The sequence below is a fragment of the Lontra canadensis genome, unplaced genomic scaffold (genome assembly GCF_010015895.1).
Source record: "Lontra canadensis isolate GAN:19392208 unplaced genomic scaffold, GSC_riverotter_1.0 scaffold13, whole genome shotgun sequence".
NCBI lineage: Eukaryota > Metazoa > Chordata > Mammalia > Carnivora > Mustelidae > Lontra > Lontra canadensis.
In genome coordinates, this window is record NW_022631007.1 from 20,120,415 (window position 1) to 20,192,503 (window position 72,089).

Genomic DNA, 72,089 nt, shown 5'->3' on the forward strand with positions numbered 1-72,089 from the left:
ATTCCAAGCACTTCTCCTCACTCCCTCTAAGGATAATCACTGTTCTGATTTCCAACACCATAATCTAACTTCATCTTTTTGAACTTTATACAAATTGAATCACATGATATATATTTTTGTGTATCTGATTTCTTTTGATTGATATTAGTTATGGTCTAAAATTTTCATTGCTTTGTAACATCCATTGCATGAATAAAATAAAATGGAGGAGGGGAAGTTCCTTGAAGAGGCACTTCTTTTGATGTTATGGGGTATTTCTATTATCTCATTTTTTGGAACTATGTCAAACAATGCTGCATGAATATTCTTGTACATGTGTTTACATACAACTGTGCCTGAATGTTTTTGGCTACCTATGTGGAAATGAGATAACTGGGTCACCTTTCATAGGAAGTGCTAAAATGTTTTCCAAGTGATGGTGCCACTTTGCTCTCAACAAAGGATGAGATATCCCACTGTTTTTTAGTCTGTCAATCACTCTTTGTTTATATTTTTATTTAGCTATAGTTTTTCTATTGTCATCATTCTGCAGGGTGTGCAATGGTGTCTTGTGGTGGTTTTAGTTTGCATTTTCCAGAGAACTTGGTGAATTAGAGCATGCTTTCAAATGTCTGTGGACAATTAGACTATGATTTTTTGTAAAATGTTTATTCAATTTTCTTATTGATTTGTCCATTGGTTTAGCTATGTTTTTCTAATTTATTTTTAGGTGTGTGTGTGTGTGTGTGTGTGTGTGTGTGTGGGTTGTAGGTCACAAATCCTTTTGTTGTTTTTTTTTTTTTGCAAATATAATCTCCCACTCTGTGACTTTGGTTTTTACTCCTTTAATCATGTCTTTTGATGAACAGGTCTTGACCTTACTGTATTTCATTTTATCAATATTTTCTTTATGGTTTCTACTTGTATATACTGTTTAAGAGAACTTCATTTACTTCAAGAGCATCAAGATATTATTCTATTTGTATCTTCTAGATGTTTTATTATTTTACCTTTTACATTTAGAAGGTGTAAGGTCAAGGTCAATTTTCATTTTTTCCATTGGATAGCCAGTGGACTCAGCACCATTAATTGACAAGACCATGATTTCCTCATTCCTGGATAATGCTATCTCTGTTATAAATAAAATATCTATATATGCATAAGCTTGTTTCTGAATTCTCTGTCTGTGGAAGTGATCTCTTTTTGTGCCCTTTCAACACTCTTAACATGTTTCTATTCCTAATCTAATTTGCACATCTAATATCCTCTAGGATATTTCCTAGAATATCTTGTAGAATAAGTTCTCTTCATTTTATTTTCTTTTTAATCTCCTTACATTTCTATGTACATTTTAGAAACAGCTTGTCAAATTCCCAATTTTGTTCACAGTTGGGTTGCTTTAAATCTAAAAATCTATTTACAGTATAAACATGGCACATCCCTCCTTTGTTTAGGATTTCATTAAAGTCTCTTAATTATTTTTAGTTTTATATGTGGATAGTTCGCACAGCTTTTGTTGGTTTTGTTCCCATGAAAGTGATTTTTATGTATTGGGGCTATTGTATGTTTTGAGAAATATAATTTACTGTTTGTTACTGATATATGCAAATATACTTTTTTTTTAACATTTTGACCATGTATCCATCAAATTTGCTACATGTACTGCTATGGTCTGAATGTTTGTATCCCTCTACAATTCATACATTGAAACCTAACCCCCTAAGTGATGGTATTTGGAAGTGGGACCTTAGGGAAGTCATTATGTCATGAGGGCCAAGCCCTCCTAAACAGGATTATCTCCTTTATAAAAGAGGCCTAAGAAAGCTCCTTTGCCCCTTCCCCCTTAAAATAATACAGCATGAAGTTGGCAGCATGAAACCAGAAAGAGGGCCCTCGCCAGAACTTGACTATGCAGACGCTGTCATCTTGGACTTCTAGCCTCCAAAATGATGAAAAATAAATTTCTTTCATTTATAAGCCATCCAGTCTATGGTATTTTGTTATAGCAGCCTGAACAGACAAAGACACACATAGATATAAATATCTCTATGTTATGTATATATAATTGTGTCATTTGTAAAAAAATGAGTTTTTTCTTTTTAATATAGATGTTTTTCTTTCAAATGACTGTACTGGCTAGGACCTCAGAATAATGTCAAAGTGAAGAAACAATTGTAGGCATTTTTGTGTCATTCCAGGCTCAGGGAAGAAATATTTCAATATTTCATCATTAAATATGATATTTCCTGAATATTTATGGAAAAATTTTAATAAGATTAAGGAAATTGCAATCTGTTCCTAGTTGGATAAGAAATTTTATCATGAATGGATATTGAATTTGTCATCATGTGAATTTAATATATCAGATGTGATCACATGATTTTTTAACTCTTTATGCTGTAAATATCTGAAATAAAACCAACTTGTCCTATAATGTATCGTCATTTTTATGTATTACTGGCTTTGGTTTGCTATCAGCAGCAGCAGCAGCAGCAACGTTATTTTGCCATTTTAATTCTGTATTTGTGAGTGTGATTGCCCCATAGTCCTTTCTTCTAATTTCCTTACCAAGTTTTAGTATAAGAAGATGTGGGTCTCATGTAATAGAGTGGTAATATTTCTCTCTTTTTCTAGTCTTTGGAAGAGCTTATGTAAGATTGGTGTTATTTCTTACTTAATATTTGACATAATTCATCAGCGTAGCCATCTGGAGCTGGGTCTGGAGTTTTTCATTATGGAAACTTTTTTTTTTATTACAGATTCAAATATTTTACATTTTTTTAAAGATTTTATTTATTTATTTGAGAGAGAATGAGTGAGAGAGAGAATGAGAGAGGAGAAGGTCAGAGGGAGAAGCAGACTCCCCAAGGAGATGGGAGCCTGATGCGGGACTCCATCCTGGAAGTCCGGGATCATGACCTGAGGCCGAAGGCAGTCGCTCAACCAACTGAGCCACCCAGGCGCCCCAATATTTTACAATTTTAAAACCAGTTTTTCTGTTTTTTCTGATGTCAAGTTTTAAATAATTTGGTGGTGTGTACTATCTTCTTGTCATCTATTCTAAAGGTGATGTCACCTTTTCATTCCTGGCATTGATTGTTAATGCCTTTTTTATGATCAGCATTGCAGGGTATTATGAATTTTATTAAGCTTTCCAAAAAACCAGCTTTTCAGTTACCTTATCTTTTTCTGTGCAGGTTTTTTTTTAAGTTAAAAATCTATAAATTTAGCAGTTTCTTCTTTCTACTTTTTGAAGCTTAATTTTCTATCTTGAGATGGAAGCTCAGTTCATTGATTTGCAGTCTTTTTCCCCTCCTAGAATATGAAGGCTATACATTATCCTCTAAAGCATGGTTTTAGCTGCATCCCAGAGTTTCAAAATTATAATGTCTATTTTCATGCAGTACAACTATTTCTGATTTCCATTATAGTATCTTTGGGGTACCTGTCTGACTCAGTCAACAGAGTAGTCATGTTACTCTTGATCTCAGAGTTGTGAGTTTAAGCCCCACATTGGGTGTGGAGTCTACTTAAAGATAAATAAGTAAACAAAAAGTAAAAAAAAAAAATCCATTGTCATTTCCTTTTTGATCCATTTGTTATTTAGAAGTATATTAATTTTATAGCATATAAAATTACCAAATTATCCTTTTATATTGATTTCTAACTTAATTTTACAGAATTTTTAAAAAATTTCTAGCTTAATTATACAGAGGATAAAGAACATTTTCTGTATAATTTCAACAATTTGAAATTTGTTGAGACACGCTTTATGGCCCAACTTGTGGTCTGCTTTACCAAATGTAAAGGGAATTCATATTACATAATTACTAAATGCAATTAAGTCATTATGTTAATTTGTCAAATAAGTCATATGTTAATCATATTGTTCAAATAAAGTATATCCTTACTAACTTTGTTCTCTGATTATTCTATTAGTTACTAAGAGAAATGTATTAAAAATCCTTTACTATGATTGTAGATTACCCATTTTTGTTCAGATAATTTCTGCTTAATATATTTAAAAACTATTATGATAGGTTTTCTCAAGTAATTTAGAATTGTTTTAACTTTCCAGTGAATTAACCTTTTTATCAAAATTAAATAACTTTCTTTATATCCAGTAACGCTTTTTGTCTTAAATTCTGCTTTGTCTTGGGGCACCTGGGTGACTCAGTCAGATAAGCATCTGACTCTGGATTTTGGCTCAGGTCATGATCTTGGGGTTGAGTTCCAGCCTGTATCAGGCTCAGTGCTGGGCATGAGGCCTTCTTAGGATTCTCTCTCTCTGTCCTTGTACCTCTTCCCAACTCTCTCCCCTTACCCCCCCCCCAAAAAATCTACTTCTCTACTTTGTCTCATAATAATCTAGTTTGTGTATTTTCCTTTCATCCATTTGGTATCCCTATAGCTAATGTACATCTCTTGTAACATGGGAACAGTTAGGTCATGTTTTTCTTCAGTCTGAAAACTAAATACCTTTTAAGGTATTTAAGTCTTTCACATTTAATGTAGCTAGTAATGCATTTGAGTTTAAATTTACATTATTACTTTTATTTCCATTTCTCTGACCTGCTCTATGTTGTTTTTTCTCTTACTTCTGAACTTTTTGGATTTATTTCTTAAGTTTAAATTTTAATCATTATTCCATTTTTCCCCTCCATTAGCTTGGTAATGAATAGTAATTACACTACTATATAGTACTCTTTTAGCAGGATCTAAAAATTATAACATGCATCCATAACTTTTAATTTAAATTTTAATATTAAAATTAAATATTAAATTTTAATATAAATTAGTACTTTTACCACTTTCCTGTCAATACAAGCACTAGAGAACACTTCTGCCACAGGTCACCTTCATGAGTTTTTATTCTTTGTCCTCAACTCCTCAATACATTGTATTATTATTATTGCTTTATACATTCGATATTTCTTTAGCTATCTCACTCTGTGACCCTTCCCATTGCTTTTCATCCCTTCATGCCTATCAAGCTGACGTCAAGACCATTTCTTTTCCACCCGAAGAATAGCCTTTACTGTTTGTCTCCATGTGTCTGTTGTTGAATTCTTTCAGTTTGTATTTGTCCAAAAATGTCTTCTTTCTGCCTTTGTTTTCCACTGTTATTTCCACTAGTAATGCAATTCTAAGTTGACAGTTACTTGCTTTCATTACTTTAAAGATGTCATTCTGTTGTCTTCTGGCTTCCATCGTTTGATTTAAAAGTTGCTCTCTCTCTCCAGGTACGTTTACTGCATTTTTTTCAGAAGTCCCTTTGTGCATCCTCTTTCTCCAACACCTGCTTAAATAAATCTTTGTATTACATTCTCTTTGATAAAATTCTTAGTGTTGGGTCTGTTTTTCTGACTGAACTGTGTCTGTCTGAGATAGTGCAGTTATTTTAAAGTGCTTATCTAATTACTCCAACATCTGTTGGGTCGGCTCTCGTTTTAGTGATATACCATGTTGTTTCCTGTATACCCGGAAATACGCACACACACACATACACACACACACACACACACACTTCACTGTTTTCATCTGAATGTTGAATACCGTATATGAAATATTATTGAGACAATCTGAGAGTCTGAATCCTGCATTTAGCTGTGAGACTGACAAGCTTTTTCTCTAAAGGCCAGGGAATAAATATTATTGGCTTTGCAGAACAAATATAAGGTCTCTGTTGCAAAGACTCAACTGCCATTGTGGTTTAAAAACAGCCACAGACAATATGTAAATAAATGAATGAGTCTGGCTGTGTTCCAATAGATCTTCATTTAAAAAGTAAGGCAGTGGAATGGAGTTGACTTAAAGACTGTAGTTTGCTGACTCCTGTTCAGAGAGGATTTACTTTTACCCCTGATAAGTGGATAAGCTAGCACTTCTAGCAGTATGATGATACTTTATTCCAATCAGGAATTGAGGTCATTCAGGGGAGTTGAACAAGATGACCTAAATTTAGAGACCTAAATTTCATATGTTCCAGGAATTCAGCTAGATAGTTAGCAAACCATTCTGAATACCTACAAACTCAACAGGAGATCAAAGAAAAGAATTGCAGCAACTTTATGAACAGAAAAGCAACCACTTTCTGGAAGGTAAGATCTGCCAAGAAGTGAATCCGAGGCAATATTTGGGAAGGGAGACCACAGTGGGGAAGAAGCCTACATCAGCCAGCTACCAGCAAGTGAGAGAGTGGCAGAACATAAAATCCAAGCTTTTAGAAGTCTGCTCTGATGAGGGATGTCACTCCAGTAGGTAAGCAAGGGGTGGAACCCTCACTGGGACAGTGTGGTCTCTGGACCCGCAGCATCACAGAAAGACTGGGGGTACCTGAGTGTGGCAGACCTCCCAGGTATCAGAGCTAGGGAGCCAGCTGCAAAGAGTGAGCCAAGGAGTAGGCTCTAAACTCAGAGTTGCCATAAACCATGATTCATGGCACAGTCAGACAACTGCTCTTCGAGCAGGGGCCCACAAGCAGCCGAACTGGGGAGACTCCTCTTCCTCCCCCAGGAGGAGTGGCATGGGAGTGCATCACAGAAATCTACTGGGTTGGGAGACTCCAAATCAGGTCAGTCATGTGCCACAGATGGAAACGCTGGGTCACAGGCTGGCTGAGCTTGAGTGCAGCCAGAGACCAGGTAGATAGGAGCAATTGACTGCTTTTCTCTGAGGGCTCACTGAAGAGTGGGACCCTGAGCTCTTGGATTCTCTGGTACCAGACATTGGGAGGCTGCTATTTTCATTCCCATCCTCCAAAGTGGTAGGGAAAGCACTCAGGAAACAAAGTTACCAAGAGCAAACCCCAGCAGATTACTCCGGCTGGCCCCTGGCAAGGGCAGTGCAATTCCGCCTCAGGTGAATTCACCTGAGAATCACTGCAACAGACCCCTCCCCCAGATGATCAGCAAGAATATCCAGCCAAGACCAAGTGTACTGATCAAAGAAAACTGCAAAACTCTAGAGCTAGGAGAATATGGCACATAGAATTCATAGCTTTTTCCCCATTGATTCTTTACTCTTTCAAAGTTAATTCTTTATTTTTTAATTTTTTAAAAGATTTTATTTATTTATTTGATAGAGAGAGACACAACAAGAGAGGGAATACAAGCAGAGGGAGTGGGAGAGGGAGAAACAGGCTTCCCGCCAAGCAGGGAGCCCAATGCAGGGCTTGATCCTAGGACCTTGGGATCATGACCTGAACTGAAGGCAGACAATGACTGAGCCACCCAGGCACCCCTCAAAGTTAATTTTTTTAATTTTCTTAATTTTTTTCTTTTTCTATTTCTTTTTTAAATTTTTCTTCTTTAATTCTTTCTTCTTTCTAACCTCTTATCTTTTCAATTCCTTTTTTAAAATCTTCTTTAAGTTTCATTTTTACAGTCGTGTTCTATCCCTTCATTGTATTTAACCTTACTTTACATGTATATGTATGTGTATATATATATATATATATATATATATCCTCTAAGCAAAGAGAGAGCCTTAAAGTAACATAGACCAGAAAGGAACCAAGACAATATACAGTAACAGTCACCTTACAGGCAATACAATGGCACTAAATTCACACCTTTTAAGGGCTACCTGAATGTAAATGGGCTAAATACCCCAATCAAAAGACACAGGGTATCATATTGGATTTAAGAAAAAAAAAAAAGACTCATCAATATGCTGTCTGCAAGAGACTCATTTTAGACCCAAAGACACCTCCAAATTTAAAGTAAGGGGGTGGAAAACAACTTACCATGCTAATGGACGTCAAAAGAAGGCTGCGATGGCAATCTTTATATCAGACAAATTAGATTTTATACCAGAGACTATAAGAGGTGAGAAAGGGCAATATATCATACTTAAAGGGTCTATCAAGCAAGATCTAATATTTTAAATATCTGTGCTCCTAATATGGGAGCAGCCTATTATATAAGCCAATTAGTAATAAAATCAAAGAAACACACCAACAGTAATACAATAATAGCAGGGGACTTTAACATCCCCCTCACTGAAGTGGACAAATTGTCTAAGCAAAAGATCAACAAGGAAATAAAAGCTTTAAATGACACACAGGACCAGATGGACTTTATAGATATATTCAGATCATTCCATCCCAAAGCAACAGAATACACATTCTTCTCTAATGCACATGGATCATTCTCCAGAATAGATCACATCCTGGCTCAAAAATCAGGTCTCAACTGGTACCGAAAGATTGGTATCATTCCCTGCATATTTCAGACCATAATGCTTTGAAACTTGGACTCAATCATGAGGAAAGTTGGAAAGAACTCAAATATATGGAAGCTAAAGAACATCCTACTAAAGAACAAATGGGTCAACCAGGAAATTATAGAAGAATTTTTAAAAATTCATGGAAATAAATGAAATTAAAAACACAACTTTTCAAAATCTTTGGCATGGAGTAAAGGTGGTCCTAAGAGGAAAGTATATAGCAATACAAGCCTTTCTCAAGAAACAAGAAAGTTCTCAAATACACAACCTAACCCTACAGTTAAAGGAACTAGAGAAAGAACAACAAATAAAGCCCAAACTCAGCAGGAGAAGAGAAATAATAATCAGAGCAGAAATCAATGAAATAGAAACCAAAAGAACAGTAGAACAGATCAATGAAACTAGGAGCTTGTTCTCTGAAAGAATTAATAAGATCAATCAATCCCTGGCCAGACTTATCAAAAAGAAAAGAGAAAGGACCCAAATAAATAAAATTATGAATGAAAGAGGAGAGATCACAACCAACACCAAAGAAATACAAACAAGTATAAGAACATATTATGAACAACTATATGCCAACAAATTAGACAATCCAGAAGAAATGGATGCATTCCTAGGGACATATAAACTACCAAAACTGAACCAGGAAAAGGTTACTGCCGATGTTCTCCTCTAGGATTCTGATGGATTCCTGTCTCACATTGAGGTCTTTTATCCATTTTGAGTTTATCGTTGTGTACAGTATAAGAGAATGGTCGAGTTTCATTCTTCTACATACAGCTGTCCAGTTTTCCCAGCACCATTTATTGAAGAGACTGTCTTTTTTCCACTGTATATTTTTTCCTGTTTTGTCGAAGATTATTTGCCCATAGAGTTGAGGGTCCATATCTGGGCTCTCTACTCTGTTCCACTGGTCTATGTGTCTGTTTTTATACCAGTACCATGCTGTCTTGGTGATCACAGCTTTGTAGTAAAGCTTGAAATCAGGTAACATGATGCCACCAGTTTTATTTTTATTTTTCAATATTTCCTTAGTGATTCGGGGTCTCTTCTGATTCCATACAAATTTTAGGATTATTTGCTTCAGCTCTTTGAAAAATACCGGTGGAATTTTGATTGGAATGGCATTAAAAGTATATATAGATTGCTCTAGGCAGTATAGACATTTTAACAATGTCTATTCTTCCAATCCAAGAGCATGGAATGGTCTCCATCTTTTTGTGTCTTCTTCAATTTCTTTCATGAGTGTTCTGTAGTCCTCGAGTACAGTTCCTTTACCTCATTGGTTAGGTTTATTCCCAGGTATCTTATGGTTCTTGGTGCTACTGAAATGGAATCGATTCTCTAATTTCCCTTTCTGTATTTTCATTGTTAGTGTATAAGAAAGCCACTGATTTCTGTACATTGACTTTGTATCCTGCCATGTTGCTGAATTGCTGTTTGAGTTCTAGTAGTTTGGAGGTGGAGTCTTTTGGGTTTTCCATATAAAGAATCATGTCATCTGCGGAGAGAGAGAGTTTGACTTCTTCATTGCCAATTTGGATACCTTTTATTTCTCTTTGTTGTCTGATTGCTGTTGTGAGGACTTCTAATACTATGTTGAACAAGAGTGGTGAGAGTGGGCATCCTTGTCATGTTCCTGATCTCAATGGGAAGACTGCAAGCTTTTTCTCATTTAGGACGATATTTGGTGTGGGTCTTTCATAGATAGATTTTATGAAGTTCAAGAATGTTCCCTCTATCCCTATACTTTGAAGCGTTTTAATCAGGAACGGATGCTGGATTTTGTCAAATGTTTTTTCTGCATCAATTGAGAGGACCATGTGGTTCTTCTCTCTTCTCTTATTAATTTGTTCTATCACATTGATTGATTTGCAAAAGTTGAACCATCCTTGTAGCCCAGGGATGAATCCCACCTGGTCATGAACCAGGAAGAAATAGAAAACCTCAACAGGCCCATAACCCACAAGGAAATTGAAGCAGTAATGGGACAACAAACAAGATCCCAGGGCCCAATGACTTCAAAGGGGAATTCTACCAAACATTTAAAGAATTAATACATATTCTTCTGAAACTGTTCCAAAAAATAGAAATGGAAGGAAAACTTCCAAACTCATTTTACAAAGCCAGCATTACCTTGATCCCAAAACCAAAGAGCCCATCAAAAAGGAGAATTATAGACTAATATCCCTGATGAACATGGATGTAAAAGTTCTCACCAAAATGCTAGCCAATAGGATCCAAAAGTACATTAAAGGGATTATTCACCATGACGAAGTGGGATTTATTCCTGGACTGCAAGGTTGGCTCAACATCTGGAAATCAAAGAGTTTGATAGAATAGATTAATAAAAGAAAGCACAAGAACCACATGAACCTCCCAATAGATGCAGAACAAGAATTTGACAAAGTATGGCATCTTTTCTTGATTAAAATTCTTCACAGTGCAAGGATAGAGAGTATATACCTCAGTATCATCAAAGCCATCTATGAAAAACCCACAGCAAATATCATTCTCAATGGGGAAAAACTGGGAGCTTTTCCCCAAAGGTCAGGAATGTAGCAGGACTGTCCACTATCACCACTGCTATTCAATGTAGTACTAGACGTCCTAGCCTTAGCTATCAGACAACAAAAAGGAATAAAATGCATCCTAATCAGCAAAGAATAAGTCAAATTCTCACTGTTTGCAGATGATATGATTCTTTACATGGAAACCCCAGAAAACTCCACCCCAAAACTCCTAGAGGAATTCAGTAAAGTAGCAGGATATAAAATCAATGTACAGAAATCAGTAACATTTCTGTACACCAACAAGATGGAAGAAAGAGAAATTAGGGAGTTGATCTCATTTACAATCATACCCAAAACCAGAAGATACCTAGGAATAAATCTAACCAAAGAAGCAAAGAATCTGTACTCCGAAAACTATAGAAAGCTTATGAAAGAAACTGAAGAAGACAAAGAAGTGGAAAAACGTTCCATGCTCACAGATTGGAAGAACAAATTTTGTGAAAATGTCTACACTACCTAGAGCAATCTACCCATTTAATCCAATCCCTATCAAAATACCATCAATTTTTTTTCAAAGAAATGGAACAAATAATCCTAAAATTTATATGGAACCAGAAAAGACCCCCAAATAAGTCAGAGGAATGTTGAAAAAGAAAACCAAGTCTGGTGACATCACAATTCTGGACTTCAAGCTCTATTACAAAGCTGTCATCATCAAGACAGCATGATACTGACACAAAAACAGACACATAGATCAATGGAACAGAACAGAGAGCCCAGAAATAACCCTCAACTCTATGGCCAACTAATCATCAACAAAGCAGGAATGAATGTCCAATAGAAAAAAGACAGTCTCTTCAACAAATGGTGCTGGGAAAATTGGACACCCACATGCAGAAGAATGAAACTGGACCATTTCCTTATACCACACACAAAAATAGACTCAAAATGGATGAAAGACCTCAATGTGAGATAGGAATCCATCAAAATCCTTGAGGAGAACACAGGCAGCAACCTCTTCGACCTTAGCTGCAGCAATTTCTTCCTAGAAACATCCCCAAAGGCATGGGAAGCAAGGGCAAAAATGAACTATTGGGACTTCATCAAAAGCTTTCACACAGTCAAGGAAACAGTCAACAAAACCAAAAGAAAACCAACAGAATGGGAGAAGATATTTGCAAATGACATATCAGATAAAGGGCTAGTATCAAAATCTATAAAGAACTTGTCAAACTCAACACCCAAAAAACAAGTAATCCAATGAAAAAGTGTGCAGAAGACAAAAGAATGTGCAAAGAAGGCATCCAGATGGCCAACAGACACATGAAAAAGTGCTCAACATCACTTGGCATCAGGGAAATACAAATCAAAACCACAATGAGATACCACCTCACACCAGTCAGAATCACTAGAATTAACAATTCAGAAAACGACAGATGTTGGCGAGGATGCAGAGAAAGGGGAAACGTCCTACACTGTTGATGGGAATGCAAGCTGGTACAGCCACTCTGGAAAATAGTATGAAGGTGACTCAAAAAGTTGAAAATAGAGGTACCCTATGACCCAGCAATTGCACTACAGGGTATTTACCCCAAAGATATAATGAATGTGATCCAAAGGGCACATGCATACCAATGTTCATAGTAGCAATATCCACAAGCCAAACTATAGAAGGAGCCTAGGTGTTCATCAACAGTGAATAGATAAAGAAGATGTAGTGTATATATAGACAATGGAATATTATGCAGCCATCCAAAATGAAATCTCGCCATTTCTAATGATGTGGATGGAACTAGAGGGTATTATGCTAAGCAAAATAAGTCAATCAGAGAAAGACAATTATTATATGATCTTTCACTGATATATGGAATTTGAGAAACAAGGCAGAGGATTATAGGGGAAGAGGGGAAAAAGAAACAAAACAAGATGAACCAGAAAGGGAGACAAACAATAAGACTTTTAATCTCAGGAAACAAACTGAGGGTTGCTGGAGGGGAGAGTGGTGAGAGGGATGGGGTGGCTAGGAGATGGACGTTGAGGAGGGTATGTGCAATGGTGAGCACTCCAAAATGTGTAAAACTGATGAATCACAGACCTGTACCCCTGAAACAAATATTACATTATATATTAATAAAAAATTAAATTAATTTTTTTTTAAAAAGGAAGTGAGATAATTCAAAACTAGGCTTCTGTTCTTGCAAAGGCTGGTCTTTATCCAGTTCATCCAAATACTTAGAGCCCAGAATAGAGTTCCTCAATTTGACACTAAGTCTTTGTTGTAGGAGGGCTTTCCTGTGCATTGTAGACTATTTGGCAGCAACTCTGACCTCTAACCCCAGGTGCCATTAGCATGCCCCCATCCCAGTTGTGGCAACTAAAAATATTTACAGATGGCCAAAATTGTCCACCATCAAGAACCACTGGCTCAGAATATAGCCCTCCAGGGTTACCTGGATCCCTTTGCTGGTCACACCTGACCCCCATTTTTTGTTCTCATTGTGCCATGTGCCTTGTCAACTTTGCTCAGGTTTTCAACTTTCAAGTACGGCTTGAAGAACAGGATGAGGACTCTAGTGTTTAACACCCACAAATGCTGCTCCCATTTCTCTGAATTTTCTTCTTCTTGTGAGTTTTGGCACACTATTCTCCCCTCCCCCTTGTATAGCTTTTCCAGCTTCTATTTCAGGTTAGTTTTCCAAGTTTAGCAGTCTCTGTTACTATAAGTAACAGATATTTTTCCCAAAGACATATAGTTACAAATGCAGAGGGATATAATAATTTCACTCATGTTATTTAATTATATCTTTCATTAGATCTAATTGGCAGTGATAAAAATAGATTTTTCAATAAATTTTCTATTGATTTCAGTTGTACTAAACATTAAATCGCACTTATTATAGAACCTTTCCATGTGCATTAATCAACTAATTCTAAAGTCATTATCAAACTTAAAATTAAATAATTCATTTTCCATGGGAAAATAGAGAACTCTTACATTTCCAAATTGACTTTGAAAAACCTATAGTATAATTGGATCCTGATATAATTTATTTATTAATCATAATTTCATACTAAAATAAAAAACACAGGTCATTTGAGGATACTAGATTTTTAAGTGGTCAAAAATGATTTAAGTAAAAATTACTAAGGAAATTTAAGTTTTATTCTTTTCCTAGGATGGAGCTAATTTGATTTGTTGAAGAACTTTTAATTATGTGATTATGAGGGAGTTTTGTGTTCAGTACATCTGCTTCTTTTATTAACGACCTATGTGACTGTGGTCTAGCCTTTCTGGGACTCAACTATATCTTCTCTAAAATAAATGTTAGCAAATATTTTTCAAACACTTACTGCCTACAAGGCATTTTCCATATATTTTACATTTATTGACAGGAGTAATTCACATAATAATTATATGTGTTTGGTACTATTATTATACTCACTCTCCAGATGAAGAAATAGCTTTCTACATCTGTTACAAATAAGAATATAATGCTTACATTTGACATAATATGATTGAATATTAGAATTGGAGTTTTCACATGATGAATTCCATTTAACTTATGTAGCTACTATAAATAGCTCACCTGTATATAATTTTGTAAAATCTCATAATGTATGTTAAAAATAACATTGTGAAATATCTTAGTTAGTGATATTTTAGATCATCCTTGTCCTCAAATGGTTGGATGTGCCCAAACTTAAAATACCAAGTTTAAAACTAATATTCCCTTATTGCTTTTAAGGAAAGATTTACCCAATATATGTTAAGGTAGTTCTGATACACTCTTAATCAGACTTGCTTTCTTCAGAGACTTTAAAAATAATCAACTTTGGTTTGTCATCTGTAGCTGACCACTTCCTGTGGTCCTATGTTAGAGCTCATCTAATTGTAAAAGAAGAAAAATTACTTTCAATACTTTCCTCTACCCTAAAGGGGTTAATTAGGCAATTTCCAAGAATCAGATTGAAAAATTATAAAACTATATTTTTAAAAGTCAGTTTGTTCATTAAATATTTTTATAACATAAATCATAAAGAATTATGTGTTTTGAATGGTTTTTATATATACTCATGGTGCAAAATTGAAAAGGTATCCAGTAAAGAGTAAGTTAACACCCCATTTCTTTCTTCAGATATTAAGTTTCTTTCTCCCCTGGGTCCACCACTGGAAGTTGGCAAGCATTTGAGAAGAACTATCACAAACTAATTTTAAAGAAGTATTTTTCCTACAAGAATCTTAAAAAAATCCTACATAGACAACATTGCAGTTTTTAAAGTTTAACACTTTATTCAATAATCACTTGCTAATGCCTAATAGTTTCACAGTGATATTTAGGCCAGTCGTTTTCAATTTGATGAACATCAGACTCAACAGGAAGCTTTTTAAGAAATACTCTAGTACCTGGTCAAATCAACTAAGTCAAAAGCTTGGAGGTGGGCTGTCCAGCCATCAGATTATTTTCTCTTTTTTAAAACTCTCCAGTGGATTCTAATGTACAATGGACTTAATCTTGTACTCCACTCTGTGGGATATACAAAGATAGGTTTGGCACCAGCTCTTTTCTCAAGTTGCTAATAATCAAGTTGGGGGACGAATACCCATGGTGTATTATAAATGTTTAAAAACTGGCGATCTGAACAAAAAAACCCTAATTTGTAGCATTTCCTGATTCCATGGTGAAAATACGTTCATCATGTCCAATTTCAAGCTAACAATATGGCTTATTGAATGCAGAGTTGGAAAGAGGTGTGAAATAGCACTCCATTATATAGTATTTCTACCACACAGATAAAATAGACATAAAAACCTCAAGATCATAGATAATAGGGGCCCCTGGGTGACTCAGTGGGTTAAAGGCTCTGCCTTCAGCTTAGGTCATGATTCCAGGGTCCTAGAATCGAGCCCTGCAATGGGCTCTCTGCTCAGCAGGGAGCCTGCTTCCCTTCCTCTCTCTGCCTGCCTCTCTGCCTACTTGTGATCTATCTGTCAAATAAATAAATAAATAAATAAATAAAATCTTTTAAAAATAAAAAAGATCATAGATAATAATAAAATATAGAAAAATAATTAGGAAGTGATGAGTTTTGATTATTTATTGCTCATATTTTAATGTAATTCATTTAATTGTAAGTTTATGTAATTTAATTTTTAATAATGGCTGTGTTTAACAACCAGCTCACAAAATCCTTCAAAGTGTAAAACTCCATTCTTGCAAGCCTATACAAGCCAGCTCTAGTACATCACTACTTCCAATGAGTAACAATATGCTGACTACAATAGAATACAGGAAAAAAAATAAGCATGGTGGAAGATTATTTTCTTCTCTTCTGGAAATTACTTAGTGGAGGTGGCAGAGTGCACATTATCCCCTTTTAAGTGATGAGGATATCAAGATTCACAGAAATCTCAATTTTTCCCCTCCTGATAAGCTGAACCAGAACTCTAGCATCTGACTCCCATTCGCTGTCTTATCAACATGCCTCTCTAGGGCCATCCTAGAAACAAGGAAAATTAATCTGTTGACTTTTTTCGCAAGAAGATTTAATTATTGATATATCTATATTTAAAATTTGTCTAAGCTAATCCTTACTGATGGTTGAGTTGACTTCCTTTTAATGATGAAGTTTAGAGTAACATGACACAGAATCACTGCACCATCAGTTCATAAATATTCACTAAGCACTTACCATGTGCTCTACTAGGGATGCAAAGACGGCAAAAGGGATATAAGTTTTGGTCCCTACCCTTAAGGAACCTTCAATCTTGACCCTCAAAAATCTCAAAAACATAAAGCAAATCAATTCAGTGTTTTAAAATAAAAGCTACTGACTTTGAGTGTGAAGAAGAAATTCTAGCAAGCTAGAGAAGGCTCATGAGGTTATGTTTAAGGGAGGAGAGAGGACTTGAAATGGGACCTTCTAAAATGAGTAGTTAGCTTCCCAAAAAAGAGAGAGAAAGCATCTCAGACAGCACATGACTTTTTAATTTCCTCACACCTGCCTCTTTAGGGATTACATTTGGACATAACCCCACTACACCTTTCCAGTCACTCGGTGTTTGTGACTGCAGATCTTTCTGAACAACGACAAAGTAGTAGTCTAGACAAAGTCCTTTAAGAGCTGCGTGGGTACAAGTTGGAATTACTTGCTTTAGCCTTTACTATATGACTCATTGCTAATGCTGGGAAATATTTCTTTCTACCTTATGGAAAGAACATTTTCCGATGAAGATCTCTTGAGTGCGAACAGTGAGTCAAGTCCCCATGTTCTATTACCTACAGTTTTAACCCTCTTTCTGGTTTTAGGCAGACATAAAATATTGAGGGAAATATGGGAAAGGGTTTGGAATTAAGCAGAACAGTGTAACTGCTGGAACATTTGATACCTATAGAGCCAGCTATGATGTAGCCAGAATAATAAACTAAAGAACCAAATTCCCAAAACATATTTTAAAGTAGAAAAAGAACACAATTTTAACAGAATTTATTTTAGTGCTCTTTTAGGTTCACGGCAAAATGGAGCAGAAAATACAGAAAGTGGATATAACTCCCTGCCCCCTCATATACACAGTTTCCTTCCTTATCTACTTCCCCCACCAGAGTGTACAATTGTTACAGTTAATGAACCGACACCGACTCATGATTATCACCCAAAATCTATAGTTTACATTAGGATTTATTGTATTATGATTTTTACAGTATCATACAGATTACAGTATCTTACAGAATAATTTCACTGCCCTAAAAACCCTTTGTGCTCTGCCAATTCATCCTTCCCTCCCCTCTAACCCCTGACAACCACTGACCATTTTACTGTCTTCATAGTTTTGCATTTTCCAAAATGTTGTATAATTGGACATGTAGTATGTAGTATGTAGTAGTATCATGTAGTATGTAGCCTTTTCAGATTGGTTTCTTTCACTTAATAATATGCATTTAAATTTCCTCTGTGTCTTTTCATAGTTTGGTGACTTATTGCTTTTTAGCAGGGAATAATATTCCCTTGTTTGGAGTACATCCATATTGATTGCTTCCAAGTTTGCCCATTATGAATGAAGCCATTACAACTACCCAGGTGCAAATTTTTGTATGGACATAAGTTTCAATTCATTTAGGTAAATATCAAGAAACATGATGGCTGGGTCTTATGGTAAGAGTAGGTTTAGTTTCATGGGAAATCACCAAACTGTCTTCAAAAGTGGCTGTACCATTTTGCATACCCACCAGCAATGAATTAGAGTTCCTACTGTGCCATATCCTCAGCATTATCAGAGTTCTGGATTTGGGGTATTCTAGTAGGAAGGCATGGTAACCTCATTGTTGCTTTAATTTGTTTTCCTAATGGCGTATGATATTGTGTATCTTTTCATATGTTTATTTTCCATCTGTATGTCTTTTTTGGTGAGGTGTCTGTTCAGGACTTTGCCATTTTCAATTGGGTTGTTTGTTTTCTTATTTTCAAGTTTTAAGAGTTTTTTATATTTGGGTTATAGCCCTTTATCAGATGTGTTTTTCACAAATATTTTCTCCCAGTCTGTGGCTTGTCTTTTCTTTTATCTGGGTCCTTCACAGAGCAGTAGTTTTTAATTTTACTGAAGTCCATCCAGCTTATTGACTACTTCTTTCACGAGTTATGCCTTTGGTTTTGTATCTAAAAAATCACTGGCATACCAAAGGTCATCTAAATTTTTTCCTATGTTATCTTCTAGGAGTTTTAGAATTTTGTATTTTGCATTTAAGTCTATGATCTATTTTGAGTTAATTTTTGCAAAGGATGGCGGGTCTGTATCTAGATGATAATTCTTCTTTTTCCTCCTCCACTTTTTTTTTTTTTTGATGTGGATATCCAGTTATTTCAGCACGCTTTGTTGTATGACTCCATTGTATTGCCTTTACTATTTTGTCAAATAGTAGTTGACTCTATTTATGTGGCTCTGTTTCTGACCTCTCTATTCTGCTCCCTTGATCTATTTTTTTATTCTTTCCCCAATACCACACTTTCTTGATCACCATACCTTTTTAGTAAGTCTTAAAATCAAGTAGGGAAGTACGGTCAGTCCTCTGACTTTGTTCTTATCCCTCAGTATTGTGTTGATTATTCTAGGTCTTTTGCCTTTCCACATACACTTTAGAATCAGTTAGTTGATATCCACAAAGTAACTTGCTGAGATTTTGATGGGAATTGCTCTGAATCTATAGATCAAGTTGGGAAGAACAGACATCTTGACAATTTTATCCTCCTCTCCATGAACATGGACTATCTCTCCATATATTTAGTTCTTATTTGAGTTTTTTCCATCTAGAGTTTTTCAATTTTCCACACGTGGATCTTATACATATTTTGTTAGATTTATACACAAATATTTTATTTTGGAAGGTGCTAAAGTAAGTGGGTTTTTTTTTTTTTTTTTAAGATTTTATTTATTTATTTGAGAGTGACAGCAAGAGAGAGAGTACAAACAGGCTGAGGGATAGGAGCTGAGCAGGGAGCCTGTTGCTGGGTTCAGTCCCAGGACTCTGGGATCATGACCTGAGCTAAAGGCAGATGCTTAGCCAGCTGAGCCACTCAGGCTCCCTGGTGGTATTGTTTTAAATTTCAACTTGTTCTTTGCTGGTATATGGGAAAGTGATTGACTTTTGAACATAAACCTTCTGTCCTGAAACTTATTTCCAGGAGGTTTTTTTTGTTTCTGATTTTTGTTTTTGCCAATTCTTTGGGATTTTCTACATGGACAATCATGTTATCTGTGAACAAAAACAGTTTTATTCTTTCTTTTACAATCCATACACCTTTAATTTTCCTTTCTTAGAGTCCTACTGCACTAAGATTTCCAGTAAGATGTTGAAAATGAATGGTGAGAGGAGGCATCCTTACTTTGTTCCTAATCTTAATAGAAAATCTTATAGACCTGCATTATTAAGATGTTGGTTGTAGGTTTTTTGCAGATTTCCTTTATCAAGTTGAGAAAGTTCATCTCTATTCCTACTTTGCTGAGAGGTTTTATAACAAGAGCCTGTTGAATTTGATAATTCAATTTTAAAAAGATATCACTAGTAGACCAAATGAACATCCTATATACCTGTTGCTTTGATGAGATTAAACAAAAACTATTACACGAGAGTAATATTCGAAGTGTTTTTAACACTTTCCTTCTCAAGTCCTTTTTATAAACTCACTTAGACTCTAGCTCCTTAATCTGTTCATCTTTGGCCTAAGAACTTTTTGTTTCAACACTTTGAATCATCCACCAGAGAAATATCAATTGAGTTTAACCAACTATCAACTTGACTTTAAAAAAAAATGTTGAACTATGTACCAGCACACCCACACATGTATGCATACACAGACACGTGTACATAAGCATGTTATGGTATTATGTGTTTCCCTGGGAGGCAGGCTGCCATGGTGGTGAGATTTTCATATTCTGAATAAAACTGACTTTTTCATTGTTATGTTTAGGCAGTTAACTTAGTGGTTAAGCGCTCTAAAATTGGAATCACATAGACTTGAGCTTGAAGCCCAATTCTACCACTTACTAACCATGTAATCTTGGGATTGCTATGTAACTTCTTTAAACCTCAGTTTTCTTATATTTAAAATAAGGATAATAATAATAGTTTCCGACTCATAATTTTTAGGTAATTTGTGTGAAATGCTTATCACAGTGAGCAGAACAAAATAAAGTATAGATATATACATATATCCTACCTATAACTATATGTATATGTAACTATTTTTCATAAAACACTCAAAAATAACAAGGTATAAAAAAAACACAATTTGTCAATAAAATGGGAAATAGAAGATATACACTTCAAAATAACTATATTGTATCAGTCACTGTTTAATCAAGAACACAGAAATGACACTAGAGATTTTATCATAAAGATTTTAACATGAACATTTATTTAAACAGGCATTGGAGAAATGAAGAAGTAAAAAGGGACCTCTGAACACAGAAATAGTGCCTGGAGAAGGAGCCAATTTTTCAATATAAGCAATGGAACCCAAAAGACAATGGAATGATATTTTCAAAGTAATGAGAGCAAGTAATTTCAACTTAGAATTCTATTACCAGTGAAAATGTCTTTCTGAAAATGAAGGCAAAACGATGATATTTTCAGATAAACAAAAACTGGTAGAAGAATCTGTCATCAGCAGACACACATGAAGGCAAACAATAAAGATTCTTCGGGCAGAAGAAAAATGGTCTTGGATGGCAGCTTTAATATGCAAGAGGAACAGAAAGGCACTGGGAAGGACCATGATGTGGATAGCCAAAAAAATGTTGCATGTATAAAGCAATATTATTAATAATCATGTACGGAAGGGCACCTGGGTGGCTCAGTCCAGTAAGTGTCTGCCTTCGACTCAGGTCATCATCCCAGGGTCTTGGGATCAAGTCCTACATTGGCCTCCCTGCTCAGCAGGGAGCCTTTTTCTCCCTTTCCCTTTCTTGTCACTCCCTCTGCTTGTGTTCACTCTCTCTATATATCAAATAAATAAATAAAATCTTTTTAAAAAAATAATGTATTGAGAAGTTTAAATTACCTAGAAAAAGTGTTCGTGAAAGCAGTAGGAAATAATATGGGAAGAGGGCAAATGGTCCAAGTTCTCTAATCCATGTACTGACAGGGTGGTAGTCTCACTACTCATTTATCTATCGTGCTTGCTTCCTGTTTTCTCACAGGCGTCCCTCCCCAATAACCTTTTGGGTGTCTGCTTTCCAGAGAAACCAAGCTGTGATGAGTATCTTCAACTACAGAAACCAATGCCAGTTTTATTTTTCCAATGAGTATTCTGGTCAGTCCGCATTCTCACAAACGCTTGGTATCATCGCCCTTACTAATTTTGGTCACGTTTTTGGTTATGTAGCGGTGGTGTATCCTCAAGGTTTTGCTGTGTGTTCTCCTGTTCATGGCGCCCCGACATTTTTCATATGTTTTTGCAAAGTTATTAGAAATGCCTGTCATATTTCTTTCCCTTTTTGCTTTTTTACTGTTTCGCAGTTAGTGATCCTGATTGTTACTTCCTTAGAGTACTATCTGCAGGAATGCCTTGTGCCCCCTTAGAAAAGAATTGCATTTGTACTGGCTATGGGCCCCCTGCCTCCTCTGGATCACTGTAAACGAATAATTAAGAGGCTTAACTTTAGAGACCTTTAGACCAAGCAGGGCAGTTAGGGTCTAGCCCCAGACAGAGAGGAGTAGGAGTCTGTAATTAGAATTTCTCTTTTCTTTTCTTTTTTTTCTTTTTCTTTCTTTCCTCTTGAAGCTAAACCCAGTCCAGACAAAATTTCTGCAGTCTTCCTCCAAAAGCAATTTTATTTTCCTAAATTGATCCCATTGGGTGTGTCATCCCTTAGAAAATCCAGCTTTACTAGCCAGTTTGCAATCTACCAACTTCGTTTCCTTTCTACCCAGATTTGTGGCCATTACAACCAATTTTAACCACCAGAGACTTGGAGATGGTCTCCAGGGAAAATTTCAGTTCTGGGTCTCATTAAATGCCGTGAATCCTGCTTTCTTATCACATCTAGGCTGGGAGCAGCAGCATACTGGTAAATGTTTAACAACCGGCTCTCCAAGAAAAAAAGAAAAGAAAAAATCCCTGGTTTGTAGTGTTTGCCAGTTTCCACAGTGGAAATCTTGCCACCAGGGCCAAACTACTAATGTGACTTCACTGAAGCGATAAACAGCAGCTCACCAACTTATAGCATTTCCACTGTGCAAGCACAAGAGATAGGAACGACTTAAAGAACATAGGCAGTAGTACAATAAACAAAATAATTAGGAAATTATGTGGGTTAGTGTTTAGTATCTGTTTTTAATGCAACTTATTTAATTATAAGTTTATATAGTGTTATTTTTAATAATGGCAGAGTTTAACAACTGACTTGCCAAGTTTCTAAAAATTCAAAAGATAGCTTTCTGTGAGCCAATGCAAGTCAGCTCCATCACACCACTGGCTATGGGGAATTCATATTTGTTTTCCTATTTTATTTACTTATTTTCTCAGCATTTTCATGAGTGATATACTACTGAGATTTTTTCCTGAGTGTCCAATGTGCCATACTGACCCAGATGGAAATCTCCTTCCAGCGCTCTAATGTAATGTTATTTAATCCTCACAACAACCCCAGAAGGGTTTTTTGTTTTGTTTTGTTTTTTAATTATTACTATTCCCATTGTATGGATAAAGAAATCAAGTCATGGGGAGATTTCATTGCCCGTAACCTCTCAGAGAGTAAGTAAGAGAGCTGGGATTTGGACCCAGACAGGATTCAGATTCCATTTTGTTAACTATATGCTCGCTGTCTTTCCTCTCAAACAAGCAACTGAGATAGGAAGGTTTAAGCTTTCAGGTTTCGAGGGAAAAAAATATTCATACTCTCACTTCTTGCCCAAGAAAATTCAAAGGATGCACACTAAGCCATCAGAAAGACTCATAGAGAATCTGACAGCTGTGTGTCAACTGGGCTGAGTTGTAAACACACAGGGAAGTTCATTCCACACCTCAGTCACCAAGGGTCACCTGAATCTAATCATGAGGAGTCATCAGACATGCCCCACCTGGGGAATATTCCACAAAACACTTGCCCCGTTCTCTTCAAAACTGTCAACTCACAGAGTACAAGGAAAAACACAGAAGCGAATCCAGAGTAGAGGAGACTGAGAGGCAGCGCGGGCAGAACATAATGCACAATTCTAGGTTCTCTCTTGCAATGAAAGACGTTATGAGGACAATTAGTGAAATCTGAATACTGACCGCAGATTAAGTAATAATATCGCATAATTGTTCATTTCCTGATTTTTACAATTATACAGTGGTTATGTAAGAGAAAGCTTTTCTTATAGGAAATAGACACTAAAGTATTTAGGGGTAAAGGGGCATCAGAAAGCAACTTGAAATATTCAGAAAAAACAATTACAGATATGGAAATACAAAGACAAATACAAACATATATATTCACACACACACGCACATGCACACACACACACATATCTCTAAAGAAGGGTGAAGTAAATGTAGTAAAATGTTATCTTTAGGGGAATCTCAGTAGAAAGCGTTATCTTTCCACTACCCTTACAAATTTTCTGTAAGCTTAAAAGAACATCAGAATGGAAGATTAAAAGCAAATGATCGAAATAAAACTACCGGAATTTTGTTTTGTACTCCTTTATGAAAGGGACTCTGCTAACTTCCTCGTGTCTATTCCCGTGTTTACCACTTAGGCTTCTCTCTGCCAGCCTCGTATTCTCTCTGGACCTCGCATTCCGTTCCATTTCTGAGAAGACCTCAGATTGACCAGTCAATCACCATGATCTGTGGTGCCCGGCAAGTCTCTGGATTGGCAGCCCAGGGTAGGGTTCTGACTCCGGGTTCTAGTCCCTCACTAGCCTTTGTAGCAGAAGTTATGACGGGCCGTTCCCTTACCAGTAACCATGGGCAGGCAGGCAAGCAAGCATGCTTGACATTTCTAGTACAGAGAGCATAATTACAGAAATGCAAAAGGAAAAGCACAAGATTCCCAGTGTTCAAAGTTCAGCCAATGGTTGTATTGAATTGGACCACATGGCTTCATTTGGAGCAACAGATAACATGCCTGACTTTGGATAGTAAGTCAACAGTAAACTCCAAACTCTGTGGTGTGCAAAGGGGTCAAATCACTTTCATTCTACTATTAACAAAGCAGTTTCTTAAAAAAAAAAAAAAAAAAAAAAGTATTTATATGACTATACAGCCTCTGTAAAGATCCCCCAAATTTGCTCTTCTTATGAGTTTTACATCTTTTTGCTTTCTTGCTCAGTGGATATATTGTGTTTTGGGATATGAGTTCAAAGGTCAAGGGGTTGATTTGGTTCAATTGCATTTATTGTTCAGTGTGGTTCTACATTTAAAAGAGCTAAAGGATGGTCCTTTTCTGTCTTTTCTTGTTTAAGCATATCTGGAGATGCCAACAGCTTTTGTAACTTTTTCCAAAGACTTTCCCTGAAGGAAATGGGGAGATTTCATTTTATGTTATTTAGGTCATTTAATCAGAAAGCAAATCATCTGTCTTTGATCATGCCCTTGCCAGAAGATCCCTAACTCATTAGTGTGCTATTAATGAGGCTGGATTTTTAAGCAGGTGTTGTTAAGTGCAATCAGAGCAGCTTTATTAAGCCGCAAATTGTCTTGCCATGACAAAGGAAGTCAGATTGGCCCGTGCTCAGTTAACCTTTGTCTATATGCATGACTTGGCTGATTAAACAGCGATTGATAATGACCTTCAGTCTGGCAAAGCCAGAAAAAGGTGATGCCTGATGTTGGCATTCATTTTATGTGACATGAGTGACAGGCAGGCAGTCTCTCTAATTTAGAAATCTATAATGCAATTTCAAAATTAACTAATATCACAGTGCAATGAGCAACTAATTTAGGTGTATTAAACTGAAATTTTGATGTGTGTGTTATTTCAGAGGAGAAGCATTATTGCAGAGAGAGCCGAACCAGCTTTGACTAGCCATCGTTAGTAGCTGGAAAAACAAGACTGTGAAAGATAAAGGATAGTTGCTTTTTGGAGATTATTAATTTATTAAACAAGCATCCCGTTCTCCTTCTATGTGGAAGACCCTAGCCTGATGAATTTAACACCGGCCCTGCTTCTCAGGCACTCACAGCAGGGTGATAGACAGGAACACCAGTTTTATTACACTTCATTCAGTGCAACAGCAATTCATCATTAGCACGTGAGACGAATGCTGTCTGTCATTCTCAAAACATCAACTGATTCTGAAATGTGGAGGGGAGAATCAGAGCGCTGTGGGGAAACTGTAACTTATTGAGTGGCTATTACATGCTAGGTACTTCATTCATGTTACCTCGTTGATTCCCTGCAACAATATGTAGGTGAATATTTCATTTCACAGATGAAGAAACAGAAGTCCATTCACAGGTGCAGTATTTTGCCCAAGGTCAGTCAACTGTTAAGTAGCACAACTAAGATTTGAAATTGAGCTCTGTTTGTCTCTAAAACCCGTGGTGTTCTGTGGAAACACCATGATAGATGGAAATTAGAGTGAACAACGAATTATGTGCCACTTGGTGCTATGTGTGGGTGTCTGTCTGTCTGTCTGTGTTCTAGTTTATTTGTTGCCTGGTTTAGGGAACATAACAGATGGATCACACTGTCTTAAGGTCAATATGAAATGATGGCTTCCGCCTCATGGTATCATAAATTCTTTTGTATTTTTTTCAGGTTCTTCTTCATGAACAGATTATTTGATGACTTTAGCGATCGTCCCAGTAAACATCCTTTGCATTGAGAAGGCTTTATCAAGTATACCGCTAAAATAGAAGTGGTCTAGACATGGTTGTAACTTGAAGTTTTGCTCACACTCATATTTCCTATTTCAGGGTGATGGACGTTTTATTCTGGAGTGTGTTAATAGATGTGCCAAGGGGAAAAAAAAGTCTTTCCTGGCTCAAATACGTTTGTTTAATAGTTAAGCAAAATTAGAGAGGTTTCTTTCTCCCTGCAGGACCTTTCAGAGCCTTTAATATGCTAATGGGTATTATGACTTTCCTAGGAGAGAATCTGGTATTCAACATTTCCCAAGTTTTCTTGACCATGAGGCTCTTTGTTCTTTGAGGGCCAATTAGCACTCACAAGAATTGGTGGGTGCAGAACAGAGTGCTCTATAAAAAATTAGCATCCAAGTAACAGCATAGGGAAGGAAGAGAAGAGAAACAAAGATGAAGGGACATTCACACAAGAAATAGGAAAGCAACCGGTTTACCTTTTTCACAGTTTTGCTAGGGTATTTAAATGCTGGACAAACCTTAATGAATGGCACGACCCATCTGACATAAATATAGGTGATATTCATCTCTACTCCATAAACATCACAGTAACTATAAACATTGGTTGACCTTTTCTGGTTTCTACATCTTTGCTGAATAACACTTGAATAAGCTATTCGTTTTTCAGATTATATCAAGGTCAGCAAAGGATTAACTGGGACAAATGAAACACGGAACCTGGAAATAAACTATGTAGATTTACTAAGAGTTGACTAAAACCCATAAAAGTACAAATCACTTGCAGCTTTACTAGCTGTATTGCTGTGGGCCAACCCTGGCTACGCTTTTAGAATCATGTTTCAGACGTATATTTTAAAACACTACCAACCCAAGAATAAAATCTCTGATGTGAGGTCAGAGTCAACAGTCAATCGTTCCCCACTAGGGTGATATCTCTTTGGTCCTGTCCAGGGTCCTCCAGCTCTGTCTTTGCTCTACAACATTCTGTTTCTGCCCCATGTTCGTTCCAGGGGTTGCTACCTGCTATCAAAGCTTAGGAAATCAGTCAACATCAAGTTCAAAACTTCTCCATCTGGAAGGGCAAAACCTTAAATTACAGATCATCTCTGCCACTCCGAGTCCATTTGCTATATTGTAATCATTATTGCTTTAGTACTTCCTGCTCTTGCCCAGTTCTTGCATTAATGCCAGGATCCCAGTAACCGTGGGAGCTGACCTGCCATGCAATTCCCCTTGAAGCTGCTGGAATGTTTCCAGGCATGCCCTATAATGGTGTCCTTGCTTGGAAGTGCCTTCTGCTCTCAGGGAAAGAAGGCTGCTCAGAAGACTGAGAATTGTTAATTGTGAGAAGGCACGAGGTTCACGTAGCCACTGCTTCACTGTTATTTTTTTCCCATTCAAACCTTCTCCAGACTTCCTCAGAAGACCACATACTTAGTTCTACTCACTTTAAAAAAGTTCTATTTCCTCCTAATCTAATCAATCACTTTTGTAGCAAGTAGATCTCAAAATAACAGATGATAAAAATTACAACTGACGTTCCTGGCAGTGGAAGCCACCTGTTCATCCCGGTGACAGTCTCAGCTGACTTGCCCACACAGGCTGCTGATCAGCAAATAGTTGGTGATGATGGCTGGTCATGTGGCCATGGGATAAAACAGGCCTGGAATGTGACCCAGAAGGGAAGTTTTGTAGGACAGAGCAGGACTTAGCCAAGTTTTCCTTGGATCCTTCAAGGTCGTTCGTATCCTTTCTAGATAACAAACAGGTTTGAGTAAGGATTATTGTGCATGTTGAGCAATTGCAGATTGTGACTTGAATAAGTGAAAATGATTTGGGGGAAGAGGATAAGAAAAATGCACTTGGCTGATGGATGTTTCAATTTTCCCAAGAAAAGAAATGCATTTACCAGACCATAATCATTTTGGTAAATTACATTTCAATGCTGAGTCACCTGCACAACAAGGAGGTGGGACCAGCGCCTTTGAAAGAGAAATCATACGGCTGCATTATCTAAATCTCCGTGTTGGAAATGGCTTGAGAGGAACTGTGAAAGGAACTTAATGCATGCAGGAGAATATCTAGCTTTTACAGTTGTCTTTTAAGAAGGAAAACAAATCCAAAGGTCTTAGAATCTTCCGCAAATACTCGCACTAGTCATAATGTTGGTATAAATGTTTGCCTTTAGACGTCACAAAAATTCTGAGTGTGATCAATGGATGGATGATAGAAGGACACAACACTCAAGGAGGCATTGTTGAGGCTCATTCAACTGAATAAAATTATGCTTATTTTGCTGCTTAAGTCTACTCAGGTTCTTTATCAGTTTTGCACTCACAGTGATGTGAGAAGCTTGTGACGCACTGGGATGGCTCTCAAAATGGGGGTTCCCAGACCAACTGCATCAGCATCACTTGGGAACATGGTAGAAAGCAAATGCCAGCACTCTGTCCCAGACCCGCCGAATCAGAAAACTACGGCCATGTGGCCCTGCTAGACCAACCCTCTCACTCCCCCCATGTCATTTGAATCCACACTGTACAAGTCTTCTGATTCAGAAGATCTCTGAAATTAGGAGATTGCAATTTACCAAATCAACTGTGTGAACACAGACAAATCCTCGAACTTCTCTGAGGCTAATTTCTTATCTGCAAATTGAGGAGTGTGGATTCTGTGATTTCTGATTCTGTAATTCCACATGATTACATACACATTCAAATGTCAATTCCACCCACCAGTGTCTCAGGGTTGAAAGTTTGGCCTCTGAAGTCAGGAAGCCATGATTTCAAATTTCCACTCTGCCCTGGTACTTGGATCCTCCTTCTTACGTGTGGCCTCTCAGAGCTCCCTGGCCTCCTTGTCTGTAGACCGCAGATCATAGTCATGCTGAAGTCACAGATTTCTCAGAGTTAAATGAGGTAATGTGTGGAGAGTGCTTCACGTGGGAGTTGCTGTAAAAGTGCTCATTAAAGGGCAATGACCGTTATTTGGAAGATCTCTGAAAAAAGGATGCTCCATTTTTTAAGTTCATACCATTAGAAAAAGGACTTCCATTTCAGTTCTGTGCTTGAAAACTGCAGGTTTCAGAACAAGTGGACACGTTGAGCTTCAGTGACTTGGGACTCGGAGATCCGGGCTATTAGAAAGGTCATTGGCACCCAGGACTTCCATACATCCGTGGAGAAAAATAAGCATATTCTTTTCAGGTTGTTTGGTTAAACTGCAATTATTTTAAAATACGGAGAGGGATTTGGTTAAATTTGGGTGGAACATCAACGAGCTGCTGATATCGTGATGGGTGTATGTGCACATGTTTTTCCTTAACAGCTTTCTTTATTAGAGCTCGGTTCAAAAAAGAAAACACAATTGTTTGCACTGTATTTGCAAACAGTCAACAAGGAAATCATGCATTAATTGTTCAGATGAATGCGTGATGCTGCTCACATTTATCTGTGTTTATCACGGCACCAGACGGTCTGATTGGGAGAGTGTTTCACGGTGGAAGAGCTCAGGACGCAGAAGCTAAGAGATGCCTCTTTAATGGGAGGTGTTCAGGATCAGACTGGCTTTGTTGACCTTGTTCCTACACACAATGGAGTCTGCGTGGAGGGCTGTGTGCAGCAGCGCCAAGGCCTCTGTTTTAGTTCTTAATTTCTTTCCCGACATCAAAAGGCTTTTCTATCCAAAAGCTTTTCTTTCTCTTTTACTCCTGAGCCTCTGCATTCGAGGCAGAGCTGCAATCTACCAGCAGCAGCCTTTGTTCTGGCCTTCCAGGGGGCTGGGGAACAGTGTGAGTCCTTCCTAATTAGCCCCAGGACCAATGAAATGCCCCTCTAAGCCAGGAGAAGCCACAATCCCATAGCCCAAGCAGCAGAAAAGAGGGGAAAGGCCTCTTTAATTAAGGCCCAACAAAACTGGGTTTAAAAAAATAGTATTTTGCTTTCTACAAATGTCTTTTCTCAATCCCTGTAAATGCTGGCACATGCACATGCTTTTAAATTGTGCCTACGCTTTTGCCAATGTACCACCGCTCTGCTTTGACTAAAGACTGCAGAAATGACTGGTCCTCAAGAGTTAGGACCCAGCAGCCTTAGGCTGTGTCTGCGTTTGCATTTCACAGGAGGCACTTAGAGATGCAGTGACCTGATTAGCAGGAAGGGGACAGGCTTCACTCTTAAACGTGATGTGGTGATGTGACGTGGAACAGCTCCATCTTTAGGGTTGGTATTTGCACGACATTCGCGAATGTCATTATGCAAAAACCCTGCTGTGGCCACATATGTATTCATATTACACTCTTTCTATGTCTGGCTCTCTTTTACGTCGCTCAACTTCAATGAATTTGTTGTTTGTTTGTTTGTTTGTTTGTTTTTTCTCTAGTGGGTGCTTTAGTGGCAATAACAACATTCAGGTTTGTTGGTTTTGAATATGGTGCTACACGTCACCTTTCTGGTGCACCTGCCAGGTCCTAACTTCACCTTACCGCGGATATGTGAGTGATTAGGTTTTGCTCCTTCAACTTCAAACTGAAAATACTTACCCCTAATTTTAAAAATTATAAACTTTCATTGTAAAAAAGAAATTTACTTAATGCAGATAATCATAAGAAATGTTTGCTGAAACTCACACGATGTTCCACCATTTGGAGAAAACTACTCTTAACATCTTTTGGTAAATCAGTCCATTTGTATATTCCCATGCAAGCTCACATAGACAGAATGTTTTCAGACACATTGTCTCCTCACCTGACAATATGTATAGATGAACATTTAAGTCAGTAAGTATGATTGCATCATCATTTTTAATGGCTGTGTGTTACCAGTCTTTTGAAGACTTTTGAAACTAAAATTCAATATAATTTTTGTGTTTGTGTCCATTTAATATGTGATTAGATTAAAATCTGATTAGATTCCTTTTAATGTCCATTTAATATCTGATTAGATTAAAATCTGATTAGATTCCTTGAGTGCATCACAATATTAGATAATTTCAAATTCTTACTTCATTGAAGGCTTTTATGTCTTATAGATAATATTGTCCAGGTAGGAATATATATAATGAAATGGAATAATTGCATATATTTTATATTATGGGAGTCAGAAATACATGCAAGCATGAGCAGTGTTTTTATTTTTAATTTTCTATTACACAGAATTATGTTTCTAGTAGGACCACTGCAAATAATTTACTTTTAGTCAGTAAATGTCAATGCTGTCTTGAAAGATTTCTTTGTGACAATCTCAAAATTATTTGGTTTGTTTTAAAAGGACCCTGTGTCTATATAAGACCAAACATTCAGTCAACTCACTAGAAAGTTAGTCAAACACTGAACTGTTTGGCAGATTTTGTGTTTGAGTTGTTCATGAGCTGGACATCAAGTTGACATGGTCTGAGTAAATGGGAACAGAGAAAAGTAGAATAGCTCCTTGAACTCTGTTCTATTTGCTTTCTAAAATTTATCCTAAGATATGTATGCCTCGAACATGGACAACATAATGAGAAAAAGCATGAAACACTGGGGGAAAGACTAGACTTAAAAACAGATTACTTAAGATCCATTGTCTTGACCCACAGTCACTTACTACTTTGTGGCCTCAATGTCATTACCTAAAAAGAAGGAAAATGTTCAAAGGAATGCTGTCAGGATCAAGCATGAGGATGTTAACAGCTAGTTCTTATATATTAATTACATTCAGAACAGATCCTCGTAGTACTTACTGTGTTTCAGGCTTTGAAAGAATCACAAAACCAGATTCATTTTTATAGCACATCCTAGCATATATAGGACTTCCACATATATGATATCATGTTTAAACTAAGACTACGAATCATTGCTGTGATTATCATTCCCATTCTACAGTTGAGGAAATTAAAGATCAGAGGCAAAATAATCACTTGAAACCTGCAAAATCCATTAAATGTCAGAGTTAAAACTCAACCTCCAATCTTATTCCCAGATCCAGTGTTTTCTTCTTTACACTGTCTTTGTTAAAGATCTTGGAAAACCATAAATGAGTGTCAACACTGGATTTGCAGGTGGTTAGATGTTTTCTCTATACAACCATCTCATGAATGAAGGTGTGATAGTTAAATGCAAGATAAGCCAGTGGAAGTGCTTCTCTAAGTGGTGAAGTCGATGTAAGCAAATTCATGGTTCCTTGAAGACCCAAGGGAGAGCTCAGGTGTAGAAGGAGAATGTAGAGTTCTGGAAGGGTGAAATGGAGTTTGAGGTGAGGTTTGGACACCCACAGAAAGTTGTCAAGCAGATAGGTAGAAATATGCCTGAGAATTTGGGAGGAGTGCTCAAACCCAAGCTGGCTACATAGCACCCAGTTATCTGTAGCAGCATCTGAGCTGTTGGCATGCATGAGGTGGTACCGAGGAAACTGCCTTGGAAGAGGAACAGCATTTGAGAAAAAGTCTTGGAAGCAGTGTTCAGAGAAGGAGGGAAACCTAGCTTCCATAGCATGCTGGTGGCATGTGGGCAGATGGCTACACAAGGCTGAGGGAGGTTATGGGGAAGGAAACTGCTCACAGGGCCTGGCAAGTATGCAGTTTCATACTCTCACATGCACTAACTTATTTAGTTCTCTCAACTATCCTGGGAGGTTCACTTGAAGAAACCCGGGCTATGAAAATTTCAATAATTTTGCCTCAATCACACACCTCATGAGAGGTGGGAGTGTCCTGTTGAGGTCTGTGTGACTCTGAGGACCATGCTCAACAGTGTTAAATCCTTGTGCAGAAATTCATGAGGATAAGTAAAAAGTGGGAAGGAAATGATGTTGAGATCATTGGTATCTTCGACTGATAGTTGTCTTATCATGGAAAGGGAAATACAAAGAACAAAAAATAATAAAGATTTAGAGTCAATGACCATAGATGATTTACTCCTAAAAAGAATTCAAAGGAAAAGAGCTGTTTGTCATTATCACCAAGAACAATGGACTGTCTTTTAATTATTTAAAAGTAATTCTGAAAAGTATTGGAAATGAAGAGTCCATTGGAGGAGGGGATAATTTCTTGAGGTTCAATTCAATCAATTTAATCTTCATATAAATTTTAAAATATTATCCTTTTAGTGTTAGTTTTTCTGTCTTAATATAAGTAAAAGATAAACTGAGGCACATTAAAATTCACAAGAGTTTATGTGAGTGAGCACAGAGTCCAACTGGGCAGCACTGAATCAGAAAGTGATGGGGCTCACTCTACATGAAGGAGTTAAGGGAAAGGCTTCAGAAGAGAAGATGTGGTACAAAGGTAGGAAATTCCTGGATTGGATATAGCTCAAGCGGTTGCCTTATTTGAGAAAGCCTAGCTGGCTGACTGTTACTGGTTGTTCTTAAGTTTCAATTTCTTAATCTGAAGGCATTTACAGGACTCAACTGGTCTAGGTCGGTTTGCTTACGCCAGCTGCCACGGGATTATAGCCACCTCGGTCTAATAGTCTCCTATTTAATGGCTTTACAGTATTTAACAGTTCTTCTCTTCCTGATTTTCCTTTTTTATGGTACAATGAGCAATTCAATTGCTTGCCTTTAACATTCCTATGTGTATTAATTCAAAGAGCCTCCTCTTGAAGTCATTTTAAGATTTTGCTTTATTATTCCCATTCATGTTTCTAAATGCTCACATGATTTTGAAATCCAGGAGCTGCCTGCAAGGTTGAGGTCTGTGCTGATAAGGAAAGATGCTAAAAAAGGAATGTCTGCATATAGTTGATTCAGTTGCCCCATTGTGCTTTCTGCACCAAGTGATGGCTTTTGGTGGCTGTGAATCAAGAGCAAAAGCTACCTCTCATTGGGAGAGCAAGCTATGGCCGTGGTAATAATGCTCCTTCTCCAGTATTCTTTGGCACATTTCTCCTCACAAGGAAGTCAACCCAGGGTCAAACACTAGATTAGCAACAAGCACCTCAGCAAGGCTGATCTAGGTCTGCTTAATGGAAGAGTCTGTGTAAGTACAGAGGAGCCCAGAGGGCTGGGCTGGAGCCATGTCCAAATGCTCCTCCTGGAAGAGTCATGTCACCTAGAGATGTGATGACAGAAGTGAGGCAGAGGCTCTGAAGCCCATGGAGATTATGGAGCAGGATTCTGATGTGATTTTCCATTAAGGAAGCCACCTCCCTGCTGCTGAGAATATGCTGAAGAAACTTTGCCCTATAATAAAATAAGGTTGTCGAGCCCTGGCAAGACAGAAAAAGTTATCACAAGGAAGTTGCCAAGAAAAGCATGGTGGTGGGGCCCTCTTATGTGCGCAAAGGTAGATCAGCCTGTGGCAGGAGGTGAAAGGCCAAAACAGGTCTTGGGCAAGGGCTGCGTAGAGGGACCATTTCTACGGCATGGAGTTCTAGGTGTGCCAGGATTAGGTAGACTTGGTTAAATATACATAACATTGTTTTTACCAGAACTAATTTTAGTTAGCTAGTTAGTTGGGGGTTCTTTGGTTTGGCTTTTGTTTTGTTTTTTAGGACTATTTTTTAGAGCAATTTTAGGTTGGCAGCACTACTGAGGGGGAAACACAGAATTTCCCATATACCCCTGCCCCAACACATGTACAACCACCACAATTACCAACACCCTCCCACCACCAGAGTGGAACATTTACTACAATTGACGAACCAACATTGGCACATCATTATCACCCAAAGTCCATAGTCTATATTAGGGGTCACTCTTGATGTTGTACATTCTGTGGTTTGGACAGATGTATAATGGCATGTATCTATTGTTATGGTATCATACAAATCAGTTTCACTGCCCTAAAATTCCTCTGTGCTCTGCCTGGTCATCCCTCCCCACCTCTGTAGCCCCTGACAACCACTAATCTTTTCACTGTGTCCATATTTTACCTTTTCAAGAAAGTCATATGGTTAGAGTTATACAGCAGGTACCTTTCAGATTGGTAGATTTCACTTTGTAGTATGCACTTAACTGCCCTCCAGTCTTTTCAAGGCTTGATAGTTCATTTCCTTTTAGCACTGAATAACATTCCGTTGTCTGGATGGACCACAGTTTATTTATCCATTGACCTACGGAAGGACATCTTGGTTGCTTCCAAGTTTGACAATTATGAATAAAGCTGCTGCAAACATCTGCATGTAGGTTTTTGTGTGGAGATCATAGTTTTTTGTTTATTTTTTTTTGTTTCACATTTTCTTTTGTGTTTGTGTTCTGTTGTATTTCACTTCTGCCCCTCTCACACAAGAGCTTTTTGAATCTGTTCTTGTTTTTTTTTTTTTAAACTGAGAAGAATATTTTGACTCAATTCACATCAGAAAGGGGTGGTCACCCTGTCATTCCTAAATAAAGGTAAAAAGTGAAAATAAATTATGATTTTCAGCTTCAGGCTCATGTCAAATTGGACAATGGTGCATTTTTGTATCTTACTTGTCCTCTTGAAATTGAAATATATTATATGGAATCAGAGAAAAAAGATTAATAATAAAGCAGCAAGCAGCTAAAAGAAGGCCAAATTGACTTCCCTATTATAGTCTGTCAAAATTGTAATTGATATAAAATGTAGAAGGAATGTTAGGAATTTGTGAGAGAAACCAGAATACTGACCTAGAAATGAGTGAAAAGAAATACTAGGCTTGAAATATTTTCAAAGGACTATGTTATTATTATTCTTCTTCTACTGAGATTTTTATTTTAACTGAACTCTATTAGCAATTTTTCTTTTGACTAATATAGTTCAGTCCTGAAATTGTAAAGAGATGTTTCTAGGGCCGTCCACAGTGGTGCACCTTGTGGTTCATTTGACAAGTCTTTGCACCCCCTCAGAGACTTTGCATAATAGATGCTCAGAAAATGCTTCTCAGATAAATACCTGTGTACAGATGTATAAAGCAGACATGGCTTCATTGAGTGGCACTCAAGATAATTATCAGGGACATCTCACTTCTTCTCATCACTGTGTTTCCTGTTCTCTGTCCCTGTTTTCTGTCCCTCTCTTCTTCCCTCCAACCCCCCAGTCCTTTCTCCCCTCCTTCCCTTTCTTTTCCCTCTTTCCCTTCTCTTTTGAGGCTTCAGTTTTCTGCTTCCTTCTTCTCTGTTGTTCTTCCTTCTTTTCCTCCTTTTTTCCCCTCTTTTTCTTTTGCTTCTTTCTTTTTCTACTCCATGTTTTCCTTTCAAGTGCTTTTGTTCGTTTGCCGATTATTTACTTACTCATCCTCAAAACTCCAACTCCAAAACTCCAATGGACATCATGTATCATACAGATGGTATCATACAGAGGATCTCAGGGGTTAAGGGGGTTATCCAGCGTGCTACATAGACCATTCGCAATTATAACTGGGGGACTGACATTTCCATTGCTGTTTGTCTGGAGTGAATTTTCTACCATCACCCAGTATCCTGGATATTAAACATGTTTGCCTCAGTGTATTCTATAAACCATTTGGATAACTACCCATGCTGGAATTCTGAAGAGATAATGAAAAATGAAACAATACGGGGCAAAATAACACATTTTACAGAGGGTAAGATTCTATTAATGGCATGGTGTAATCTATTCATTGCATTATGGTCCTGAATTCTCTAAGGAGTGTGTGAAATCTATGAGATATTTTTATATCAAAATTTACATTGGTCTCTCCAAATCCCTCTGAAGACATTAGTTGCAAAATAGATCAAGGTCTATCCCTGATTTCATTTTGCTGGCAGCAAGTGCTCTGGGAGATTACATTTCTCTGGTTTGAGTCACTGAAGCCCTGAGATTAACATTCTCCTGGGAGGATACACCGACATCCAAGGAGAGCTTGGCCTATGCATTTTGAATTTCAAAGGCCAGGGAAGACCGCTAATGGTTTACTCAAATACTCACAATCAGTATCTACCCTCAAAGAGCCCTAGTTCTGCTTCTTTCTTACAGTTTCTTCCTCTCCTCTTTCTGCCCCTTCCCTTCCTGCCACCTTCAGAATGACTGGACCTCCGCTGGATCCCTCAGAGGGCATAGGGCAGTACTAAATGCTTAAGTTTGACTACTTAACTTCTTTTTTTTTTTTTTTTAACTTTTTTTTTTTATATAATTTTATTTTTTATAAACATATATATATATATTTTTTTTCCCCCAGGGGTACAGGTCTGTGAATCTCCACGTTTACAAACTTCACAGCACTCACCATAGCACATACCCTACCCAATGTCCATAACCCCCCCCAACCCCCCTCTGCCCAGCAACCCTCAGTTTGTTTTGTGAGATTAAGAGTCACTTATGGTTTGTCTCCCTCCCAATCCCAACTTGTTTCATTTACTCTTCTCCTACCACATTAACCCCCCATGTTGCATCTCCTCTCCCTCATATCAGGGAGATCATATGATAGTTGTCTTTCTCCGATTGACTTATTTCGCTAAGCATGATACCCTCTAGTTCCATCCATGTTGTCGCAAATGGCAAGATTTCATTTCTTTTGATGGCTGCATAGTATTCCATTGTATATATATACCACATCTTCTTTATCCATTCGTCTGTTGATGGACATCTAGGTTCTTTCCATAGTTTGGCTATTGTAGACATTGCTGCTATAAACATTCAGGTGCACGTGCCCCTTCGGATCACTACGTTTGTATCTTTAGGGTAAATACCCAGCAGTGCAATTGCTGGGTCATAGGGTAGTTCTATTTTCAACATTTTGAGGAACCTCCATGCTGTTTTCCAGAGTGGTTGCACCAGCTTGCATTCCCACCAACAGTGTAGGAGGGTTCCCCTCTCTCCGCATCCTCGCCAGCATCTGTCATTTCCGGACTTGTTAATTTTAGCCATTCTGACTGGTGTGAGGTGGTATCTCATTGTGGTTTTGATTTGTATTTCCCTGATGCCGAGTGATATGGAGCACTTTTTCATGTGTCTGTTGGCCATCTGGATGTCTTCTTTGTAGAAATGTCTGTTCATGTCTTCTGCCCATTTCTTGATGGGATTATTTGTTCTTTGGGTGTTGAGTTTGCTAAGTTCTTTATAGATTCTGGACACTAGCCCTTTATCTGATATGTCGTTTGCAAATATCTTCTCCCATTCTGTCAGTTGTCTTTTGGTTTTGTTAACTGTTTCCTTTGCTGTGACTACTTAACTTCTTAACCCTCCCATGGTCCTTCCCTTGCTGCACAGGTATATACTCCTCCCCCCAGTTTTGTTTCTCAGCATTAATTAGCTCTAATGTGTACTGAAGACTAATATTTTTAATAGAATCTGGATCCATTCTTCTTCATTTGAAATGCACTTGAATTCAATATTTTGTATTTCCCTTTCTCAAAAGCAAACAAAATCAAGCTAATTTTTACTTCTGTTGGAAATTCAGTCCATAACTTTTCCAAGATTAAATCTCCTCTTCTTCTCAACCCCAATCAATAATTCTAGGTAGAAAAACAAATTCATACTCATGACATACTCTGACCAGTCCTATCCAGGAAAACTTACTGTGATAATAAAAATGTTCCAGATCTGCATTGCCCAGCTCAGTAGTCACGAGCCATCTGTGGCTAATGAACACAGCAAGGGAACTTTTGTTTTTTTCCCTTATGAAGCAAAATGTTAGTTAAAAAAAAAAGAACATATTTCTGTATAGAAGAAAAGATATGAAATTGCCCTTCCTGTGGCACCCATCTCAATGGGAAAGAAAAGTCTTCAAAAAGAGATTTCAACTAGGAATTGATAAATAAGGATTCATAACCAGCAGAAAATAGATGAGTAACAGAGTTTTTACAGAGTTTTAGAAAACAGTTTTATGTATCAGTTGGTTTGGGTCAGTAATTTTAAAAATTTAGTCAAAGCTGATAATTTACGTTCAACTGTTAACTCTGACAAACTTAATCAAATCAGCTTGTGCATAAAAAAACAAATTTGGGAGTTATGGAAATCTTGTTAACTTAGATAATAATAATACATCTGGTAAGTACAATTTGTCATAATACAATATATGTCTGAAACTCACTAAGTGACACACAGTGACTGAATGCACTGAGATGTCAATACTATGTACTTGGTCCATCCCCTCAACTGAATCCAATCTAAGTGCAAAGGCATTTCTGACAGAATTCTGGGAGTTGAATTACCCACACTGAGCATGTATTATTGAACTTTCAATGACATGCTTTATAAAACATAAGACTGAAGGCATGATGGTTTTGGCATGGGAAGGCTCATGGTGTCCTTTAAGTTACAATTTGTAAAAAGAGAGCATCACTCATCTTTTTATTTTTTTTTTAAGATTTATTTATTTATTTGAGAGAACAAGAGAGAGAAGGGTGAGGGTCAAAGGAGAGAGAATCTCAAGCAATCCGACAGTGAGCATAGAGCTTCATGTGGGGCTCAATCCCACAACACCGAGAACAGGACCTGAGCCAGAACCAAGGGTCTGTTGCTCAAATGACTGTGCCTCCCAGATGCCCTGAGTATCATTCATCTTTAATACTAAGATTTTCCCAAGTAACCATGGGAAGTTGAAATTGAAAGTATTAATGGAGTAGACACATTGGGAGCCTACTACAAGATCTGGTTTTGGTTGTGAGGCACTTGGGTTGTGGTAAAGAGAGATGGGGAGAAGACCACCGGAACTGCACTGCTGCTTGGAAAGGAGGGTTGGGTGCGGGCAAGTGATTCAACATTCCCAGGACTCATTTTCCTCATTTGTAAAATAAAAAGTAAACCAAATTAGGGGCTCATGGATTTTTTTTTACATTTTATTGTCCAGTTGTAGTTTAAATACACGTTAGACAGGATGAACATTGCCAAATTTCAGTCTTGCGAAAACAGGGAAAAAGTACCATCAGTCTATTCTCACCATGATTTCATAAAGAGTAGGAAATTATAGCACCAGAAAAGTTATTAAACTCAGCTTTATGGAAATAGGAGTAGTTACTTATTTTTTAGACTTTATTCCTGACCAGTATAAGTCTTTGGAACAGGTCTGAGAAACCCTGGATCTCTACAACCCTGTTTTGTTGTTGTTGTTGTTTTGGGTTTTTTTTTGTTGGGTTTTTTTTTGTTGTTTTACTTTACTACTATTAAATAGACCTAGATTCTGAATTCTGCATTACGCAATATTCATTACTCACCTAGTTTCTGCCTTTTACTATTTATTGTGAAGTCATAATAGAAATTCCATATTGAGAAATCCCAGTTTCTCAACTTTCCTTCCTATTATACTGAGTACACTGGAAAGTAGATTTACTACTTTTTTATATCTCCCCCAAACTTCTTCTTTCTTATTTACTAAACTTTTATTTGGCTACAGCAAAGGAAAAATTCCTTTCAAGCGCTCGGATGTCACATGTGGCCAGCAGCTTCTGGAATGGGCAGTGCAGCATGAACTAGAACAGAAACTCCTTTTGGACAGGGTTAATCTACCACTACGCGCCTGAATAGGAATTTTCCTTTTCACTACCTAGAACCTAGAGGAAGGTAAGGATTGAAACGTGGGACAGTTATCAACTGAATTCCCCCAGATAATTCAAAAGTAGCTAGATTTTTCTTTTAGGGGTTTTCCGAACCTCAACCTTTAGGGCCTTGTTAGCTTTGACACCCTTCTAGCTACTTCTTTCTGTTTGAGTAATAGAGCAAGGCCAAACATATTTTATGATTTTGTTCTTGAAATCCAGATTCAGATCCAGTTCCAGGTCCCAATATTTCGTAAAAGTGAAGGATTTTTGGAAAGAGTTGCTCGGTTTGGAATCCCCTGCTCTCCTCCTCCCTGGCGGCTCCCCCACCCAGTCTCCATTTACTCAGTCTAACCAGCCAGCCGGCCAAACGCCTCCAATAGGCTCCATCTGCTCACTGCCTAATCTCTATTTAAATCAAGCTAAGGAAACACTCTTTCTGGAAGAACTGGGCACAGTTCTCTAGCAGAACTGCAGGAAAGCAACGTCTTCTACAGCGTTTGTTTCCGGAGTTTGTTATTTTTTAAGGTCTTTCAGACCATGCTGTAATTAACTCTGGAGCTTTCCCTTATTTTTAAAGTGATTATCTACCCACCCCAAAAAAAGAAAGGCAAAGCTGCGGTTATTTGGTTAATGTAGTTAATGGCGTCAGCCACAACAGATAAGTAAGGCTGCTTTTTTAAAGAAATCATGCAGAGAGTGAATGACTGTGTTCAGTTACCCACACGGATCGCATCTGTCAGATGGTGGGTACTTCACCAGGGCTGTCCATAAAGAGGATATCGACTCTCAATTACCTTCCCCACCTGGCCTTCCCATCCTCCCATCCTCCCCTCCTGTCCATCCCTCACCTCCTGGTTCCCACTCCCCCAAAAGACTCAAGGAAAATGAACCTAATATCACTGGCTGTTTTACTGGTCAATCTGAAACCAGACACTGGTTTTCCAGTTTTTTGGAAACTGTGTAGGGCTCTGCCATTTCTAGATGGATGGGAGGGGGAGTGTGTCAGATCAAAATCAAAGAGTATGGTAGCTATTTCCAGGAAGCAGGACTAAGAACTAATAACTGGTGGATCTTGAATTTCAACTTTCAGCATATTTATTTATCACCAAAAATGTTTGACAGAAGGTCATACAGCGACCCGTGTTGTGCGTGCCTTATTTTTCTGTACAGATTATTCATGGTGGTCTCTTCTGGTTTAGTTTAGTGGTTACAGTGCAATGTCATGAGAGGGTTCTTCTGTTTTATTGTTTTCTGTTTTTTTTAATTTAAAAAAAATTTTTTTAAAGACTTTATTTATTTATTTAAGAGAGAGAGAGAATGAACAATGGCGAGGGGCAGAGGGAGAAAGAGAGGGATGTAGGCTCCCTCCTAGGTCCTGAAGATCATGACCTGAGCTGAGAGCAGATGCTCAACCGAGCCACCCAGACTCCCCTGTCTTGTTTTGTTTTTTTCAACTGTTAAACAAAACTCAAGAATTTTATATAATCCAAAACCTATACATGAGTTTTATTCCTTTCTTGCTCTTTTCTTGGCAAGTTAAAGTTTGTTTTGTTTTGTTTTGTTTTGTTTTGTTTTAAGGCCTCTCCAGGTCTTGTCTGGTCTAAGAGTTTCCTTGCTCAGTTCTGCTCTGGATCCCTGTGTTGTGGTGCTCTCTTGGCTTCAGATCCCTCCGGGTACTTCAGACAGCACTGGCAAATTTGAGTCTATGAGGCCCATTTTCCTCCCAAGTTTTTCTTTATTTTTCATTCCTTCCCTGCTTATCATTTACTCCCCCAATTAGCTATTCCCATACTCATGATCTATGAAGATGATTCTATTCCAGTTTTCTATTTTGTACATTCAATATTCCTTTTCAGAGACCGGGACAGTGATTCCAGCTGTTGTCTCCAGCTATTCCACCAACAGCAGCATCAAATGTTCTCCAAGTTTCTTACCACCACTGTAGACAGGGTACAATGTAGGACCATGTCTCAGACTTCAGGTTATAGACCCAACAAAACGTATTGCTCCTTTTATTTCTTTTATTATTTTTGGAAGTATGCTTCATCACAGAAGACCAATAATTTCTTGCACCTGAACACCCCGTCTAACCTAGCCCATAAAGAAGAGTAGATTTTATGGTCTATCAGAGGACCTGGCCCCAGGTCTGACCCTGACTTTCAGTGGTTCTAAGACATTGGAGGGATTAGTTAGCCTCTCTGACCTAATGACTCCTTTATTTAAAAAAGAACATAATAATCTATAACTCATAGGGTGGTGGTTGAATTAAAAGAGATAGTTCTTTGAGGACCAACCAATCTTTTTCATCCTGGTATCTTCTGTACCTCTCTCTGCTCAGGAGAGAGTAGGCACTCATTGAAGTGGTTTGAATGAAGGAGCATGAGTGAAAGGGTAGATGTAAAAGAGTCAATGGTAAGGTTTTTTTTTATTTTATTAAAACAAAAAGGGGAAAGTTTTGTATAAAGGACTGAAATTCTTACTAGGAAATCGAAAGTCACTATGCCTTTAGCCACTTTGGCTTTTTAATTAAAACTTAAAGCAAGAGTGTAAATCAATAGCAGATTTGGTGTCGTTTTTTTCCCAAAGCATTTCTTAATTTACTAATAATATCAACAACAATGATGGCAACAACGGTAGTAATAATAATGACAAATATTAGCAGAGCACTTACAATGTGCTAGGGCACTCTGCTAACTACTTCATGTGGTTTATTGCATTTTACCTACAAAAATGAGCCTCAGAGGTGGGTACTGATATTTTCTTTAGATGCAGAGAGGAAAAATAACATGAATCAGCACACGGCCAAGCCACTGCTGAACCACTTTCTCCTTTTGATCAGTTCACACTGAAATATAATCTTTGGTTTGCTGGTCTCTGCTTCTCCCTAGAAGCTGCAGGAGAGCATGAACCATGTCTTACTCAACTTAAGTTCTCAAAACCTGGACAGTGCCTGGCCACAGAAGGTACTCGAACGTTGAATGAATTAACTGATGGCTCAGTCCATAGTGTGCATAAACTCTGTTTTCAGGCATTCTAAACAACTCAGTTCAAGGAGTGCTCTCTTCCCTTCACTCCCCTGCCTGTTTATGGCCCTCCCTCATACCCTTTAGCCAATCAAACTTACAGTCCTCTTAGAAGGTCAATTTTGAAAATCCCCAGTCTAATCTAAGTTATAATAGAAGAGAAAAGAGAGAAAGAGGCCTATAGTATATCTCACTCTAAACTTATAGACCCAATCCCGTATTTTTCTTTCCTTTATGTGTTTTGTTTTGTTTTGTTTAATTTCAAGTATGAGTACATGAGGTAAAATCTCATGTTGAGAACTGCTTTTGGATCATGATTTATGATGTGTGTGTGTTTGAATTTGAGTATACATGCTCATAGGAGATATTTTGTCTTTTGCGCAACAACTAACAGACGAACCATTATGAGACATTGGATCAGAAACAGCATCCTTCCTACTGGGGATCTAGCCTATAAACTGGGAAAAGACTCATGACTATTTTGGCGAGCAGCTGCCCTCAGCCTTCTCATTATCCATCCTCAATTTCTTTTTAATAACTAGATTGAGCAATACTCTCGTTGGCTGCCCTTCTATCTTGCCCCTGGAGATGCTGTGTTCTGTTAACCATCTCCATGACTCTCTACAGGTTAAGCTTTCCTGGCTGCTCCTCCAACTTCAACACTCATTATGAAATTATGCCCACCTGGCTTCTGGTTAAGCACTGCCACCTGGTCCTTATTATTTCTGGGACCCCATCATCCTCATGGCTATCTGAAAGCCAAGTTCTGTAAGAGTAACTCCTATCATCAGTCCAGGCCAGTAGAGAATAATCATCCCAGTAATGGTTGTGCCACTTTGACCACTGCATTTTTAAGATATATTTTTTTAATTTAATTACAGTGTAGTAAACATGCAGTGTGATGTTAGTTTTCAGTGTACAATATAGTGATTCAACAAACCCATATATTACTCAGTGCTCATCAATATAAGTATATTCTTAATCTCCTTCACCTATTTCACCCATCCACCCCCCAACCACATCCCCTCTGATAACTGTCTGTTGGTTCTCCACAATTAAGAGTCTGTTTTTTGGTTTGTCTCTTTTTTATCTTTGTTCATTTATTTTGTTTCTTAAATCCCACATATGAATGAAATCATGTGGTATTTGTCTTCCTTTGACAGGCTTATTTCACCTAGCATGTTGTGGAAATGGCAAGATTTCATTCCTTTTTATGTCTGGGTAATATTCCTACATACATATATGCCACATCTTCTTTATTTATTCATCTATTGATGGATACTTGGGTGGCTTCCATAGTCTGGCTACTGTAAATAATGCTGCTATAAACATAGGGGTGCATATATCTCTTTGAATTAGCGTTTTCATATTTTTTATCCAGTAGTGCAATTACTGGATTAAAGGATATTTCTATTTTTAATTTTTTGAGGAACCGCCATACTGTTTTCCAAGTGGCTGCACCAGTTTGTGTTTCCACCAATAGTCCACAAGGGCTCCTTTTTCTCCACATCCTTGCCAATACTTGTTGTTTCTTGACTTTTTGATTTTAGCCATTCTGACAAGTATCAGGTGATAGCTTACTGTTGTTTTGACTTGCATTTTCCTGATAATGAATGATGCTGAGCATCTTTTCATGTATCTGTTGGTATATCTGGATGTCTTCTTTGGAGAAATGTCTATTCATGTCTACTGCCCATTTTTAGTTATTTGTTTTTTGGTGTTGAGTTGTATAAGTTCTTTATATATTTTGGATACTAACCCTTTATCAGCTATGTCATTTGCAAATATCTTCTTCCATTTAGTAGGTTGTCTTTTCATCAATGTATTTTTTATCACTGTACTAAATAGGGTATCGTCTAGGCCATCTCGCAGAAGAGTGTTTGCTATTGGGCTTTCCCACCTCACCTATTGCATCTAGTCTAACATGTCAGTTTTCTGAGCCTTTCAGTACCTTCTTCCACTCTCAATCATGGCAGTTCTGGCATTTCTACTTCACCAAATTTGAGCCATCATTTTCTTCTAACCTCTAAAAGCCAGCCCATCTGTACGTCTTTCCAGGTTCTTGGGGTCCCTGCCAGGGTATTAAATCCTATATTGTGGAAGTGCTCCCATATTGACAAGGTTTTCTTTTTCTAACTTTATGCTCTGCCCCTCTTGATCAACATCTTTAGTCTCATGCATACACACCCCGCTAGATTCTGCAGCTTCTTTGTGATATAGTGCCTTTCCTCCCTTAGCAACTCAGGGCTTCTTGATCTATATTATGTTTTGACTTAGCTATAGTTATTCTTCTGTATCGAGGAAGAGACATGGGGATATATACTGAAAGGAGTTCATGTAGTCTTGCAAGTTAAAACCTTCACCATTATCTACAAGCAGAGAGGAGGAAGAGCTAGAATTTCATAGGGAAGAAGGGGGCCACTTCTGTGGAACCAGAAAATACAGAGGGACCTGGGGATTCAAGATTTTTTAATGCATTGATCCAGATGTCCCCATCCCCGTTTCAGGGTCCCACTCTTTCCCAAGTAAAACCCTGGACTCTATTTAGCTGAATTGCTGAGATTGAGAATTCAACCTCAAGAATTCTGCTGTTCTTATAATTCATTGATGAATCTGATCCTCACTTTTCTCTGCCCTCTAGTTGCAGATGAGATTTTCATTATTGGCTGACAAGGAGACTCCGGTTTTCACACTTCGCTTGAACTGTTGATTCATCAGCCTTAGCTTGTTCTTGTCTTTCTCCAGTGCATCAGTGGCCTCCAGTGACAGTCCTCTAACTCAATGGTTCTTTAATAACCACTTCCTCAAACAGTTCCAAGACCAGGGACCCTGCCCCACTAGTTCATTCTCATATACCACAATGCATTCCAGTTCTCCAACTATGAAAGTTAGAACAGTAGTCCCATTATAGCATTGCAGGGCTCTCATTATTACCTAAGTGAAGGAGTATATATATTACCAGCCATTCACCTTCAAAATGACATTTTAGTTTCTATTTTGTAGTACCAATCCTGGTACACTGTTGTGAATCAGATTCACTAGAAAACAGACTAGTACTAGTTTTGCATTTGGGAAGTACAGAAACAATGCCTGTGAGTGAGTGAATGAAGTAAGATTGAATAGAGAGAGGAGTCCAATTGTGATGCAATCACTTCAAAAGCCTCATAAACCTCATAGCAAGCTCCTTCTTAAGAAGGAGAAGATTTGTGCTCTTACTTCAACCAGCTGCTTGTGAGAAGTGTGCTTAATGATAGACAAGGAAGCCTCCCTCTTTGATTTAGAGCAATTCTGGGAGAATGAACATCCAACACTCCCAGCAGCTGGAAGAAGGAGGACAATCCCAAAGGGGGATCTGGGTAGCACTTGACGTCCCCCACTTGTGGATTCCTTTAGGTAGATTCTATATTCCTTTAGATAGGCAGTATGTCACATTCATATTTGTAAAGCCACCTCTTAATATGGTGCCTGGCAGGGAGTAGGTATAAAATAAATGTGGTTGACTCAGTTAATGTAGATGAGATGATGAGGGAAAGAAAGCAACTATAAAATGGAGATAAAATTTAGAGATCTAGACTTGTTGGGATTGAAAGACCATTGGGACTTTTTGTACTGGTGTAGACATCTAGTAAGCATTTGGATGAATGAGCTTAAATCTAGAGGAGAAGTCAGTGTTAAAACAATAATTTGGAGTCATCGGAATATAAAAGTTTTTAGAGCTTTTCCTCCTTACTAGCAGAACCCTATTTTTAAAATAAAGCAAATTGTTTTCCAGTGCTCTTTGTGGATGGGTATAGCTATGTGACAGATTTGGGCTAGTGAAAAGTAAGCTCATGTTATTGAGGAGAGATTCAACTAGCTCTTGTCCTTTTCCTATCCTCCTGATGCCTGAATATCTACAGAATATCTACAGATTTTGGAGTTCCAGCAGCTATATTGTGACTGACCGTGTGAAAGAAAGACCAGCAGACATCAGCCCCAACATCCTTGAGCCACTACACTAGCATAGGACAGCCTACCTGTCACATGAAAGAAAAATAAACTCCTCCTGGACTCACTTCTTTTTTCTCATTTTCCCATGTGCCACATGCAACCTATAATTGATAATTATCTTGGATAAGATGGCCCCAGGAAAGAATTTAGAGTGAGAAGAGCAGATGCTGTCAGAAATTCTGAAGAACATTAATGTTTACGGAGTAAAAGAAGAGCCACCGAAGAAGAAGACTGAAAAGATAACAGAAATTACTTGCTGAAAGAGGCCAAAGAACGTGAAATCACTGAGGACGAAGGAGTAATCAACACTTGAAATGTGTGGAGCAGACCTATAAGAGTTAAGGCGTGTTCATTGGATTTCATATTGAGGAACTTAATAAAGAAGGCAATTCTTACTGGCATTACTTAATACAGAAATCCGATGATCCTTTCATTCAACAAATAATTATTGAGCACCAAGGAGGTACAGGGCACTATATGTACAATTATAATAGAAACAGACTGAGAACTTAAGAGTATCATCGTTTATAAAGATGTCTCCTACCAGCAATTAGTGGAAATATGAACATTTATAGCTTTGGGTTTTTGAAATGCCTGGTTAAAATTCTGTCATGAAGTTTTTTTAAACAAGGACCATTATACAGCCTACATTACACAAATATTTATTCATACTTTTTTTGTACATCATGGAAACCCAAATCTTTTAACCACATTACAGATGCTAAAAACAACCATCAGGTAGAACTTATGGGTGTGTCTTGAGGAGAGAGCTATGAAATTGGCTCAGAAGTCAACTGTACCCACTCAAGCAGATGTGTGTGAGCTTGTGCTCATCCATCTATGTTGTGTGAATTACTGAAATAATGGACGAGAGGGCTTGGATTAAAGAACACATCCCTACATGTGAAGAATAGCAACAGAGGAATATCTGAAAAATGCTTTGAAATGAAATGAAATAAATTCTCATACAGGTGTATGTAAAATCTTCTCATTTTTCCTATTCTTATTCCTCCTATTATGTTCATAGATAGTTTGCAGATTTGAAAATCCAACTGAATAACTAGTGGCACATCACAGTCCTTTGTCCTTGCTCTAGCAATTGTTAGAATTCTTTTGTGGTTCATGATAAAAATCACTTCATAAAGCATGTATAGTCACTCCATCTCGTTATAACTTGTACACCAGAGAAAGATCCCACTTCGGGAGAACTGGGTGGCTGGGCTTGAGCTTCTTGCCAGAGCACACAGATTCCCATTCCTTCCCTAGGCACTATAGCTCTACAAGTCAGTAATGCTGTCGAATTAGAGGTGGTTACAAAGCAAGTAAAAGCAACAATAGGAAATGATTATTACAGGAGGAGAAATGAAAGGGGTTGGAAAGATTTTTTTTTAAAAATGGGCCAGGAAATATATATTATTTGCACAGTGGGTTTGCTAGATACAGATCAGAGTGGGCATGGGAGGTGATGAGAAGGAAAGATAAGCAAATTTCAACTAATCCTAAGTACCTGTTTGAGAGAGGTGAGTGAGAATTATTCCTGTTAGAGTCACTACAGTTTCATTTCTGACCCTCCTGACTCAACAAGAGCTTTCCCAAAGGGCTTCACAGAATAAAAATGTGTTTCTCAAATTCTGGAAGATTCTGTGTCCTCAAGGTGTTTTGCTGTTGTTGAGATGTGTGAAGAGCACAGAGTCAAGGAAAACTATTGTAAGACAACTTTGCCTTTAGACATGTTTATTCAGTATTTACCTGGAAATTTTACTGAGCACTGGTTGTATGCAAAATAGTAAGAAATATGTAGTAGGGTGGATAGAATGCACTCATAATTTGGTTTGACATACTCAACCAGAATAAATTACTTATATAAGGTATATATACTATATGAATGATATATTGTATGTATAAATGACAAAAGTCAGAAAAGATTGACCCAAAATCCTTTTAAAATATTTATTTCCTTAACACATCTATCAAAGATATTCCTTTAAAAAGATGAAGTTGGTGAAATGCCTATCTTTAAGACTATTGAATTTAGATTTACACTGGTTTGGAAGAGTTTAAAGATTCATTTGTGATAAGTCTACAGAAAAATGAGCAAGCAAATAAATAAACCAAAAAGACAACTTTTAAGTTCAGGGAAAACAGGAAGGGTTGCAGGAAAGGAAAACTAATCATAGAATTCCCACATTGCTCAAATGTGAATAATGTGTGCATACTCATAGTAATGTAAACACTGAATATTGATCTATTCAAATTACTCTATGACTATACCTGTAGGTTGGAAAGAAGATGAAGGTTTATAAGAATGTATGAGTGTGTGTGTGCATAAGCTCACGTGTGTGCATGGGGGGTCAACAAATAATGCTTAAACAAAAAAAAGAAGAATACACTCTAAGCATACTGCCAAGAAATAAAACTGTAAATACCAAGATAAGTAGCTAAAAATTTTAGTGGTTAACTCTGGGGAGCAGGAAATGGTGGGAGGGTGGTGTTTGGGGACTGCTATTCCCTCAACAAGCTCAGACTTTAAAATCTGGAAGTGTATAATTTGGATAAAAGTAACTACTTAAATCTAAAAATGCAAGTTATGGGGCACCTGGATGGCTCAGTTGTTAAACGTCTGCCTTGGGCTTAGGTTATGATCCCGGGGTGCTGGAATCAAGCCCCACATCGGACTCTCTGCTCAGCAGGGAGCCTGCTTCCTCCTCTCTCTCTGCCTGCTACTCTGCCTACTTGTGATCTCTGTCTGTCAAATAAATAAATAAAATCTTAAAAAAAAAAAAAACTTACATTTCCACCCAAATAAAAATATATGTATGTTAAAAATTAAAATAAAACATTGCATATTAAATAATAATTTCATTTATATTAGGACTTGTTTGTACACCATTTAAGCACTGTATATGAATTTGGAAATGCAAACAAATTGGCTGAATTGCCCATTTGTCATTTGGAGACTTTAGTTTGAGGAAGATATAGCTGAACGATGCACGGGAACTAAGTCTGGTCAAGGAGCATATCTAATGAGGTTAAGTGAAATCATCGCACGTAAAAGCATTGTAGAGTGCAGAACAAATGAATGTATTAATTATAACACCTGGAGAATATGTAGGCAAATAGTAAGCCACAAGTGCGCAAACGGCAACCCACAGACATACTCAAAACAAGATGAGCCAAGTGCGCCTGGGTGGTGCAGGCCATTAAACCTCTGACTGTTAGTTTTGGCCCAGGTTGTGATCTCAGGGTCCTGAGCCCCACTAGGGCTCCATACTCAGCTTGGAGTCTGTATGGGATTCTCTCTCCCTCTGCCGCTCCCCACCCTCTCTAAAATACATAAATAAATCTTTAAAAAAAAAAAAAAAGATGTCTCAGAAACACTTGGAGACTCTCAGAATCCTCCCAGAATTGATAATCATTCAAATACCTACTTAGATAACTAAATGTTTGACTACTGCCGGTCTTAGTATCAAGTAGAGCATTTAAATGAAGCTCAACCCCCCCTGAGTTGAGGTTAATTGTAAGAAAAGCACATGTGGTTAGCTAAATTGGTCTGAGAACTGGTTGAGTACAGCCAAATGTCTTGCTTTGATCCCCAAGTGGGCAGCCTGTCTTGGTTCTATGCCTTAGCCACAGTCTGTACTTCCAAACCCAGTAGTCTCAGAACTTCATGCCCTTGGCCACAAAGGGGATTAGACAGAAGAGTGTGGTTAATCCATGCAAATCCATCCACACTACCAGACAAAGAGTTCAAATAATGTTCCACTACATTAGGTAACTGGTAACACATTTTATGAATAGATTACTATTTCAACACAGATCCTGCTCTACTCCTGCTGCTAGGGATTGCTGCTCTTAGAACACTTCTGTTTTCTCTAGGCTAAGGTACGTAGATCTCAAAAGTGGAAGGGATCCTGTAAATCATTTGGTCTACCCAACTGCATGATGAAGAACTTTTCCATAGACCCTCCTTAACAAAAATAATATAGTCTCTGCTTATCTCTGGCGGTAACAGGAGTGAGGATTCCTATTGTGTTGTTGGGAGTGATAGTTGTCCAAAGTTCCTCCTGATCCCAGTTTTGCTTCCCAGCAGGACACTGAACAATCTTAGTCTTTCCCTGAATTATGTATAGACAACCTATGTTATCCTATGCCTTTTCTAATCCCGACTAAAGTTTCTTTAACCATTTCTCCAAAGGCCTACTTTTCACATTCTTTCATATTCTTTGTGATCCAGCTATGTTCCAGATTGTTAATGTGTAGTACACTGAGTACAAGTCTTGAGTGTTGTCCACCTTGTGCAAGCAGTACCACAACCCTCTAGCTCTGTACAATTTCTTATGTGTAGAGTTCTGTGAAGATAGCACAAGAAAGGAGAGCCCCTGGCAGCCAAGCTCAGTAGGGTTGATGCTGGCCTCCTGAATCTGACCCTGGCCCTTCCTCTGGCATGTAAAAACCACCAGGGCAATAAATCTAGGACCAAACTGAAATATTGGTCTGATTTTTGAAAGAGTGAATAACCTTCCTAGTGGCTAACACATTCTTTGGTGAGTCATGTGGTTTCCACATGATTGCTATCAACAAAATTGAAGGAAGACCTAATCAAGTTATTAAAGATAGATCACTAGAAATGTTTTTGTTTTTATGGTAGATCCCTATGCAATTATATAACTCAGATAATGTTAAAGGAATTGAATGATATTTTTGTATAAAAAAATCCTTCCATTCTTATCTATTTATCTATGCAAACAAGTCTTTTTAGTGCTTATAACCACAAAAACAAAAAATAGAATCACTGTAAAGATGAACTCTGCTTAACAATAAGTAACATTGTAATATTTGTTCATGGGCTTATGGACTGATTTTTTTTTAAGTTCAATTAATCTTTTTTTTTTTTTTTTGAGAGAGAGGGAGAGAGAGCACAAGTTGGGGGGAGGGGCAGAAGGAGAGGGAAAGAGAATCTTAAGCAGGCTCCACACCCAGGGGAGCCCAACATGGAGCCCATACTGGGCTCCACTCATGACCCTGAGATCATGACCCAAGCCAAAATCAAGAGTCTAACCCTTAACTAGCTGAACCACCTAGGTGCCCCTCAGGTTCAATGCATATTATTAAGAAATATATCTTTGCTACAGTTTTGCTTTTTATACTTAAATAAGTGAGTCATTATTTATGTTGTTTGGGTCAGTAGTATGCTCATATAATTATCTTAATTCATAATATTATTAAATAATAAGAACCCATGATTATGAGATTTCAAAATGTCATATTTAAATACATATATATTTTTTAAAGTTATAGGGTGACTAATAAAAGACTTTTGAACATAAAAATATGAAAAAGTGGAATGGAAATATAAATTTACATGAAAAAGGGAACAGTATAAAATTTTATGCAATGAAGGGGGCATGTTTCTTTTTTTTTTTTTAATCTAAGCAGCAAATTTTTTTTAAAGATTTTTTTAAATTATTTATTTGACAGACAGAGATCACAACTAGGCAGAGAGGCAGGCGGGGGAGGGGGGCGGGGAGCAGGCTGAGCAGAGAGCCCAATGCAGGGCTCGATCCCGATCCCGGGAGCCTGGGATCATGACCTGAGCCAAAGGCAGAGGCTTTAACCCATTGAGCCACCCAGGTGCCCCAAGAGGGGCATGTTTCTGTATTTAATAATGGATGATCATAAATATTAAATTGTTAAATCATCTAAATTTTATTGGGTACATTTAAGAGATTGAAGTAACCATTTCGTTTTTGGATGTCAATGTTACAACATGACTGAATTAATATTCTTAGGAAATGCTTAAAAATTATATTCTTTAAAACTACTTATGATCGAAATATATAGATGTCCAACTAAAGCTGTATGAAGGTATAGCTTTCTTTTTTAATGAAAATTGAACACATTTTAGGTTGTTTTTCCTTATATGACCATAAGAGATTGAATACCACTTCCTTACATCTCTCACCAGGAAGACTGGTACCATTCACCCACAGTTGAACTAATTAGGACACAGAAACTGGAGGAGCATTTCAGCCATGTAATCCTTTAATGCTGTTGGTTGGAGACAATGTGCTGAAAGCTGAGAAAATATACTCAAGAGTCAGGACTGGAGTGGACGTGGAAGAATAGGCCTGAGTCAAAATAGCATAGATAGGCTTATACGTAGCTCATCTCATTACTCTTGCATACTGCAATAGACCTTATCTACAAGACTTTTTTATGAAAGTGATATTTCCCCCATTCACTACACAAACATCAAATATTTGAAGTTTCCATGTCAGGTAAAAAGGCACTTTAAGAACAGTTTCAGCAGAATATATATTTCACTTACCTGTGTGCTTTTTAAATTGTCAAAATTTAATGACTGTCAGAATTCCATTTGGGGTTCTCCTCAGGCAATTTTAGTCATACTGCACTTAAATGACCGAAGCCACTCCTTGCTTACTGATTTTTCATACCATGTGAAATGAAACCCAGTCTTTCATGAGTTTTGCAAAAGCAGATAGAGATGCTGCCACAATCTTTGATTTAATTTCAGGGCTTCACTTCCTGCCTGATTGAGTTCATGTACTTCTACAGACAATTATTCAGCATCGTCAGAATAGCCTCATAAATCAGTCCTTTGAGGAATATGGGAGTGGGGCCTCTCTTTCCTCAGCAAGAAGATGTCTTACTCACCAGGGCCCAGCAAGAAAACAATGCAGCCTGCAAGCGATTGAACTCAGGTTTGCTCTGAGGAAGGGCACATCCTTTGCCTTCAAAAAAGGCCAGAGGCTCCTTTGGCGAGCAACCAAAACACGGCATTTCAGAAATTATTAGGCTCAGGCCTAATTTTGCAATTGCTTTGAAATAAACCTTTCGGTGATTGCAGCCATCCCTAGCCTTAGCTCTCTTCTGAACCAGTTGGCACACCTTGTTTAAAAAACGAATATATAAACAGATATGAAGAATAAAATAAAAAGATTAATTTTCTCTCCTTAGCTTCAGTATAAGCATGCTTCATGGAATAAGGGAGTTTTATCTCCATAGTTCCTTCTGATTCCATCAATGGTAATTATGCTCCTAGATGTGGCAAATAAGTAGAAAAACATCACTGCAGTTATAAAAGTACCAAAAAGAAATACCCTCTTGATAACGGATTGAAAGAAGCATAAATTTTCAGTTAGAGATAACATGAGACACCGTCTGGTCCAGTCAGCTGAGATCACCTATTCAAAGATGAGTAATGGTGCAACAAGCACTGGAATCCTGCTCTCTTACGTCACTGTTCTTCTTGTCCTTTTTTCCTCTTGTCCAGATATATGAAGGAGACATGCTGCTAAAATAATGGAAGCAACTTCTCTCCCTCTAGCAGTTTGTTTCATTAGCAGACCCAATAGATGACTTCCTTCTTCTTGCCACCTCCACAGTAGAGGCCAGCGAAGCTGAATACGGGTTTCCTAACCACTATCCAAAAAGAGAGCATTTCCTTGAAGCCATTTGTAAACTGAGATGGTGTAAACCAAAAAAAGCAGTTACCATTAATTCATATGGAAAACATTTTTGAGCATCCCCAGACCCCAAAAATAACCTCTCTAAAGTTTTTGTGATGTGTTAGGACACATCTTACCAGCGGATGTGTGCAATTCATCAAGATAAAGTACAGATGCTCACAGACACAATTCAAAGATCTGGTGGCTTGATGTGGAGATGCTGAGCATAGTTCCTGGGGAAGCAGCTCGCAGCCATTCTCACTGCTCGAGGGTGCACTGCCTCCCTAACAGCTCGCTGCAAAATCTTAAATGGTTATTTTCATTTTTCTCCTTTCCTCATAAAAGTAATAACCTCTTTCAGCTGGTTACTCCAAACAGGTCCTAATGTACGTCTTTGGTAAAAACGAAGCAGTGTATACCGTGAATTTTCAAAAAGCTGGGGAGACCTGTCCTCCCTCTTCTGTGTCCGCTGTGGTTAGTGGTCCTCACTGACATAGTTCTGGCCAATAAAATGCAAAGTAAATGTTTGCCAGGGGCTCAAGAGAAGGTTTTGCCTTTTTTGGATAAAAGATATCTAGAACTACCATTGTCTTTTTCTTTTTTCCAGCCTTGAATATACTTTTGCAATATGGAGCTGAGTCAGCCAGCTTATGAAGAAACATATATGAAGAAATAGCCAAGAAAAATTATAGAGAAGCCCTAACAAGTTTAGATCACCAAACCATCCCTATTTCCAAATGTCCTGTTATGTGAGATGAAATAACCTCCTTTATGTTTAAGCCACTGTACTTGTATCCAAAATCATCCCTTCCTGACATTGCCCTTCACATTTTCTACATAAATACATACAAAGAAGATTCAGGACCCCAACTTGGGAACCCAAACTAAAGGTAAATGTGCACCTGGTGGCTTAGGGGACCTGAGGAAATTTGGAAAGCATGTCCTCAGCACCTGCCACCTGTCTTTCTGAGTTCTCTGCTTTCAAACTCACTTTTTACAGTGGATTAAAGTGGACCCCAAAAGTTATGTCCCATATGAGAATGGGACCTTACTTGAAAAGTAGTCTTTACAGATGTAATCAAGTTAAGAATCGAGATGAGATCATCCTGAATTTAGGGTGCGCCCTAAATCCAATGACTAAAGTCCTTAAAAGAGAAAAGAGAGGGAAATTTGTCCCAGTCAGACTCAAAGAGGAAAAGGGCCTGTGTAAAGATGGAGGCAGAGATAGGAGGGCAGTCACCGCTCAAGGAAGAGCAGGGATTGCCAGCAGCCAGAAGAACCTAGGAGAGAGGCATCAAGTGGCTTCTCTTGCAGAGCCCTGGGAGCAGCCTGACCCTGCCTATACCTTGGTTTCAGACTCCTGACCTCCAGAACTGTGAGGCAATAAACATCTGCTGTTCTGAGCCACCACGTTTGGGCTGGTTTATTGCCCTAGAAAACTAATACACTCAAAGGTATCTAGTGCTTTGATGCTGCAGGCAAACATCTGGAAAAGGGAGAAAGAACCACACTTGACAAAAGGAAGTTGTATCTCCAAAATGGTGAGCTTCTAGGCATCAGTCGGGTGTGTAATCAGTCATACTGTAGGCAACAGTAGGATTTCGGTCACACTCAGAACACAAGTAAAGCTGCCTTGGCAGACTCATTTTCCGTAAAAACCCTACTCTGGAATATAGCATAAGGTTGGGAGGCCTGGTAATTTGGTAGGAAAACCATCATTTCACTAATTACCCTAGCAGTTACGTAATTTGTTTTAAGAGAATGAAGGCAGGGGTAGGCTGGGAAATGTTTGGAAAGGAGTGGGATATTTTATCTTGTTGAGGCAATGGGGCAAGGGTGGGCTGGGAAGGGCAGTTGTCATTTCATTAGTGAAGGTCTGAGATGTATATTGTTCTGCAGATCTCCAGATTTCACATGATCAAGCGTGTCCCTCCCAAAATGTCAGTATCATCCCGTTGAGAACCTGACCTAGAGGATTTCAGGGAAGCTCTGCTACCAAAACTCCCTTTTGAGTTACACACTTCTTGTCCCTTTGTCCACAGTGATGGGAAACTTTCTTCTTTCCCACTCTAACTTTGGGTCACTGGGCAGAACTGAAACCCTAAGTTCACGCCAATCCTTCTTCCTCCTCACTTTCTTGCCTGGGGAAAGGAGAATTTAGGAAATTCAACAACTAACTCATCACTAATCAAGAATAAGGGGCTGCATTTTATTTTAAATACCCTCTTTCTCTATTATGAATCCTAGTAGAGGCCATATTAAAATTGTAATTAATGAAAGAAGTGTTAATTCCAGTGATATATTATTTAATGAGTTCATGATTCATTAACTTGAAAAGAATCCATTTGTTTGCACAAAATGAATCTCAATGATGGAATTATATAGTTATTTATTATGAATGATAATAGGACATTTAATAAAATTAGGACAATTTTCTAGGTAAATTTTACAGATTAGGATTAATTAGTAAGTTATATATAATAGTTTTATAAATTATATATGTAAATGATGCTATTATAATAATTAAAATGTTCCAGTGCAGTTCTAATATAACAACTCCAATTAGAGCATCCTATTCTTACTCTTTGATCAAGTAAAAGTTTTTCAAGTCACCAAAACGAGCCTATAATATGAAAATTGTATTCCTACTATCAAATCTACTTCTTGAATAACAGCTGTATCTGGAGCTTTATTTCGCCTGGGCTTATTTCATAGTCTCCAGTGATTACTATTACCCTAAAATCTATAGCTCATTCTTAAGGAATGAATACCACCAGTGATAGTCTTGTAGAAGGACTGTATTGTCACAGAAATTTTTGCCTCCTAGAAGTAAGCAGCAAGGTAAACACAGAAGAGACTAACTTATAGTCCAAGAAAATTGCTAGCTCTTGAAGACAACATTTGGCTCAGCTTTTTTATTTTCCTGCACAGAAGAAAGGATATCCTTTTAAAATTGCCGAAACCCAGCTGCATATAAGCCATAGGGATTGCAGTCATCATATCCCAAAGAAGACAAACTATTTTGGATTAACAGAGCGCTTACTTTATTATGAGGCTCTAAGAACAAACTGTTCTGTGTTAACGGCCAAAAGAGGGAGACTATTTCATACCAAGTAAAACTCAGGCCCCGATACACAAAGTGATACGCCCCAGTCAGCAATAGGCCTGAGACTGGAACCCAGATGTCCTGACTCTCTGCCCCATGTTCCATCAATTAAAATGCTAGAAAGTTCCTTTGGGGGAAATGGGGGAAAAGAGAAATCCGCAAGGAAAGGAGAAAACATTCTGGTGTTTAGGGCAGACTCATTACAATGAAAAAGTCATGCAAAAGTGCCATGACTTTCCAGAAAACCTGATCTCTAACTCCACCAGTGGGTAAAGGGGTTTTCTGCTGGTTATGTTGCCCTCCAGGACTGTTTTAGGTCAATATCCTGCAGACCGTGGCCAACTGAGTGTATATTCAGCTGTAACAGTATGTGAACCCCTAGTAAGTTCATCTGTGGAGCCTCCTGTGAATGGGGCTTTTTCATAATAGGGTGAGCCACATGTTGATGTGGAAAAAGGAAGGATGGATTTGGAAATGGGCCTAGTAAATTAGGTGGTCACAGAAGGGCTAAATGGATAATACATACTCTCTAAAAATATACAGTAGAGTCTAGACTATTTGGATTTGCCAACCATAGTTATATGGCTAACAAATTCCAAATATCCACATCAGCTGGCACTGCATAGACTTATCTTCAGGCTGGTAGAGACATGGCAAGTGAATTGAGTTGGACTGCAACACAGAAAATCTGGCCATGTAGCAGTTCATAGAAAGGACTGAATTAATCATTCCCTTCACAATATACAAGCTTCTATTCTACCTTTTCTATGTATCACTAAGAATTCTATTAATTTACACAGAGTAGACAACATTCGATTATTTGGTTGGTTGCTTACTGAGGTTATTCATTCAACAAATATCGATTGAGAATCCTCCCTGGGAAAAACTGGCGTGGAAGCAAACTCGAAGGCGTCACAGTGACCTTATCCTTAGGAAGCTCACAAATAGACAATAACAGACGATTAGTAACGATGCTTCAATGATGATTTCAGGGGCACTGGCATGGGAATACATGGGGATGCTTGGGCAAGCAGGGAATTTTGCCAGAAAGGAGGTGACATTTGACTTAGAACAAGGAGGCAGAGGAAGGGGAACGAAGCTGAAGGCATTCCAGGCAGAGGAAAGAGCAAAGCCGTAAAAGTCTGACGTAATACTGGACTACAATTTCTGAGGACTTCCTGTGGGCCAGGTGCTCTAAGCACTTCATGTATTAACTCTGATTCTCATAATGATCTTACAGAGTGAACGCACTTATTTGTACAGGATGTGAAAACTCGGGTCCCGAAAGACCAGGTCACTCTCCCAAGATTTCAGAAGAAGTGAAGGCACAGCCAGGATGCAAGGCCAAGCAGTCTGTCCTCAGAGTCCTCACGACCCAACAGCGCACCGTTCCTGCGGAGCATTCTGGGTCTACACAATGAGAACAGTTTGGTGTGGCTGAAGCATAGGCTTTGTAAAGGGGTATGGAGGGAACCAAGAACAGGATGGGAGTTGGGGTCAGAACAGTTTCCATGCCTCCACAGCTAACCAGTGAAGGCAAGCAGAGCAGAGAAGTGTTTAGAAACAGCCGGTGATGGGTGCTGGGCAATCATGACGGCCAGAAAACAAAAGGTGAGTCTTGAGGAACATTAATCCATTGTCATAAGTTGGTCTAGTTATCCATACAGATGAAGGCTTCTTAACCACTTTAAGGCTTAGTAGTTTTTGTCTTTTTGTGACATTTTTACTCTCTAGCCAACCCCCTTCAGGTGTTAGGTGATATGTATTTATTTTCAGTACAGATGTTGTGTTGAGAATTTTATGACATTGCTAAACACAGCAGGAGATATCCTGAGGTGTGACAGTCTCCAAAATGGATAGTGTGGTGATTTTATTGCTTCGTTTCTCATTGCATAACACATAGAGCCATGGTTTCCTTTTCCTGTGGGCCTTTCTCTTTTTAAGTCACAAAAGAGCAAAGTCAGCCAGTGGAGCACTTAAGCTCTGACAGTGCCTGGTGTCATGAGCCCTCACACAAGATTCAGAAAGTAGTGCATTCAGAAACTGTGCATCTGGTGTGACCCCAGCAGGTTATAAGGGCTCTAAAGCTAATGGCTAATGTCCAGGCTTTAAGATACAAACATATCCCCGGTGTTTCATGTGGAAAACAAATTGAGAAAAGATGTCAGCCACCTGGATTTTTTTTTTTTTTTTTTATCAGTGGACTTTGAAGACTGAAGTGTCTTCTGGGACACCAGGACTGAGTATGATAGGCCTTAAAGTATTATCATAGTGACCCTGATAATGAAGTTAGCTCACACGCATTGGAGCATGGGAATTCTGCTCTTATTCCATGCCTACTAGGAGATCGATACATTTGTCTGTCTTTGTTTCCTTCCATTCTGGGAAGAACTGTCTTCAGGGGGCTAAATATATAGAGGATAAGAACTTGCAAGATGGAAATCTATTTTTTTTTTTTTCTAGTCTTGAAACACTGATTTTTTTCTTTGGAGACTAATTTTGAGGAGGAGGAAAGAAAGAGAGGGGTGAGAAAAAAGGCCAAGAAGAGGAGTAGCAGTGAGGAGACAGATAAAGCAATTTTCCTATGAGGGCAGCAAAAATGTTGCTGTGTCTGTCATACTAAAGCCCAAGGGTCATTTGGCCACCACCCAAAGCAGCCTGCCTGATCCCTCGGTCTGTGGCCCCAACTACAGACCCAGGGAAGATGGAGCCAAGCTCTCAGAGAATACCGGAAGAGAAAACTTATCAGCTCCTCTATGACCCTGCCCTGGGCTATTTCTCATCCCATTTTCATCTTGACAGTACAGGCAGCAGAAGCTGTGGGTTTGAGGCTGGTGATGACTGGGAGAGAAACGGAAAAGTTTTCCATGCCTTTCTGTTGCTGGGGAGGTAGGGGGTGGGAAGGCTGTGCACCTTCAATACTTCTAGAAAGCCACAATGAATAGGAGCCCACACCAGAAACAAAGCATGACGCCACCTCCTTATAAAAGATCTTCCGTGTCAGGGCGCCTGGGTAGCTCAGTTGGTTAAACGTCTGCCTTCAGCTCAAGTCATGATCCTGGAGTCCCAGGATAGAGACTTGCACTGGGCACCCTGTGACCCTCTCTGCTCTCCTGTTCTCTCTCTCTCTCTCACTCTCTGTCTCTCAGATAAATAAATAAAATCTAAAAAAAAAAGAGGTCTCTAATGACTTCCCATATTTGTTTTATTATTTTTTAGCTACTATTTCTCAAGCATTCATGTAGTCAGCAAGTATGGAATTCTTAATATGTTTCATGTCATTTAGTTTAACTTTCAAAACAACTTTATGAGATAGGCATACATATTCCATAACTAGGGTCTTGGAGAGTTTCAAGTAATCAGGGCAAGATCATATACCTGGTTGAGTTAGCCAGCTGAGATTCAAACTCAGGCTCCAAAGTCAACGCTTTTAAGCCCCTCAATTGCATTTCGCAGAACTTACTGAAAAAGGCACCATGTCACTTCTTTAGTGTTTATCATGTTCCACTTTATATGACTTTTTATTTTTTAATTTTTTATTATTATTTGTACTTGGGGGGGCAAAGGGGAGAGGTAAAGGGGGAGGGAGAGAGAGAATCTTAAGCAGGCTCCACGCCTAGCACAGAGCCCAACTCGGGGCTTGATCTCACGACCCTGAGACCTCTACATCTGAGCCAAAATTAAGAGTCAGATGCTTAACTGACTGAGCCACCCAGGCGCCTTTGCATAACTTTTTAGATTGTTGTTGAAAATGCTATAATGGAAAATGTTTCTGATGTAGAATTAAATTTAAAAATCTGTGTTGGAGCCCAATTTTTTGCTGTTTACTAGACACAAACTTTGAGAGGTGGTTGTAAACTCTAAGAGTCCCCATTCTCACTGTTGTAAATGTAACGTCCTCACAAGGTGGTTGGGACTAGCACAGTGGCGTTCAATGCATTGCACAACACAGACAGGGTTTAGGCCTTTCTGTTCTCCACAGCACCCAGTATAATTCTGAGTAATGGAAGATGCTAAAAAAAACACCTTTGAATTGAACTGAGTTTTAAACACTTGGAAATAGATAAATTACTAACTTTGGGCAGTGTCCTGATTATAAATTATTTTTTCAGTCTATCCTGAACTTTTTATATACTGGATGCTTCCTGTATCCTAAGTCATTGATTTATTTGTTTAAAAAAAAATGTTTAACTTTGCTTTTTAATAGTTTCAACTTTTTATTAGGGATTAACTAGATTTTCCTAGTGCAGTAGCAAAATCCATATCATATTCCATGATCTATTACTTTCTTTTAACTGCATCAAAACACAGTGTCCAACACTGCTTTGGGACAGCTGGGAATAAACAGAAGCAGGAGTCTAGACAGGCCCCAGCCAGTGCTTTGCTACAGGATCTAATGTGAGCTGAGTAACACTCTGGGCTTTGATTTTCCAATTTGTAACATGAAGCTTGATAGAGGTAACTTCTAGGCTTCCTTCTAGCTTCCACATTCTATAGAAACCTGCTACGTCACCTGCAACAGTGGTGATGTGGTCTGGGAATAAGACAAAGTGTTTGTACTATCTGCCTAGCCCAGTGAAACCAGGTGGTGAAAATACTAACTCATGCATGAACTTTGGAACTCCAGGCTACCCAGTGCTGTCTCAGACCATAACGTTGGAATAAGATTTAATGTTCTCTTTCCCAAGATAGAAGGTCTAGAATAGAAGGAAAACTAAAGTTGCATTCCATTTCCTTTAGTATCATTTGGGGAGCTGGCCTTCTTAATGCATTACTTTTTCAATTAAAGAAAAAAAAAAGAGGGGTACCTGGGTGGCTCAGTCAGTTGAGCATCTGACTCTTGATTTAGTTCAGGTCGTGATCTCAGGGTCATGAAATCAAGCCACCTATTGGGCTCCTTACTTAGTGAGAAGGTGCCCTGCCTCTGCCCCTACCCCCTCTCACATAAATGGATAAATTTTTTTTCTTTTCTTTTTTTTTTTTCAATATTTTATTTATTTATTTGAAAGAGAAAGACAGATGGAGCATGAGCAGATGGGAGGAGGGAGAGGGAGAAGCAAACTCCCCGCTGAGTAAGAATCCTGATGTGAGACTCAACCCCAGGACCCTGAGATCATGACCTGACCCAAAGGAAGACACTTAACCAACTGGGCCACCCAGGCACCCCTTTTGTTTTCCTTTTTAAAAAGGATGTTAAATAAAATGTCTATCTTCCTCATCTAACACACCTGCTTTTTTAGCCCCAAATGTGGTGATTTCTTCCCCATTTGCATGAGTTTGTCTGGATTCAAACACAGAACATGCCCCGATATTTAATTTAATCACTCAGACCGGTCATTCTTATTATAATTTATTGGCTCAGACTGGTCACATTACACACAGCAGTTCCTATCTTCCTTGCATTCTGTACCCCCTTTGTGGCATGCTTTATTCTTGCCTGTCACCTTCACTGAATCCCAGACCTCCGGAGAAAAGAGACCTCTACATCTACCTACATGTAACCCTAGTATACAATACACCTTTGACTGAAGTGAAATAGTAAAGAGTGTCTACATATGGTGGCCAGGAGTCACCTAAGGAACAGATCCCTGGTGCTCCCAGGAGCCTTTCCCAAGGCTTTCTTTCTCCTTGGGCCCAAAGACCCTAGAGTGTGTTCTGTTGGCAAATCTCAGATTCTGGGAACCTCTCTTGACTTTTCTTTAGAGATCTGCTAAGTGCCTGCCCCTGGTTCCTGGCATAGAACTCCTTGTAATTTCTTAAGTGGTAACAACACTAGGACCTTCTTTTGTTGTGGTATTTCACCTGTAACTCTGGTTCCTGGCGTAAAGCTCCTAAATTCTGTGAAATTCATGAGTGATCAGTGTATCTTTTGTTCTAATAAAGTAACTCTTGGTGAGGGGCTGAGACCAGAGAGCACAAACTCATACATAGCCTGCCAGTCCAGTCTGGCCCAGAGAAAAGTTGTTGATTCTACACAAAGGGGTTTTGCTTGTTTTTTTTTGTTTTGTTTTTTCCTTATAAACTGAGATTTAGTTGCAACATCTAAAACTTGCACATGAAAATAGTTTTCTGTCTTAAAAAATAATTAGGATAATTTGACAACACAGTCATGTTGTCCCTCAATGACTTACAAACTGACTCAAGTCGGTTTGACCATGTATAACCCTTGGGTTCTTTTGATAGGTGAACAGTAAATACTGAAATCTTTTAAGAAGGTGAGAGTTAGGGGCACCTGGATGGCTCAGTGGGTTAAAGCCTCTGCCTTCGGCTCAGGTCATGATCCCAGGGTCCTGGGATAGAGCCCCGAATCAGGCTCTCTGCTCAGCGGGGAGCCTGCTTCCTCCTCTCTCTCTGCCTGCCTCTCTGCCTACTTGTGATCTCTGTCTGTCAAATAAATAAATAAAGTCTTAAAAAAAAAGAAGAAGAAGGTGAGAGCTAGCTATCCTTCCCAAGTGCTCAGTAAGTCTCAAACCAATTTCTGCCACTTGTCTGGCATTTATGAAATAAAATTTGCTAGCAATTGTCTCTTCTGTAAGGCTGATGATGCTCTACCAAGCTCTTGGTCCTTTTAGGTGCTCAGACCTGACACAAATGATGCAACAAGATTCTAGAAGCAGGATTGTAGTACATCTGTGTCTGAATAGGGTAGCCCTCAGTGCTCTGACCCAGTGGCTGGATGCAGGGCCCTTTCTGCACCATCCTAGCAAGTGTTCCTAGATTCTTCTTCAATGTTTGTACAAGTTAGGGGAGCAGTCTAAAATATACTTCAATCTTATCATGAGAGCGCATTTCTAAAGTCCTTTCTGCAAATCACTAATTTACTGATTAAAAAAAACTCTGACACTCCATATGTTAATTAACTAACTTTCTGATGTTGATTTGACAGAAGCTCTTGCAGTAGTCACTTCTGGAGTATGATCTCTTTGATAAAATACTGGCTGATTATCCCAGTATGCAGTGTGAATCTTCTGATCACAATGCCTGCTACATCTGGTTCACAGTTTAACCTTCCACACACAACATCTCACTTCGTCTAGGCCAGCAGTTCTTTACCCTGGCGGGACAGCAGAATCACCCAGAGAGACTTAAAAAAAATTCCAACGCCAAAACACTACCCCCAGAGGTTTCTGATTTAATGGCTTAGGTAAGGCCTGAATGTCAATATATTTTTAAAGGTCCTCAGGTGATTTTCAAGACAGGGTTGACAATCAGCTTCTGCTAAAATATTTTAAAATGCATTACCGTCATAGTAACTACTAGCTGGCGCTCCATGAGGACTGCTCTATTTTGATGGGGGTGGTGTTCTCTGGGGGCCTCATAGACACTTACCTGAGTGAACCTTTTCAGTCAGCTGGCCTCTGGCAGCCCTGAAAGCCATTGGAAGTCTCCTTCTTGCTTCTAAAATCCTTCTGAGTCCAATCCCTATGTAATAAGTCCAGCCTTTACCACCCAGCCCTTGACGTGATATAAAGCAAATACAAAGAAGTCAAAATTAATTAGAAAATTCTACTTTCATGTGAAAAAAGAGATTTTTACTCAAAGAAATTTGCTTAAAAGACCCTGTGCATTAAAAAGGTTTGAGACAGGCCAGGATAGCTCTAAAGAAGATTTTTCATTGCTTGAGGCCTCATAGCTTCTCCTCAGGAAGAGTCCCCAGGCAAATGACAGACACAGGACACTTAGGCTTATTTAAGCTTTCATCAACTAAGGAACTGGGAGATATATCCCATATAACCCACCATTGACTTGAGCAAGGTTTTTTCCAAAAAAGTTTTATTAGCAAAGAATACTTAATGCTTATTTATTTTACTTATTTCTTTCTACTAATTACTTATCATATTATTTATTTCCACCAAATTTGAACAAATGTTGACACAAACTAACTTTCTACATATTAATGTGTTATGTGGTCACATATACTATTACATTGTTATGTGCAATTTCTGCTTATTCTAAATATGTGCTTATTTTCTTTCCCCTCCCCTTCTTAGTAGTCCTAAGCCATTTTCATGGCTTCTCTCCTTTTCTGTTTCAACTTCTATCGCTGTTAGCTAGAGTAATAGTTCTCTAACTTTTTAGTTAGAGAAATATTTAGTTAGACGGGTAGTGAGAGATGCTTTAGAATTCCTTGGATAAGGGATGGACTAGGTTAGCCAAGTATGAGTAGATTAGACAAGTATGTCCAAGTATTGGAGAATTCCGAGGAGATTCTGATATCCAGCCTCAATCTTTTCCTTGTCCATCTTCTCCAAGACATGTAACCCCCCCATCTCCCATCCCCACTGCATACAAAAAGTTGAGAATCACTGACCACAAGCCCAGGGCTTTATTTACCAGACACCTTAGTGATTTACATACCAGCACACTGACCATGTAACCTTATATTCCAGTCTTAACGCCATCCATTCGTAATGAATTTCTGCTATCTCTCCCCTTCTCCTTTCCCATCCTGGGTCTCAACTTTGGTCTCAACTTTAGATGATATTGAATCACCTAAAGAGCTTTGAAAAATGCCCAGTGCCTGAGGTGCACCATAGATCAATTAAATCCGAATCTCTGGAGGTTGGGGCCCAATAATTTTGAAATGTGATCCCAATGGATCAGAAACACTGCTCTAAATTTATTGACAAATGAACTGCTTCTAATCCATTCACCAAATTCCCACAAGAAGTTCAAAATCCAGTGATTCTTAGACTATTGTGTAAAACGATTCTCCCTAGGGTAGAGTGGCCAGATTAAAAAAAAAAAAATTACAAATTATGTTGAATTTGGACCTCAGATATGCCAAATATAATTTTTTAGCATGTGTCCCAACTGGATTATCTGAAATTCAAACTTAGCTGGGGCCTCGTGTGTTTACCTGGTAACTCTGCCCTGTAAGTGTATGGCAGTGCAGATTCCTGGCCTCCGCTCCAATCCGAGAGATCAGAAGTACATCAAGCACTCTGTATTTTTTTTTTTTTAAGATTTTATTTATTTATTTGACAGAGATCACAAGTAGGCAGAAAGGCAGGCAGAGAGAGGAGGAAGCAGGCTCCCCACTGAGCAGAGAGCCTGATGTGGGGCTCGATCCCAGGACCCTGAGATCATGACCTGAGCCGAAGACAGGGGCTTTAACCCACTGAGCCACCCAGGTGCCCCAAGCACTCTGTATTTTTAACAACTACACCAGGCGGCTTTGTTGCAGGTGATGGGTCACACTTTTAAGACTATTTTTCATCTTATCACCTTGTTTTTCCACCGGTGTCCAGTGCCACTGGCCTCTTCAAAGTGTTAAAGGCGCCTGGGTGGCTCAGTGGGTTAAAACCTCTGCCTTCGGCTCAGGCCATGATCCCATGGTCCTGGGATCTAGGCCCGCATCGGGCTGTCTGCTCAGCAGGTATCCTGCTTCCCACCCCCACTGCCTGCCTCTCTGCCTACTCCTGATCTCTCTCTCTCTCTCTCTGTCAAATAAATAAATAAAATCTTTTTTTAAAAAAAGTGTTAAAACATAAGCAAAAGTTGAAAGTTGCATAGATCTCTTCATAAACGGTGATTTTCAATGTACAAGCAATTCAGAGTCTAGAATCAGGGTCCAGATACTGGAGTTGTCATTAATTCCTTTTAGCCTTTAGACAATAAACATTTGGAAGCGCCTATTTACTTCACATCCGGATCTGAGCTAGACACCGAGACTGTGGAGACCCTGTCCATGCCCACAAGAAATGTGATTATACCAAGCATCAGTGGGATGTAAGCAGAGAGATGCTAGCTCTATCAAGGAAAGGTGATGAACTTGCCAAATAACACGTCTGCTTTTTAAAAATTTCAGTCATTCAATTATTCACTCAAAAAAATTTTTTTTGCCTCACAAATTTTAATAGAGGCCTATGATATGCCAGGTTTTGTGTGAAGTTCTGAAGTCAAACTCACAAATACAGTAGGATCCCTGTACGAGGGCAGCAATTCTCAAACTTTTCTTTTTTAAGATTTTGTCTATTTATTTGAGATAGAGCAAGAGAGAGATACTACGCATGAGTTGCAGGGAGAGGCAGAGGGAGAGGGAGAAGCAGGCTTCCAGCTGAACAGGTTGCCCAAAAGGGGCTCCATTCCAGAACTCCGGGATCATGACCTGAGCCAAAGGCAGACGTTTAACTGACTGAGCCACCCCGGAACCCCTCAAACTTCTTGATTCCAAGAGCCTTTCATACTCTTACAAACTGCTGAAGACACCAAAGAGCATTTGTTTGTTTGTTTAAATATTTATTTGCTAAGTTTTAAACATAACAATTATAAACTGTTATGTATTAGCATAAATAACAATGTGTTTACAAAAAGCACTATATTTTATAAACAAAAATAATAAAAAGTATGCCATTATCTTATTCTCTTGCAAATTTCTTAATAATATACTTAATAGAAGATAGCTGTGTTCTTATATCTGCTTCTACATTCAGTCTGTTGAGTCATATTCGGTTGACATATCTGAAGAAAATCTGGCCTCAAACAGACATATAGGGTCTTTAGACCACAAGTCACACTGTGGGAACATGCAGCAGAACACAATGGTGAGTGAAATCCAGAAGGAAACCACTAACTGGATCAGTGGTCTTCACACATATTTATTTGATCACATATCTCTGCCAGTTAAATATTTTCTTTTCGGGACTATACATGCTATTATCAGGTATATGTACATAATTACATATTTAAATTATAGTGTTTATTATAGTTATATAATATATGAATATCACTCAAGGTACAAAATTTATTTGTTTGGGGTTCTTTGTTAATTTTAACAAGTGTAAATCTATATTTCAAATAGTCTTCTTGAAAATTTTCACTTTTCATTTTCCCCCAAATCCTGACAGATCTGATTCCATGACTCAATAGTAGTAAAATGTTGATTCTGCCATCTTATTATTATTCATTTATGTTTCCCTTATTAGCACTTAATTTAATCTGTGTTTTCTATTTAAGAGGATTTTTAAGCCACTTGTCCTTTTGTGAGGGTGACCTTAACCCAGAAAATGTAATGCAAATGTCTGCTCAGCCAGACCACACAGTCCACCAGGAGAGCAATCGGGCAAGGGTACACTAATATTCCTGCAACACCATGACATCCGGTTCTCTTCCAGAGCTCCGTGGACAGCACCACCAACACCCCACTGTCAGGGGAGACAATAAGGGGAGATATCAAGATCAAACAATGTATTGAACAGGAGTCGCACCTCATTTCTTTTGTGTCTTGATTTGTTGTGTTTTTTTTTTCCTCCAAAATAGACTTTGTAACACTTGCCTCCCACCCCAGGTGTGTAGTGGGAGGCACACCCCTGGGGCAGACCACTTTGGAAACACTGAATTAGAGTTCCATCGCAGCCCTGGAAACATATAGGTCCCAGGGAACGTTCCTCAGGAGCACTGATGCAAGGTGTGGGGTTCAGGAAAGGTTTGCTGGAGGAACAGATACTTGAGCTAAGGTTAAAGAATAGGTTACGTATGAGTGGCGGGGGTGGAGTTTTCCAAACAAAGAGGCTTTATATCTCGTTATTTTAATTGGAATGATTTTGGAATATCCTTCTCCAGAGATCTTAGGTAAAAGTAGATAGCATTTACTGGAAAATAGATAGAGGACAGTTCTTGCTAAGTGTCTTGGATGATGGCTCATCTGTTATCCCAGCAATTCAGTGAGTTGGTTACTCTTCCAGATGAGGAAACCAAAGCTCTGAAGGAAAGGTACCCAAGACCACACAGCTAGTGACCAGCAAAACCACAGTCACAGGATTCGTGCTCTTAATCACTGTATGATACTGTCTCCTAAATATCTGGCCAAAGAAGTCTAAAGTCTTATCATCAGAATGCCAGGTTGTTTTTCATTCATCCATTTATTTATTCAAGTTGTGTTTATTGAACTCTAAGTTCCTGTATCAGGAACTGAGTTCCGCTCCAGTGATATGATTGTCAACAAGAGAGATGTGTCCCTGTCTTCATAGAGCAATTGTTAGAATGGGAAGGAATAAAGTAGTGAATACAATAGTTTTAAAATGTGGTTAGTGCTACGAAAGAGAAAATAAAAGGACAGAGACAGAATGTGCTAGAAGAACCGCACTAACTGCGGAGTTAAGGATGGCATCTCTAAGACGGCATGTGGTTGAGATTCAAAGGATGAAAAGGCTGTGGCCATATGTAGACAAGGAAAGGAAAATCATTCCAGGAAAAGAAAAGGACACATGCCAAGGCTCTGATGTGGGATAGAGTCGTCGACAGAAATTGACTCCTGCCTTTGGCTAGCCGCATGGGAAAAGGGATCCAGAAGGTGGTTGGCCGAGCCTACCGATCTGGGAGGCTGGCTGGAGCGCTTTGGTTTGCATTCAGTGTGTTACATCTCATTTGCTTCTTCTTTGAGTGGTTAGAATATTAAAACATAAGTTTGCCATCTGAGCCATGACCACTGTGTCGTCATCTAGAGATTCTTATGATCTTGATAAGATCACTCGGGCATTACCTGTGAACAAGGTAGAGCTTGGCCAGCACTCAAAAGGAAAATCAGATACAATTCACAGGGTAAAAAATAGACCTGAACCATCAATCAAGAGAACACAGGCATGAAAGTCTAAAGTTAGGTGAGAAGTAAAAATATTTATGTCTAAGGTACATTTAATAATACAGTCTATTACCTATTTATCATATTTTCATATGAATGTTATGCCTAAAAGACTATTCGGAAGTATTAAGTATGACTTTGCTGTGTAATAACTTCCTACACTATAGTAAAAATCCCAAAAATATATCTTTTCAGGATACCTAGACTCATGATAAATATTAGATCGTGCTCTCAGCTAATTTGTTTAGTCTTACGTGCCTAACACCTTGTATTATTTTGCAGTTTCACTTCAGCACTGTCCACCGGGAACACAGAGCTGTAGTACAAAGGGCATGGGATTTTCCATGTGTGTAGGGTACATTTCTTCTTCCTGGTTTCTGACACTCACTTAGCAACAATCAATGAGGCCCTGATAGCATTATTGATCATAGTGATAGCATTGTTGGTTTTAGAAGTCATTGTAAGCCCTAAAGGCCTTTGAACAAGGGATCCTGTTTCACAAAAGAGAATCATTTTCAAGATGTGCTGAGTTTGACCCTTTACCCTCCTTGTAGGATCACATGGCTGGGAAGTAGGATTAGCCTGAGACTGAAACTTAGAAGTTTTTCAGATTTTCTCATCATTTAAAGAAATTTCAGGCCGGGTTGGCCTAATTCCCGACAATACCTGCCTTCATGGACTCAGTTCTGAACCAGGCTTCCATGCAGGGCCCCTGGGTTCTACCCAGTAAATGCCAGGAGGTGTCCTTCGCAGGAATTCTGCTCTGTGACAGCCCTGCCTTTGACGAGACTGGTTTTTATGGGGTAATCATCACTTTGAACAAGCACAACTTGACGTATGATCAGAACTCGGCTCTTCTGTCACTGTCGCTTTAAATTTATTTATTTTATTGCCCTTAGATGAAAACTCAAGCAGGCCTTTGACTTTTTTTCCCCTGGCTTTTAACTAAATCACAATCATATGGCCTCTCAAAGTCATAAATGAGTTCTTAAATCAGAAATTAGACTCTAGTCTAACAGTATTAATCAATGGGCAGAGATCCATTCAATGTCAGGTCTTTTCCCCAAGTTGGTCATAGGCTAAAAGTCTGGGATAAGAAAAGAAGACAGAAGCAGCCCAGATCTATTTCTCTCCCCGCTTCTCTTTCCTTCCATCTCCCTCTCACCCTAGCCAGTCTCCGGCCCCTCTATGAGAGAGAGCGAGAGGAGAGCACAGGGATCAGAAAATTCTCATTCGATCTGGTGCCTCTGCAAGCTGGCCCATAGCCCCAGGGGGAGGGCATGTGCTTAAAGAAGAGTCTGTCAGCACCTGTGAGGTTCTCGGGCCTTCCTGCTGCCTGGCCACCTCCCCCACTAGGCTCAGATGGGAAGGGCACCTCCTGGAATTCTGCACTGAAGCAGCCTTGTTTTTTTTTGTTTTTTTGTTTTTTTAATTATTTATTTATTTATTTATTTATTTTTTATTTTATTTTTTATAAACATATAATATATTTTTATCCCCAGGGGTACAG